At 43.5% G+C, this 72089-nt stretch overlaps 1 long non-coding RNA gene across 1 annotated transcript; it reads left to right on the forward strand.

The window, feature by feature from the left end:
- The first annotated feature begins 17895 nt into the window (after positions 1-17895).
- On the forward strand, positions 17896-34118 carry LOC122462313. Its single transcript, XR_006284794.1, has 2 exons — positions 17896-17953; positions 33426-34118. It is a non-coding gene; the product is annotated as an uncharacterized LOC122462313 (long non-coding RNA).
- The last annotated feature ends 37971 nt before the right edge of the window (positions 34119-72089 follow it).

Below are 72089 nucleotides of genomic sequence, written 5' to 3' on the forward strand. Positions count from 1 at the left end.
AGGAGGTCAGACTAGATGATCATAATGGCCCCTTCTGGCCTGAAAACCTCTAAATCTAAAATCCTCTCACTTCACACTTACTGGGGTCTACTCTAGAACTCTAGGAAATCTTCACAAAGGAATCTGAAAACATTCAAAACTACACAAGCTTTGTTCTCTGGTTTTGTGTCCCATTGCAAACTTGAAACTCGGATCAGATTAACTGAAAGCTTTACTAAGGCCCTCCAAACCTTTTAAGTGAGCACACGGCCAGTTTCAAGGAAACCCGTGTCATTTTATCTGTTGCGAGTCATCATGCAAAATCTGTAGGTTTGCATCATTTTAATGTGGAGTTCTGGGATTTCAACTGAGTTTCAGTGTGAGGTGGAGTTCTTTTTGAAACAGAGGCTATGTCATTTATGCAGCTTGTAGAGTATACCCTGCCCCTAGCACAGGTATAAATAGCAGTGTTGATGGTGAGGCACTGCCTAGATGAGTAGAATAAAGAATCTTAGGGTATTACCGTACATGGTTCTCTATACACCCAAGCAGTGCCTCCCACATCTACACAACTGTTTTTAGCCCTGTAGTGTACCTCTGCCTCCCCAGTACCAGAACCTCCCTCCTCCTAGGCTCCCCAACCCCTGCCAGCAGGGAAGTCTCCAGCAGCAGAGAAAGCCTCTGGCAAGATGGATGCAGTGGGGAAAGGTTCCAGCAGCTCCCTGTTGCCAGAGCCTTTCCCCACTGAGGGGAGAGAGGCTCTGGCAGGGGGAAGCTGTTAGAGCTTTCCTCAATGCCTCCCCCCGACCAGATACTTTCACTACCACATGTAGTTACACACTGCAGCATGGACACAGCCTGCATTTCAGTGAGACATGTAGCTACGCACACCCTATACCCACTGCCAGTGTAGACAAGGCCTGAGACACAGTATAACTTGGAGCAAGGTGGGAGAAGGAGGGCAAATCCCCCGAAAGCAGCAACTGTAAGAAAGAATCCCTGGGACATGAAACTGCTGCGTTTTGCACCACTCATCTTTTCTCCCTCTAATCTGCTCACTTATGTCCTGATTCAACAAGTACCTAAACAAGTGTCTAACTTTGAGCATGAGTTGTCCCACTGAAGTCAGCATTCAAGTTAGGCTTATGCTTAAGTACCTTGCTGAATCAGGGAGTAAGGAAAGGGCAGCTGGTATCTTCAGAGAACAATTGTCTGAGGCCCACCCCCCCCCCCACCCCGCTAAATTCTTGGAACTTGGAGCATGGTGGTTGGCACATTCCCACATTCTATTTCTTTAGAGGAGTCAGCAAGATTAGCATCCCTAAACATTTAGGAGAGATCTTTGCAAGATAGCTCGACCTCCAAGTGTGAAGCACTGGGAGGCAACAAGGTTTCACTGCATCCCTATGCTGCCCCTGAATTAGGCAGGGAGAAGACTGCCCACTCTCAGAAAATCTTTCCTGAATCTTGGCAGTTTGCATGGTGTCTGTCTGAAACAAGAGGATACTCTAGGGTAGTTTCAACCAAGTTTCACTCAGAGCATATTGTTTTATTTGGATCCAGATCACAACGTGAAATTCAGCTGCGAACCAAACTGCCAAGTTTTATGCCGCTGTTCATGAGAACTCAGTAGAATTCCTAAGGAAAGTAGTGAAAGATGCAGAAGCGAAGCATGGGGTTAAGATTGTAAGAAGAGATATTTCTGTTCCATTGCTGGAATAGAAATATACAGGATTTAGTGATGCAAAATTCTTTCAGTGTCCAAATTCCTAATTTTCATCCTGTTTATAAGCGTCACTTAAATATTTTATGAGCCGGACCCCTTGATCCTTAGAAGCTTGCTTTAAAGTTTCGTATCTATACCTAATCCATTTGCACATAGCAGCTTTGAGATTGATTCCTCTAGTTTGTGCTAGGAATTTGAAACTCACAGAAAGATTTGTATAGGCCAGGATCAGACAAAAGATGACAATGCCGTGTTATTGTAGACTGATAATGCTCAAGAGCATCTATTATGTGCCTGTCACTCACAATAAGCTGAAGCATCAGATTCTTGCATATATGGATTATCTTTTAGTCAGCATAGATAAAAGAGTGTTGGTGTTATTACTTTCATTAAACCCTTTCCCACTGGGGATCTTCTACAATTTTCTGTGGCTAAGCAGTACACACACAAAAAAAGGAAGAATGCTGACAAGGAAGAAAAAAAGTAGAGTAGTTACCTTTTTTAGACAGAAAACAAAGCATTCTTGCTGCTAAAAAAGACAGAATTCCAAGGACATTATGCCAGATATAATGTAAAGTTCCATTTATTCTTTACTGATGCAAAAACAATACTTGCTAAGCTTGGAAAAGTCAGACATTTGATGAAAACCTAGTTCCAACTTTAGCAGTTACGCCCGAATTTTGTTCAATGAGAGCTCCTGGGTGCTCAGCACTTGAAAAATTAGATCACTTATTTTGGTGACTAAATATGAATCTAGGAGTGTAAAATTAGGCACTGAGGGAAAAGTATGCTTGTCAAAGTAGAGGGGTGCCATCAGAGAGCTAGTTACAGCTCTTTGATTGTCTGCTTGGTCTCCAGATCCAGTACACAGTAAAACAGTCTAAAGCTGCTGCTGCTAACTGGAATGCAGTACTTCTGGCCACTCCTCCCATCCCTGACAAACCATTGTACTGGGATCTAGGAGAGGGTAGTGTAGGAATGATTACCTCAGCTCTACACATGCTGGGGATTCCTCCATGCTGGGGATATCTCCATCTAGCAGGATGGAGTCTTTCTGTACTCCCCATGAGCCACCAGAGCCGTGCATCACTAGCAGTGTGGGACAGCAAATCTGTCCCCTACTGAAAATCTTGGCCGTAATGTATGGACAATGGTCAAAGTCACCATGAGTGTAAGAAAATGCGAGATACTAAAGTAAATGCACATTTGAAGGAACTGTCATAGTTTTCAGATGTTAGAAATAATTTGGATAAGTCTATGCAAGTTCCTACCAGTGGGCAATATCTTGCACTTGGCCATACTGCATTTCCTCTAACATCCCACCCAAGTACTTAGTTTTGTTTAGACCCTTCTGGAGATCCTCATGACTCAACCTAGTTTTGACAAACCTAAATTCACTGACAAAAAACTTTGTTAACGCAGAGTTCCCAGTGATATCTTGTACCCTTCCGGAACACTGAGGTCAGCAAAACTCAAACTTTGGAAAATCAGGAAACAAAGAGTTGAGGTATAGTCCCATGCTACTGTAACAAATAATATGCAATTTTGTAATAAAATATGCCTCCTGGAAGTCCTGCTCGTAATGGATTTGTTTGTTCTACCTGTTTCCGCTTCCTCTCACCCCAATATTGAAAATGTGAATTATAGAAAGCCTAAGGCCTTGTCTATACTAGCAAGTTTCTTCTCAGTAAAGCAGCTTTCTGCATTGTAACTCCCGAGGTGTACACACTTCCAAGCCACTCATGCGCAGAAACTGCACAGTTACAGCGCTGTAAAAAAAACACCCAGACGGGAGGCATACAGATTTCTGCACCGGGACTACAGCACCACAGTGCCAGTGTAGACACCCTGGTTGATTACAGCTCTAAAACTGGACTCTGAGAGGTGTCCCACAATGACTGTTCTTGACTCTCTGGTCATTGGTTTTAATTCTACTGTCCTGCCCTCAGGTGACCAACCATCATCTCCACCCCGTAAATTTCTTTGGAGTTTTGAAAGTCCCCTTCCTGTTTGCTCGGTGACGCGTGCAGTGGTCTCAGCACATCTTTCCAGGTGGCCATGCCTGCTCCACGCACCAGGCAATCCCCTGCTTGGAGCAATACCGAGCTGCTGGACCTCATCAGCATTTGGGGAGAGGAGACTGTCCAGTGCCAGCTGCACTCCAGCCGTAGGAATTATGATACCTATGGACAGATTTCACAATGCATGACAGAAAGGGGCCATGACTGGGACACACTGCTGTGCAGGGTCAAAGTGAAGGAGCTGCAGAACGCCTACCACAAGGCACAAGATGCAAACCGCTGTTATGGTACTGTGCCCATGAGCTGCCAGTTCTACAAAGAGCTCCACTGCGAAGGCCCCTGTGGATACTTCGGTGGCTCACATGCCAGTCGAGAGTGGACTGAGCCAGGAGGAGGAAATCTTGGACGAGGATGTGGAGGGGGAGAGGGACCCAGAGTCAGAGGACAACTCGGAGGTAAGAGATACATGCAGCCAGGAGCTCTTTTCTACCCCGAAGAAGGCTAGCCGGTCACAGCTATCAGATCTTGGTAAAGTGCAAACAGGAGACGTGGCCCCTGGTAAGTGGATTTGATTTTGGGAATCGTTAAAGCAAGTTGTTGGGGGCAGGAGGATTGCAGAAAGCAAGCTTGTGTCTGTATGATGCATGTACCACCACATGCCTAGTCTGAGTGGAGGAACAGGCTGTTGATTGACTCCCTCACTTCACAGGAATCTGCCTCAGAGATCTCCAGGAAACTCACATGGAGATACTGGGCAATCCGCTGCCGCAGGTTCTTTGGCAGAGCTGCTTTGTTTCTTGCTCCATTAAGGGTAACTTTCCCACACCACTCCATAGTCACGGGGGATGGGGGAGACCATTGCTGCTCACAGGCGAGCCACATAAGGGCCAGGGCGCAGTCTTGGAGTAGACCCTCCCTTGATTCCCTGCTCACCCTCATCCTCACCTTCCATAATGAACGCTGCCTGTGGAAAATGTGGGGACAGGAATGATTATCAGCCCCCTGACTACAGTGTTAGCTCTCCCCAAGAGCCACGTTTCCAGTGTACAGTAGGGTCTGGGAACACTGATTTCCCCTGCGGCTACTCACCATTTTGGGGGTCATGTGGCTCATGTGTGCTTGCCTGGGGTCAGCCAGTTAGTGACTGGTATGTGAATAGTGGCTGTGTTTTAAATCACTTAATCAGTGTTCTGTGTGTTGCAAACAATACTAATTCCATAAAATGTTGCATTTTGGCTTCACGGAGATGACCTTGGGAACCCAGACTCCCGCTTTGTTATAGCCGGCTGAACGGCTGCAAAGAATTAGAAAGCGGCCACAAAGAACTAAAGAGGACTTTCTGCGTGAGGTTATGATGATCTCTGCAGCCAAAAAACAGCAATTGAAGGAGTGGTGGGACAGCGAGAAGAGGGACCAAAAGGAGAACGCAGCGTGCCAGAATGAAGCCAGAGAATGGCTCTTAAATGTTATGGAGCGCCAAGCAGACATGCTCCAGGCAATACAGAGCAGCAAACAGAGCAGCCCGCCCCCCCCCCCCCCCCCCCCCCCCCCCCCCTGCAGCCGCTGTTGCAAAACTCTTTCCCATGTGCCCCCCAGACACCACCAACACACTCTTATCAACCTCCTGGCTCCAGTCTGTACCGGCTGCATTCCACTCCTGCCCCGTCACAGTCCAGCACAGCGGACTCCCAGTACTCACTGCACTCAACACCTGTCTCTCTGCAGTTTAGCCCTTCTGAATTACAGTACCCACTGCACTGTACTCCAAAGGAGAAGGTTGGATATGATCCCTGGACATACACAAATCTTTAGCTATCTCGTGACCCCTCCTCTTCCTGGGACCTCCATTCCCCCATCCCTCTCACTGCTGATGGGTTTTTTTGTCTGATTCTCTCCTCTGGTTGTTGTCTTTTAATAAAATAATCGTGTTGGTTTGAAAGCAATCTTTATTCTATTAATTGAAAGCAAAAAGAGCCTTGCAAAGCAACATACAATTATGTTAAACCCACATATTGCATCGCCTGCACCAATCATCTCCTGACATTACAAGCACTGCACTCCCGAGCACAGCAACAAATATTAGTGGCTTTCAGCTTCAAATTGCTGCCACAAGGCATCCCTGATCCTTATGGCCCCACACTGTGCCCCTCTAATAGCCCTGGTCTCTGGCTGTTCAGACTCAGCCTCCAGCCACTGAGCCGCAGCTTTCCAGCCCTGAGTGAAGCTTTCACCCTTCCCTTCACGAATATGAAGCGTACAGCATGCAGCTATAAGCATAGGAATATTGTCATCAGCCAGGTCCAGTTTCCCATATAGGCAGCACCAGTGGGCCTTTAAACAGCCAAAAGCACACTCAACAGTTATTCTGCACTTGCTCAGCCTGTTGTTGAATCGCTCCTTGCTGCTGTCAAGGTGCACCTTGTATGGCTTCATAAGCCACAGCATTAAGAGGTAGGCAGGGTCTCCCAGGATCACAATGGGCATTTCGACTTCCCATATGGTGATCTTCTGGTCCAGGACGAAAGTCCCTGCTTGTAGCTTCCTGAACAGGCCAGTGTTCTGAAAGATGTGTGCGTCATGCACCTTTCTGGACCAGCCTGCGTTAATTTCTGTGAAATGCCCACAAGCGTCTGGAGAACCATAGAGAAATACCCCTTCCGATTAATGTACTCAGTGACTAGGTGGTCTGGTGCCAGAATTGGAATATACTTGCCATATATTGCTCCTCCGCAGTTAGGGAAGCCCATTTGTGCAAAGCCATCCACAATGTCACACATGCTGCCCAGAGTCACGGTCTTTCGGAGCAGGATGCGATTAATGGCCCTGCACACTTCCGTCAACACGAGTTCAACAGTCAACTTTCCCACTCCAAACTGGTTAGCGACTGATCAGGAGCAGTCTGGAGTAGCCAGCTTCCACAGTGCAATCACCATGTGCTTCTCTAATGGCAGGGCAGCTCTCTCATATCTTTGTGCGTCAGGGCTGGGGCGAGCTCATGACACAGTCCCATGAATGTGGCTTTCCTCATCCAAAAGTTCTGCAGCCACTGCTCGTAAGCCCAGACGTGGATGGCGATGTGATCCCACCTTTCACAAGCCCCAAAATGGCGTTCCACTTTGGTCAGCACCTCCGTGAATGTCATAAGCAATCTCATGTCGTAGCTGCTATGCCTGGTGAGATCAATGTCACACTCCTCTTGCCTTTGTAGTTTAAGGCATAACTCCACTGCCACTTGTACGTGTTAGTCAGAGCAAGCAGCATACTGGTCAACAGTGGGGATCCATTCCTGCAGACCAAAGAGCCAGAGCACGCAGTATACAAACCATTGAAAGATGGCGCAAAATGCGGATGGAAATACAGGGATTGCATGGATGCGAAGCAATGCATCACGGGGTATTGGGACAGGACCCAGGATGCCCCCTGTAACCCCCTCCACCTTCCCACAACTCTTAGTGGTGGAAGAGGAAGAGATGATCTGTGGGATAGCTGCCCAGAGTGCACAGCGCCAAATACCACTGCAAGTGTCGCAAGTGTGAACACGCTATTGCGCAGGCAGCTGACAGTGTGAACACACAACAGCGGTTTCCCGTCAGCACTCTCTGAGCAGTGCTGTAACTGCCAGCACTGTAACTCTGCCTGTGTAGTCATGCCCCTAGAGACTGACCCAAAGTCCATTAAGTCAAAAGGAGTCTTTCCTTTGATTTAATGGGCTTTGGATCAGGCCCATAGGGCCTAGATAACATGATGCTTGAAGTCCTAGAAATAACTAAAATAAACATATAGATTTTTCTATCAAAGCTTTTAAGAGCAAAGTAACTTGCCAGATGTATTTGGGAATCATGGGTAGTTTAACAAATGATTTATGGGTGACTGTCCATAAGATGTCAAAAATCAATGAAGTTTAAGAGAAGTACTTTTCATGGTAGAAGAATGCAGGGTCTAAGCAAAGTAGTTACTCATTTCTGTGTCTGTTTTTCTTATCTGTGCAAAGCAGTGCTGGAGTTGATAATGCAGCAGTTTATAATACTCTATTTGCCATTGCATAATGCTCACAGGCACTGGTACTATGAGCTGGAATTGACACTAATGGCTTTCATATACCAGAACTTTATGAAAATCTTGCAATCTTTGTGATTTGTCTATTGTATCATGTTACTATAGCACTACTATACCAGTACCCCAATATAATATTAATCGGACACAGATGTATTAAGCTATTACATCTCCATTCCCACTGAAGTATATTAGCAGAAGAGACATGTGGGTACAGTTGTATCCAGGTCTTCAAAGTATTCCTGAATGATCCAGATATGTTCAGTTCCCAGAAACATTCAGTGGGTAAGCTATCAACCAAAAATGTCTAGACTCTCTGAACTGATAGGAAGGAGACAATCTGAAAAAAACATGTTCTCCTTTTTGAAAGTTCAGTGGCCTGTATATGTAAAAAAAAGGATCATGTTAATAGAAAGATCTTTGTTACATGAAACGCAACAAATACAAACACTGTAGCATACATTTTCATTCTGCAGCTCTCAATACACTCAGATAGAAACCCTGAAAGCAGCACCCTTCTGTAGGAGGTTCCCTTTTGCTGCTTCCTATCCTCATTTCCAGTATTCAATATTTTTTGAGAGGCAAGGATGATGTTGTGGGAGGGGAGTTAATTTCCTCCTTACTTCCCTATTCCAGGAAGTTCTCTGCCCTCCCCTCAAGGCTCTTTCTGTTCTTGCCCTTTTCATTCCCCCTGCCCGCCCTGCCCTTTAAAGGAAAAGTTTTAGTCTCTGACCCCAGCACTAGCATTTGCTGAGGAGCTGCCACAGCAAAGGGGCACCCTGTGCAGAAACACTGTTCACCCCCCCCCAAAACAGGCTTTGCCTATTTGAATTGCCTTGAAGGTATGGGGTCTACTGGCTAGAGGACTGTAAAATGGGCATAATTCTACCTCCTTCATAGGGGCATTGTGAGGCTTAATTAACATTTACAAAGGATTAAAATTCTTCCCTATATCAAAGATACAGTTAATAAAGAAAGTAAAAAGAACAGGAGTACTTGTGGCACCTTAGAGACTAACAAATTTATTTGAACATAAGCTTTCATGAGCTACAGCCCACTTCATTGGATGCATAGAATGGAACATATAGTAAGAAGATATATATATACATACAGATAAGTTGGAAGTTGCCATACAAACTGTGAGAGGCTAGTTAGTTAAGATGAGCTATTATCAGCAGGAGAAAAAAACTTTTGTAGTGATAATCAAGATGGCCCATTCAGACAGTTGACAAGAAAGTGTGAGGATACTTAACTTAAGGAAATAGATTCAATATGTTGTGGAAAACCCAGGACAAACAGCTATAAAAGGGGGGTAGTAATTAGACCCAGGGGATTAAAAGGCTCCTCCCTATCACTGAGGAGAGAGAACCACAGGGCAATACGGTTCAGCTGGAAAAGGGGTTGCTAGGGAACCAATTAGGTTCAGCTGACTCCAACTACTTGGGACCTTTTTAAACCCTCCCCTGGGTGGTAGGAGGGGGAGAGTGAGGGAGTGAGAGGAGCAGGGAAGTTGCCAGTAGGCTGTTTACAGCAAGACACCAGACCTTCCCAGTAGGGAGGCTGCACTCGTTCCCCAGAAGGGAAGGAAAACAAGCACAAGGGACTGACTGAGGAGAGGAGTAGCAGGACCCTGTGCCACCTATAAGGATTCACCTTGCCCCAAACCTGAGTCTCCAAGACTAAAAAGGACTGAGCGTACTGAGACGAACAAGGTATTTTGCCACATGTGGTGTCAGAAGTGGGATGTGGTGAGTGAGTAAGGCTCTGTGGCAAGCCATGTCAGGGCAGGGTAAATCACAAAAAAAAAAAATGGAGGATGTAGTGAAGGCGTTGATACAGGCCACTGCGGCCCAACAAGAGGCTACCAGGGTGCAGATGGCTGCCCAGCAAGAGTCAGTACATGTCCAACAGGAGACAAACCAATTACTGATGAACCAGGCGGCCCAAGATCGAACCACCCTGAATGAAGTAGTGAACCAGTTAAAAGCGCTGACCACGCTGACGCATAGGCCCCAGGATATCCGGCCGCTGCAGGCAAGCAACTATTTACAGAAGATGACTACAGATGACAATATAGAGGCATAGCTCCTCGCCTTCGAGAGGATGGCACTGCAGGAGGCCTGGTCCCAAGACCACTGGGCAGGTATCCTGGCTCCATTTCTGTGTGAGGAGCCCCAGAAGGCCTATTTCGACATGACCACAGAGACAGCTATGGATTACCCCCAGCTGCAGGCGGAAATCCTGGCAAGGTCAGGTGTGACGTCAGCCATATGGGCCCAGCGCTTCCATGAGTGGAAATACTGGGACAACAAACTGCCAAGGTCTCAGCTATTTGATTTAATCCACCTCACCCAGAAGTGGCTCCGCCCCGAGACCCATGGGCCGGAGAAGATAGTGGAAATCCTCATGTTGGACAGGTACATGAGGGGGTTGCCGCTGGACATATGGGGGTGGGTCCGCCAAAACGATCCCTCCTCCTATGATGAACTAGTTGCCCTCGTAGAGAGACACCTAGCAGCCCAAGAACTTTCGCGGACCACCAGGGAAGGAAAGCGCCAGAATCGGAGACAAGTCTCCACGCCGAGGCCCCGGTTTGCCCTAGCACCAGGCCAGACTATGGGCGGGAGGAAGAAGGCCGAAGTGCAGCCAGAGGTCCCGGAGAGACTTGAGGACTGGGGGAGAAAGGCTCAGGGGATAAAGCCCAGTAGCCCAAAAAATCGGGGGATGCCCCGAACAGGGTACCGATGTTATGCATGTGGCGAATTGGGGCATATCACTGCCCAATGCCCAAATCTAAAAGAGCCCATGCAATGCGAACTGGAAGATATAGGGGGACCATGTGATCTAATAAGTCTAGTAGGGGTTGCGATGGTCCCTCATAGCTACACTAGACCCGTTAAGATGAATGGTATAGAGACCACCGCGTTAGTAGACTCGGGAAGTGCAATCACGCCGGTCTCGGGAAAGCTGGTTGGGCAGGACCAACTATCCCGGACCAAACACTCAGGAATATCCTGTGTGCATGGGGATGTCACTTACTACCCAACCATCCCCGTAAAAATAGAAGTTCTCGGAAACCCCACTAAGGTGACGGTGGGAGTAGTTCTGAAACTCCTCTACCCAATCCTTATCGGACGAGACTTCCCAGGGTTTGATAGCCTACTCCCTGGGGAGAAGGTGGAAGAAAATAATGAACCCGGGACCCAGGGGGTGGCCCAGATAGATATTGCCCCCCCCCGGCCTTTCACGAATTTGGCCAGGATTTGTTCTCCCCACCGGGAAAGCCCCGGAAGACTTGGAGGGAACAGAGGGCGGATAAAAGGAGGGGAACGAGGATCTTGACCCAGTGCCAGAAATCTACACTTGTAGGGGAAAGAGGTGGCTCAACGGACAGCGGGGCGGGGCAGGAGATCAACGACCCAATAGCCGGACCTTGTTCCCTGGGGGTTTTCCCCGAGGGGGAGACAAAGGTAGATCTCCCTGAGTCTGGACAAATGGGGACCTCACTTGGGAATTTTGGTCAGGATCAGGCCAATGATCCAATATACAGCAATATTCATAAAGAAGTAGTCGAGGTAAATGGGGTCCCTGTGGAGGGGAGAGTCAAGGGCCCAGGGCCATATTATGTGATTAAGTGTGATCTGCTAGTCAGAGTAGTCCAGGTCCAAGAGCAAGTCGTAGAACAACTCTTGGTCCCACAGAAGCATCAGAGGGGTGTGATGGATCTGGCCCACAGCCATCTGTTTGGAGGCCATCTAGGGGTAGATAAGACTCTTGATTGGATTCTGCAGAGGTTTTTTTGGCCCAGCATTTATGCGACTGTCCGGCGATATTGTACCTCCTGTCCAGAATGTCAGTTACATGGGCCCCGACCACACCTAAGGGCTCCTTTGGTACCTCTACCAATTATTGAAATCCCATTTGAGCGAATAGCTAGGGATCTAGTAGGGCCACTGGAGAAGTCAGCCCGGGGTCATCAGTACATTCTGGTAGTACTAGATTATGCCACCCGATATCCTGAGGCCATACCCCTATGGAACACCATGTCCAAGACCATAGCCAAAGAATTAGTCCGGATTTTTTTCAGAGTAGGGATACCTAAAGAGATCCTGACAGACCAAGGGACCCCGTTTATGTCTAAGTTAATGAAGGACCTATGTACAATGCTCCATATACAGACCCTCAGGATGTCAGTCTATCATCCCCAGACTGATGGTCTTGTCGAACACTTCAATAGAACTTTGAAGAACATGCTATGGAAAGTGGTTAGTCATGACGGGAAAGACTGGGATGCCCTGCTGCCTTACTTGCTGTTTGCTGTACAGGAGGTTCCCCAAGCTTCCACTGGATTCTCCTCATTCGAGCTGTTATATGGTCGCCACCCCAGGGGCATATTGGACATGGCCAAAGAGGGTTGGGAAGAACAGCCAAACACCTGGAGAAACATCGTTGAACATGTATTGCAAATGAAAGACAGGATAGCCCAAGTCGCCCCCCTTGTGCGCGAACACCTGGAGAAGGCCCAAGGGGCCCAACGGACATACTACAATCACCAAGCAACGACCTGGAAGTTCCAGGTGGGAGACTGGGTAATGGTGCTCATACCCACGACAGAGAGCAAGCTCCTGTCCAGGTGGCAGGGGCCATATGAAATAATAGAAGCCATAGGAGAAGTCGACTAAAAGGTCCGACAGCCGGGTCGCCGGAAACTGGAGCAGATCTACCATATAAACCTGCTGAAACCATGGCAGGATAGAGAAGCGCATGTGGTTGTGCTAGGGGCACCATCCCCTAAAAGCAACCAGCCCGACCAAGTGGGAATATCCCTGGAGTTAACTCCGGAGAAACGATCTGAAGTGATCAGCCTGATTAAATGCAACCAGGATATGTTCTCAGAAAAGCCAGGCAGGACTACTGAGGTTCACCATCACATCCTCACAGAGCCTGGAGTGAAGGTGAACGTCAAACCATACCGGATCCTGGAGGCCAAAAGAGAGGAGATCAGGACAGCGGTCAGGAAAATGCTGGCCTTAGTAGTCATTGAAGAATCTCATAGCCAATGGTCAATTCCAGTGGTTTTAGTGCCTAAGCCGGATGGCAGCGTGAGGTTCTGCAACAACTTCCGAAAGCTGAATGAGGTGTCCCAGTTTGATGCATACCCAATACCCCGGATAGATGAGCTAATTGACAGATTGGGAAAAGCACAGTTTATGTCTACCCTTGACCTGACCAAGGGCTATTGGCAGATCCCCCTGGCCAAGGCCAACAAAGAGAAGACGGCCTTTGCAACTTCAGAGGGACTACTAGATCTGTGAGAGTGAGGGATCATTTTTCAGGATAGGTTGTAAATCTTTGATGTGCTGGAGAGGTTTTAGTTGGGGTCTGAAGGTGACAGCTAGTGGCGTTCTGTTATTTTCTTTGTTGGGCCTGTCCTGGAGTAGGTGACTTCTGGGTACTCTTCTGGGTCTGTCAATCTGTTTTTTCACTTCAGCAGGTGGATATTGTAGTTTTAAGAATGCTTGATAGAGATCTGGTAGTATTATTCTTAATTAAATTCCTATAAATAAAACACTGAAGATGGTTTCTTAGCAAGGTTTCATACAATCTTAAGCAGAGTTGTTTGCTGTGAGCAAGTTTGTAAACTCAGTTTATTTGAATCAGCTGAAGTGACAGGTATGCAGCCATTCTCCAAAAAAAGAGAATTTTTGGAGCTTAATGTACCCACCCTGCACACACCCACATTACATCATTTAAAAGCTTACTTTATGTACGTTTAGATGGGGTATGACATGGAGCTGTCAAGTGGTGCAGTAAGTGTGTAGACGAGGTGAAACAATGGCACCCAAAATGAGAAAGTGTCATTTTTTGCACAGTTCCAGAAACACTGCAAATGACTGATTACAGTTTTTACTGTTTGCACTAATTTCAGCACCTTTATGTGGTGTTTCTTGGTCAAAGCTACCAAATGACAATGTATTCAAATGATTTTTATTGGTTTTGCATGAAAAAGTATTTTTTGAGAAACGATGAAGGTGTTTTATTGGCAAAAATGGCAAATATCAACATTTTGCAATATACTAACATGAAATATTTTCACATAGCATTTTCTTAATTGTCAAAGTACCTCACAAGAGATCAGAGCATTCTATATTTTCAACTGAAATTTGCTGACCAGATCAGCCTTCAACTGAAGGTTGTGCATCAGTAGCATTAGGTTGTGTGCCCACAGTTTGCATTGCATTGTGGGTAGATATAAATGTATGTGAATTCCTACGGTAATGTTTCCACCTTTATAAGCTTTTGTACTTATAATGCAGCATCTAGTCTGCCTGCTAAAAGATTTTAATTTGTAATCGCCTATGCATGCAGAACTCACCTTTGAAATATTCTAGAAAGCAGCTTTTTAATTCAGTGACACTTATGCACAGGTCAGTATTAGTTTTAGAGATAACATTACACAGCTTCATATTGTGTCTATGCAAAAGTTATGAGCAAAAGAAGTGGCCTAACAAAAAATATTGAAGATAAAGTCCACAAACAAATCCTTGCCTCTACATTGAAGAAGGATGAAGAGCATGTTACAGCTCTTAGCAACCATGTCATCAACAATATGATAAATCCATTTGCCCCTGAATCCAGAGGTGCTTATTAACATATCTCCTACTACATGTAACATCAGATATACAAGAGTCTCTGCTGAAAACAGCAGATGTTGGTGAAGAACAAGTGGAGAGATTTGTGAAAAGTGTACTTGATTCTGATGGGACGTGTAGCTTCTTCAGCCCAGTCAGGAAATCTGGCATCAGAACATTTGCTGACACTCCCAAGTACACAAAATATAAGTTTGGCAAGGGAGGGACAATCCAGCTACCAGTCCAGAAATTATTTCTGCAGAGCCCTGTTCTTAACAAGATGATGTTTCAATAGCAACTGTTCTTAGTCACTCAATGAGACCTGTGCCTATATCCCTCTTCCATACTGATGGAACAATGAGAACAGACAAAAGTAAATTAAAGCATTAGCTGGAAGTTTAATCTGAAGAATTCAGGAGCTAAGAGCAAGCAACAAAGAAACCACAGTATACATCAGAGATGCCATGGCGGTCATACAAATGATGGCTGGAGACAAATGCCACACATTCGATGAATTGGCTGCTGAGTATTTGAGGCAGGTCCTAAAAGGATTTGACAAAGCTAATTCTAGAATCAGTCTTTGACAGATTATGACACCAGTAACTGTGAAAATTGCAGAAAGACAGCGCTAGACAGGATCTAAGATTGGCTGCAACGCCCTGTGTCTTGGTGATTGGTGGACGCCCTGTGTCTCCATGGAAAAAGTGTCTAAATGTGGCATCCAACAAGTAGTCACTTGTAAAATTCCTCTGTGAATATATGGGTTCAAAATGCACCTGAGAGTGTAGGTGCACTCTCAGCACAAACATTCCTCATTGCTGGAGGTTTTTCCATTGGTGAAGTAGCAAAGTCCATTACCAGTAGAGGTGTTGATGAAGCCCAGGATATGTACGGTACTCAAAAGGAAGCTGACATAAGGATGCTACAGCATGCTGAAAGTTCCAGTATGGCTTTTGGGTCTCTTGATGTCAAACTAACCATACTTCCCATACTCTTCACGGGCCCAGTGGCATCTGAGCTTGTCAGGAGACCTTATTTGTGCCTGCATTAGTAGAGGTTGCAGCATAGCCAGCTGTGTCTGCAGTCAGAACAATCTTCCCTGCACAGAACTGTGTACATGCCAAGGCAATGAAGACTGTGGTAACCCACACACTCTCGACAGAGATCATAATGATGAGCAAGATGATGATAATGATGTTGACTAGAAATGTCACCAACGCTATTATATTTAAATGATACCTGTACAAATGTATTATTATATTTTGTTTTACCCTTTAGAATGTTGTTGTGACGCTTTGAGATCATAAAGCAAGCCAATTTTATACCCTGAAATAATACATAGGGTCATTAAACCTACAGAAACAAATGCAAACTTTTCAAAGTGGTCATTTTAATATGTTAATGGGGTCATTGTTTACTTCTCTTTTCTATGGTATTGGCACCATATCTTACCTCATCTTGAAGCAAACTTAATATGCTTTCAAATGATGTATGATGTTCAGGTGCGTAGGGAAGGTAAATTAAGTTGACCAAATCAGTGGTGTCTGCGGCTCGTCTGTTTGTAGGAAATTTGGTAAAGTCTCCAATGAATTTTCCTAAACCTTTGGGATTCAATTAGCATTTTAGCAAAAATCTGCATGGTTCCTGTGGGGATCTCTCATTTAATTTTCCGTTTTACTGGGTACCAATTCCTCCAGTTTACTAGCAGATATTACTGTAAAACAGAAAGAGAGCCATTGAAAAATAGGAGTAAATTTATTAAAGTGAATGGGGGCTGATGAACCAAAATATATAGACAAATTTCTTCAAGATACTTGCAAAACCTCAAACTTTGTATCCATCTACACTTTTTAGCTACATAGCCTTAAGCTTATGTTTAACTATCATTGAAAATATCTCAGTTATCTGAAAAATCAAGAGACTACTTAATGACTGGCCTCAGGACCCTTGGCTTAGCACATCACATTGATGTGGTAGTTCCCTCTCCGTCCTCCTCATTTTTACTGCCAAACTTGGTCTAATACTCTGCAAAGCAACAGGGGTTGGGAGTGCTACAGAAGTACTGTGATGAGTTTTGCTGACGAGAAAACACCAAATGACAGTCTGAAGCAACCTCTTGTAACTGAGCGAGGAACAGAGTTGATGGGCTCTAAAGGAAGTCCTGTCCAGTCCATCTAGGCAAGGAAGGTCACTGTAGGGTCAGGTTATGGTCAGGTGAAAGGGTTTCCTTGAGGGTGCAGGGGAGTTTTGGCAACAGGAAAAGTCACTGTGAGGTCTAAGGGCATATCAGTGTGGCAAAGGTTAGTTGAGATTGTCAGAAGACTGAGATGAAGTCTTTGTCCTAAAAGTATGAGAGGGCTTTAGAAGCTGAAAAACTAGAGGTTGTGGAAGGGTTTGGCAGCTATGATGGAGGACTGTATGCACCTATCACTGTGAGATGGGGTGCCTCCTGTACTTGGATATTTCTTGCATCCATGACTCCTCTCATCTGGCATTCCAGACTCCCTATTTTTCTTACAGAGTGATCCACTACTCTCTCCCTATCTTAGGGTCAGCATTGCCACCTCTGCTAAGCCCAAGTGGTTCCTTCATCTCCAGGAAACCGCTTGCAGAGTACAGAAGTACTTATGGTGAATAAGGGTGGTGGACTCTGGCCCACAGGGTCTCGTTCTGCAAGGTGATGAGCACTCTGGCCCTAATCCAGCAAAGCACTTAAGCCCATGCTTAACCCAGGCATACAAATAGTCCCACTTGAAGGCAATGCTTGAGGCTAAGATTTTCAAATAGGCTTAAGGAAGTTAAGCACCGAATCCCATTGACTTTCCCTGCCTAAGTGCTTTGCTGGATTGGGGCCAGAGTGCTCACCACCACCTTGCAGTATCGAACTCATAATGAAGAACTGAAGTTTCACCTGCCTCGGTGCATCTCTGGCCTCCTCACTTGCCTTTGGCTGAGCACGTACAATGCAGTCTTTGGTTCTGGAATATTATGGGCTTATAAATGGTATTTTGTATTTTTCTGGATGAAGATTCTGTACAATGTGCACCACAGACTACGAAGCAAATATTTTACCTAACATGCAGAATTCTAAGAGGTACTTTAACATTTCCACATCTGTCTAACATTAAATCTAAAGCACTGGACCCTTTTGTTTGATGAGCTATATAACAAAGATGAGAATTCATTCTCAGAACAGTAATAGGAAACATATGTGAGCTTTTACCCAGGATTAATGTCCACCAGTATATATTTTTCAAAATCCTTCAAGCAATTTATAAAATGTTCTTGTAGTGGGGTGGTCACCTGCTCCAGCCCTGAAAGGGTTAAAGCCAGCCTTGGGAGAGGGCTGGGGCTGCGAGCAAAGGCTAGGCTGATTGGGGGAAACAGTCACAGCTGGTCTACGCCCCAATCAGGCCACACCTAGCCCTGTTATAAGAGCTCAGGGAGGAGCTGGTTTAGGACTCTCCCTCTAGCTTCAGAGGAAGAAGGACCTAGCTGCCTGGGACCTGAGGGTGCAGGCAACTGAGCAGGGCTGGGGAAAGGTGAGAGAAGCAGGGGAGCTCCTGCCTGGCAACTCCCTGGGCTGCAGGCCTTGTCAAAGGCCAAACCAGCTACTGGGGTCGCAGAGGCTGCAGCGCAGAGGCTAGGCAAAGGCAGCAGGTCCAAACCCCCCTTTGCCAGCGATGAATGGCTTATACACTGCAGTCTGCCCCAGTGAGCAGGGGCTAGATGGTGACTGGCAGCAGTCATAGACTGAGGTGAGGTGGGGATAGAGGGTTGGGGATTCCCTGGGGAGGGGAGACCCAGAGTTGTGGGGTTACTGCAGGGGGCAGAACCCTGCTGTAGAGGGGAACTGGGGTCTGGGAGGAACATGAGGACCAGTGGCAGGTGAGACACTGGCCTGCAGAGGGTGCTCTGGGGCGGCAGAGCTAATTCCCTGGATGATCGACAGGAGGCACCGCACCGGTGAGTCATTGCGTTGCTGCAGTTCTCTTCTTAGTTTAAGCACATAAGTCAGTAGAGGACTTCTTAGGCAAAATGCAAAGTGATTAAGATTTACATGGTGTTCTTCATAGCAGTTACAAATCCTGTAGATACAGGGTGCTGAGATGGATCGTTAATGGTCTGTAGCTGGGCAGATTGTTACCGGTACCAGTGAAAATTCAGATTCAATTTGCTCAATGCATGGCAATTTATTTGGGAAAGAATCACACAAGCAGCAAAAGGTTATATAATATGTCTCCCTAATGAGCCTCAATTCCACAAGCATAAATTCTCAGTAACTATGTTGGCCTTACACAGTATCCTGATTGGCAAACAAAGCAGGTATAGCTACCAGTCCTAGATGGAGACTTCTCCTCTTTTCCCCTGTCAAGTACCTGATCTGTCAAAAGTCCCTCAAAGCAGGGTCTTGGTTACCCTGAGGCCTTCCGGTACAAAAGTCCCTCATAGAGGGTCTCAGGGTAGCCAAGACCCCGCTGTCTTACTGTGTCACAAGCCTTTTCAAATGTTCATTGGGGAACTAATTAACTCTGCTTTGAATTTTTCTCAAAGGAGTCACAAGTCCCAGAAATATGTCCTTTTGGCATTTCATTTTGGGTTTTTCTAATTAATATTTTAGAAGGGGGCTGCAAACAGACACAGACCAAAGATCAGTTGACATTTACCCTCTCATCAGTCATCCACTCGAGCTCTTAGCATGGTGTCATCCAAAAGGATCGTTTGGACACAACTGTTTGTAGCACCATAGTCATGGTTTTGTTTAGAAAAGCCTGCTTCCTTAATCCATCCTAGCACAGAGAGGTAAGTGTTAAGTCTAAATGAGTTCTTTTCCTCTTTCCCATCAACAGCTGGGCTGGGCTCACAGTCGTCATAGTTAGAGGAGAGGTTCTGTATTTCAAAGGAAATCTAGAATACAGTTCTTCATTTCCAAGCTCTCATTAATCGTCTTTTTTGTCCCCTTTAAAAGCTCTCAGAATTCTCTCTGCTAGGCGATTGGAAACTGGATGATATGGGGAAATATGCTTAATCCTATTTTTGGTCAGAAGTCTTTAAACTCCATGCCCGTAAAATTTGGTCCATTGTCTGGGACAAGTACAACCACTAGTCTGTGTATGGCATAAATCTGTCTAAGCTTTTCAGAGGTAGTTGTAGAGGTCGTTGAGATCATCACATGGACTTCTAACCATTTTTAATGTGTATCCTTTATAATTAGAAATCTTTTTGCCATGTATGGGCCTGCAAGTTTATATGTATGTTGGACCATGGGTTTCCAAGTCATTTCCAGGGGTGAAGAGGTGCCAGCACCAGGGTCTGTTGGGTACCTGACATTGGTGACATCCGTTTGATTTTTTCCATGTCCTGTTTGGCCACCATACATACCTCCAAACCAAAGATTTTGTGTGGAAATGCCACCATTTGCTTCATATAACTCTGTCAGGACAATATCTCATCCTTCTGGGGGAAGAACTACTCTTGTAACCCATAATAGGCAGCCATTCTCTATGCTCAGTACTTGTACTCCTGTCCTGAGTGGGCAGAACTCTTCCCCCTTACACTGATTTAGCCAGCTTTGCAGTTTGTGCTGCTGCACCCGGGACAGTACAGGGTCCTTATCTGGGAAGCCTTTATTGGTGTCTGGTCAAGATGTTTTGTGAATAATGCAATCTCTTGTGGGAGTGCTGTAGCACCAGATTGTTCTGGTACCAGAGATCAACTGAGGGAATCTGTGTTGACATGCTGATGTCCTGCCTTATAGGCTATTCTGTACTCATAACTGGCTAATGTCACAGACCAACACTGTAGCCAAGCAGCTGCTATGGATAGCACATGCTTGTTTTCATTGAAGAGTCCCACAAATGCCTGGTGGTCTGTCAGAATGGTAAGAGGCTTCCCATATAGGCATTGATAGAATATTTTTATTCCAAAAATAATAGCTAGACTTTCTTTCTCTAACTGAGAATAACACCATTCAGCTTTAGTCAGTGCCCTGGAGATATATCCAGTTGGCTGTTCTCCAGCATCCCTCATTTTATGTGAAAAAACTCCCCCAAGCCCTATGCTGAAGCATCACGTGACAGGATTAATTCTTTGCCCAAGTCAAAATGAACCAGGAGCTCCTTGGACTTAAGTAGCTTTTTAGATTCCTGGAAAGCTCTCGTCTTTCCCTAAAGAGGTGATGCAGGGACTCGGAGAGGGCTGAAATGTTTGGGAGAAGCCTGTGATAATTTAATATACCTAAATATGCTTGAAGCTTAGTTGTGTTCTGAGGGGTTGGGGCCTGGTCAATTGCCATGACCTTGTCTGCCTGAGAGTGAATCCCCTCCTTGTCTATCTTGTAGACCAGACAGCCCACTTGCGGTCTCACAAAACAGCATTTACTGTGTTTTAAGTGAAGCCATGCTGTCTTCAGTCGTTGAAGTGTTGACATGTTCAGCATCACTTTTGCTTGTGATGACAATGTCATCAATTCTCACTACCACAGACAGGATACCTTTCAGCAAATTTTCTAAGGCCCTCTGGAAAATTCCAGGTGTTGCCATATGGAATATTGTCAATCTATTGTACTGGTGAGTGTTTATGGTGGTAAATTTCTTACAGTTCACCTCCAGACTCATCTGCTGGTATGCCTACATGTCCAGCTTACTAAATATTTGACCTCTACCTAATGCTGCCAGCAAGACCATCTGTGGAATGGAGTAATAGTTTAACTTGGAGAACTGATTCACTGTCATTTTATAATCCCCACAGATACGGATGGTCTTGTCTGGTTTAATCACGGATACTATAGGTGTGGCCTATTAATAAAATTGCATTGGTGAAATGATGCTCTCCTTTTCTAGCTTCTCTAACTCACACTCAAACTTTTCTCAGCGGGTATAAGGAACTGGTCTTGCTTTAAAATATTTTTGCTTGACCCTATCCTGGATATTAATCCTGGCTGTTACACTCTCCTGTAAGGGACCTTGGTAAGGCATCTAGTCCAGTCCCCTGCACTGAGGCTGAAGTAAGAATTATCTAGACCAGGGATCGGCAACCTTTGGCATGCGGCCCATCAGGGAAATCCACTGGCGTGCCAGGATGGTTTGTTTAACTGCAGCGTCTGCTGGTTTGGCTGATCACAGCTCCCACTGGCCGCAGTTCGCCATTCCAAGCTAATGGGGGCTGTGGGAAGCAGTGGTCAGCACATCCCTCGGCCCACGCCGCTTCCCACAGCCCCCATTGGCCTGGAACTGTGAACCGCGGCCAGTGGAAGCTGCGATCGGCCGAACCTGCGGACGCTGCAGGTAAACAAACTGTCCTGGCCCACCGGCAGATTTCCCTGACAGGCTGCGTGCCAAAGGTTGCCGATCCCTGATCTAGACCTTCCCTAACTGGTGTTTGTCTACCATTACTTCAAAAGGTCCTACACTAGAACCTCGAGTTACAAACACCAGAGTTACAAACTAATCGGTCAACCACACACATCATTTGGAACTGGAAATATGCACTCAGGCAGCAGTAGAGACAAAATATTAACAAATAAAGTATATTACTGTGTTAAATGTAAACTACTAAAAAATAAAGAAAGTTTAAAAAAGATTTGACAGGGTAAGAGAATTATTTCTATTCTTGTTTAATTTAAATTAAGATGGTTAAAACCAACATTTTTCTTCTCCATAGCCAAGTTTAAAGGATGTATTAAATCAATGTTCAGTTGTAAACTTTTGAAAGACCAATCATAATGTTTTGTTCAGAGTTGCAAAAACATTTCAGAGTTATGAACAACCTCCATTCCCAACATGTTTGTAACTCTTAAATTCTGCTGTATTTTCTTCCCTTTTAGTATGTCTCCTTTCAACAGCATCTCATCTTCTGAATCTTCATCCCCCTCAAGGTAAAATGCCCTCTGCTTTCTTCCTTTTCCTCTGCTCTGTTGGGGTGTGCCTTCCTGGGCTTGAGATGCTGTTTGATTTTGCATTTTCTGGCTAAGTGTCCAATCTTGAGGCATTCATGCCACCAGGCCATTTTTAAATGTACAAAGGGATGCAAAAGCAGCTTCTCCACAGCAGAAATACACCACTGCAGCCTGAGTCCCTTGCCCCCGGCTCTGCAGTTTGTTTACTGAGTCTTTGTGATTTGTCCCGCATTCTAATACCGAATCTTGGAAGTTCTTCCTCTGCTGCTTCCATTGCTGTTGCTAATTCTATGGCTCTGGGCCAGGTTACCTTCCCCTCTGCCAGCAACTGTCTTTGAATTCTCTCACTGTTAATATCACACACATCTGTCCCACAGCACATCCACTAAGACATTTCCAAATGAGCAATTCTGTTAATTTTTTTAGCTCCATCACAAATGTGGGTACTTTCACTTAGCCTCCTTATTCTACTTTGCAACTTGAAACATTTCATAATAATGCTCTACTTTGGTATATAGTGCTCTGTTAGGATCTTTTGTAGGCCTTCTAATCTTTTCTCACCTGGTTTTGGCGTTGTAACAACCCAAACAAACCCTTTAAGAAGGAGAAGATTTTATTGCCACAGGCCCTGAGGAAAAGTGCTTTCTCTTTGTCCTGATCTATAATCTCATTTGCAATACAATAGTGACCCAATCTTTCAGAATATTGCTGCCAATCCTCATTTTCTGCAATAAACTCTGCAATTTCCCCATCCGTTGCCATTTGTCTGCTTTTCCCTCATTGCCAGTTTTGTAAATGGACCACTCAGTAAACAAGAAACATACGTTATCGTTACTCACAGTATTGCAGGCTGGAAACATGCTGTTTTATTCACATATGTACGTAGTGGGGGGAAAACACACACTAACTAAACAGGAAATAAGGGAGGGCTAGAGCATGGCTCCAGCCTATAATACTCTGAGTAACCCAGTTAATCCCTGGATGACCACTTCACTACACAAAACATAGCCATAATGTTTCAGGGAGGAAGGTGGTAGTGGTGCAGCCCAGACGTAGTCACAATCTTGTTCTCCTTGAGGGAAGTTATATGGAGGTCAGTGCAGCACAAAACATGGGAAGTGTTGATGAGATCGCTAGTCCAACTAGTCCCAGTCCTGCATCTAGCAGTGGCCTACACCATATATGTCAGAGGAAGATGAAGCATCCCCATAATATGATTAGGTCATAGGCCCCACTGATCAGCTCCTCCCCCTCCCACCCCCAACACTTCCCACCACTGATCAGCTGTTCAGCGGTCATGAAGAGGCAGAGTGTGGGTGGAGCCTTGGGGGGAGAGGTGGAGTGGGGGTGGGACCTGAGGCGGCGCAGGGGTCGAGCACCTCGAGGGAAATCAGAAAGTCGGCACCAGTGGTTTAGGTAACCGTGCGGTGTGGGTGTGACAGAAGGAAGCCATGTTAGCACTCACAGGTGGAAGTGGCATCATGTTTACCTATTTGTTTTTGGACATAAATACTGAGGGAAAACTATGGTACTGTCACACCATAGCCATGTTACTGAACCAACCATGTGAGACAATTCTGCCCCAATGTAAAGAATCAAAGCCAAGTCCTCCTTTGAAGGCTCCTTAGGTTAAGCTTTGCTTTCCCTGTTTTGAGTAAGAAACAGTGTTATCTTTATCTATTTCCATCAGAGGTTTCTGATCATACCTTCATATCAGCTTTGCCTACCAGCTTTCAGACATCAACTGCCTCCTCTGGAGAGCCTGTTACTTTGTCTTGTGTTCTTCCATTTACTCACTTAAAAAAATAAACTGAATTTAAAGTTTAGATTAATTTTTAATGAGTGGGATGAGAAACAAAATATTTGGCTCAATTTCAGACAGTAATGAACTAGGAGCTGTTTACTTCTCAGTTATTTATCTCATTTTAGAATGCCTTATGATTCTTATTATAAGCATGGAAACTATTTCAATAGTAAAACCTGTCTGTTCAGTTTATAAACCAGATAATGCTATTTATGATTCAGCTCCAGTTTTATTGTTTCTGTTGGTCTCATTTCATAGACTCATAGGGTTAGAAGGGACCACAAGGGTCATCCAGTCTAACCCCCTGCCAAGATGAGGATTTGTTGTGTTTAAGCCATCCAAGACAGATGGCGATCCAGCCTTCTTTTTAAAACCTCCCATGAAGGAGCTTCCAAAACCTCATACATTTCATTTATTTCAATTAAAGAACAAAGGAAAGATTCCTATCCATAGCTCTAGGGATCCTAACAATTGTTTAAAATACCAGTCCATTCTGGAATAACCCTTCAGCAGCATAGTACAGCCCACATACAACCAAACAAAATTAACTTAACCAGCCAGTAATTCAAAGCAATAAAATATATCCCATTCCACCCATTAACTCAGTTTTTCCAAAGCTTTCCCCAGAAAATTGATGGTCTATCCTGCCTCAACTATTTGAGACCTTAGTGGTGAAAGACTTCCAGAGCCAAGGAGTCCTCAGAGAATTCCCTTCCGGCAGACCCCTCTCTTGCATTCTAAGGGGATTCTAGTCTGAGTACCTCTGATAATCATAACTCATGGCAATGTCAAATAAGGAGAGGAGTAGTTTCTTAAATACACTGATCCCAGGCCAGGTAGATGTTTATAGGTAAACTAACACCTTAAACTCAAAACAATGCACAGCCAATGAAGATCATGGAACACCAATATCCTCTGCTCATGAAAAAATATTGTTAGGCAACTTCACCATCTACTGGTTGTTGGGTCAGCACTGCCAGGCAGAGTAATAATGGAACAATGATGCAGGATGAGCTCAGTTAAACAGAAACACATCTATTTATTACTGGAAGAGAATACAGAGGTAGCTCCCCAGTTGGTGTTACAAACAGTTTCACTTTTCCCTGAAGCAGGAATAACACCCACCCCCACCCCCCCCCGAGACCCAGAACGTCCTCTCAGACTTATGTCCTGAGACTGGAGTCATTGCCACATGGGAGGAGCCACCCTCATAGGTTTCGCAAAAAGAAAAGGAGTACTTGTGGCACCTTAGAGACGAACCAATTTATTTGAGAATAAACTTTCATGAGCTACAGCTCACTTCATCGGATGCATACTGTGGAAAGTGTAGAAGATCTTTCTATACACACAAAGCATGAAAAAATACCTCCCCCCCCCACCCCACTCTCCTGCTGGTAATAGCTTATCTAAAGTGATCACTCTCCTTACAATGTGTATGATAATTAAGGTGGGCCATTTCCAGCACAAATCCAGGGTTTAACAAGAACGTCTGGGGGGGGGTGTAGGTTTCCTTGCATAATGACTTAGCCACTCCCAGTCTCTATTCAAGCCTAAGTTAATTGTATCCAATTTGCAAATGAATTCCAATTCAACAGTTTCTCACTGGAGTCTGGATTTCAAGTTTTTTTGTTGTAATATCGCAACTTTCATGTCTGTAATCACGTGACCAGAGATTGAAGTGTTCTCCGACTGGTTTATGAATGTTATAATTCTTGACATCTGATTTGTGTCCATTTATTCTTTTACATAGAGACTGTCCAGTTTGACCAATGTACATGGCAGAGGGGCATTGGTGGCACATGATGGCATATATCACGTTGGTGGATGTGCAGGTGAACGAGCCTCTGATAGTGTGGCTGATGTTATTAGGCCCTGTAATGGCATCCCCTGAATAGATATGTGGGCACAGTTGGCAACGGGCTTCGTTGCAAGGATAGGTTCCTGGGTTAGTGGTTCTGTTGTGTGGTATGTGGTTGCTGGTGAGTATTTGCTTCAGGTTGGGGGGCTGTCTGTAGGCAAGGACTGGCCTGTCTCCCAAGATTTGTGAGAGTGTTGGGTCATCCTTCAGGATAGGTTGTAAATCCTTAATAATGCGTTGGAGGGGTTTTAGTTGGGGGCTGAAGGTGACGGCCCACCTTGATTATCATACACATTGTAAGGAGAGTGATCACTTTAGATAAGCTATTACCAGCAGGAGAGTGGGGTGGGGGGAGGTATTTTTTCATGCTTTGTGTGTATAAAAATCTTCTACACTTTCCACGGTATGCATCCGATGAAGTGAGCTGTAGCCCACGAAAGTTTATTCTCAAATAAATTGGTTAGTCTCTAAGGTGCCACAAGTACTCCTTTTCTTTTTGTGAATACAGACTAACACGGCTGTTACTCTGAAACCCTCATAGGTTTGTGTGCCAAGGAACACCCACTCACCCAGTCAGTAGCAAATAAACTCCTTTTACAATACTCTGCTTAATACATGGTCTGGCATGTTCTTTACCAGATTCAGTTTCCAGCTGGGTTAAAGGTGAATTGAGATGACTTACTGAATACTGTTTTCAAACTGTATCTGTTAAACTGAATTTGGACCAGGGTTTGCTTGGGAGTAGATAACTGTGCTACTGGAAACACCTTTCTAGAGAGACATAAAACAGCTAATATGGCCACTTGCGGTCATATACAAAAAATCCTGTTCTTTTTCTGCAGGAGTGGGATGTTAGCCCCAATATCCTAGCCAAATTCCAATTACATTCTCTACTGTATGGGAATTTTATGCAGAAACAATTAGGTATGTTTTTCTTCAGTTTCTGGCCTAATTAGGTATACAGTGTTTGCCAATCCACTCCAATGATAGATCTTTATATCCCTTACCTACCTCACAAGGGGATTGTGGGACTTTTAAAATATTTGCAGTACTTTGAGATCCTCTTATGAAAAGTAAAAGGGAAGTGTTAAAATATATTTGAACTAAGTAGATACACTTTTCAGAAGACCTACTTTTTCCATATAAATGAGATCAGATTAACAGAACTTGGTTTCTTAAATCAAGTCTCAGCAGCAGTGCAGTGGGCTAGATTCTGACCCCAGACCTGGTCTACATTACAAAGTTAGGTCAACAAAAGTTGCCTTGCATCAAGCTATTTGTGTATGTGTCTACACTCAAATTTGTCTTCAGTAGACATAAGTGCCCCATTATGGTAATGCAGTAAAACCACCTCCCCAAAATAGCGTGGAGCCATGGTTGACCTACTGAGGTCAATGCAGTGCACATGTAGACACTGTGTGGGCTGTGTAGACCCTAGCAGTCCTCCACCAGCTGTCCCATAATGCCCCATTCCCTGAGGCAGTGACCACTCTGGTCACAATTGTAAACTTCATTGCTCAGGGGTCACAGAGACTGAAAGCCACCCCTCTCTTTAAAGCGGTCTGTGTATTTTTGAAATGTCTCTTCCTTATTTCCCACTTCAGTGATCACACCTACAGCTCTCCCTTGTCATGTGCAACTGCCCCACTGACCAAGCGAGTTCCATGAACTAGAGGGACTCCTGCCTGGAGTAGACAGGAGATACTGGATCTCCTCAGCCTGTGGGTAGAAGAGGTTGTGCAAGCACAGCTACAGACCAGACGGAGAAACATGGACACTTATAAAAAGATTGCACAGGGGATGCAGGCAAAGGGGTATGACAGGAATTAGCAGAAGTACTGCATGAAAATGAAGGAACTGCACCAGGCATACCACATGGCCAGGGAGGCCAACAATTAATCTGATGCTGAGCCACGGACCTGCCACTTTTATGAGCTGTATGCCGTACTTGGCAGAGACCATAGAATATCAGGGTTGGAAGGGACCTCAGGAGGTCATCTAGTCCAACCCCCTGCTCAAAGCAGGAACAATCCCCAACTAAATCATCCCAGCCAGGGCTTTGTCAAGCCTGACCTTAAAAATATCTAAGGAAGGAGATTCCACCACCTCCCTAGGTAACACATTCCAGTGTTTCACCATCCTCCTAGTGAAAAAGTTTTTCCTAGTCCAACACTCTTCAGACCACCACGGATACCTTGGAAGAAACTGAGGCAGAGATCCCTGCCATGAACAGCGAGGAGGAGGGTGGGGAGACACACTGGGGACTCCAGCCATGCCATTAGCCCAGACCTATTACCCACTCCACCACATTCTAGCCCATACTGCCAGCTGAGCATGCATTTTTCTTTCAATGCTTCCATTTAAAAATGGCACCTAGCCTCTCCCCTCCCTCCAGTCAGGTACTCCTGGTACACGGTAGATTGCAGTGCTGCTACTAGCAGGTCAGGCTTCTGTGCCAGATAAGGACTGGCTATAGAACTTCCAAATACAGTTTTAGCATTCCATCACAATCCCCAAGATAACAAGACTTCATTGATTTATTTGCAAAAAAGATAGAGCGCATGTGCGGTGGGTATAATAGGCCGGAGCCTGCCCTGGTGCAGCTTCAGCTGCCAGACGCCAGTTGCAGGTAACGCATACCGCCTCCTCAGCTGCCCTGGAACCTGCCTGGCGCATATCAAAAGCTCAGGCTCTTCTTCCGGAAGAGAAGAAGAGCTTTTCCTGCAGGGCGGCTTGGGGTCTGGGGTCCACCCATGGTAAAGGGACAACAAACAGGTAGTGCTTTTTATTTCCCTGTTGGGTAACGTGGGTGGGAGTCATAAAGAGCAATTTGTTTATGTGCATAGGGATGTCCCATACATCCTCCTGAGAGATCTTGATGAAACTTTCATGGAAGTACTCTGCAATCCTCTCCTTAGGATGGCTGCCTTATTTCTTCCTCCCCCCCCAGAGATCATTTTCCCAGGCCATTCCACTATAAGTTTAGCTGGCGCCATTGCAGTAAAGGGTCCAGTGGCATATCAGCTGAGTCAGCTTCATGATGCCAGTAGCAGCTGAGCTCCCTGTGCCTTGTTACCCTCAGAAGTGAAATAATCAGCTAAAACCACCACCGCCTGTGCCATTATTTAGTGCAATTGCCTTGTATTTGTACTCATGGAATAGGAGCCAAAATGCTATTGTTTCATGCAACCAAAATTCCTTCATACACAGACCCCTGCCCCGGCAGGCTATACTCACCATGGCTGGGGCTGGAGAGAGGCTTTGTGCTGAGGCCCTTCAAAGTTGAAGCATCTATAAGCATGTCTAATTAAAAGTTATGGGAATAAGGGAAGGGAGTGTAACAGGGCAGGCTCTGTCCCCATCCTCTGATGCCCAGAAACCTCTCAGACTCTCCAGGGAGCGGCACTTCCACATTATTTATATTCCCACCCCCAGCACCAATACACCTGAGATCCAATCTAGTGAGTAAACATCACCAGCATCCCTTCAATTTACCAAAAGCACGTTCAACTGTCTTTCTGCACCTCCTGAGCCAGTAGTTGAATCTTTCCTTGGTGCTGTCAAGGTGTACATGAGCCAGAGAAGTTAGGGGTAGGCTCGGTGGCTGAGCATCTCTAATGGCATTTCAGTATTGCCAATGGCAATCAACTGGTCAGAAAAGAATATCCCAGCTTGCAGCTCTCTGAACAGTCCTATGATCTTAAAGATGTGAGTGTCATGAACCGTCCCTCAATAACCCACACTGATGTCAGTGAAGTGTCCTCGGCGATTCACCAGCGCTTGCATAACCATAGAAAATAGGCCATTCTGTTGATGTACTCTGTGGCAAGGTGGTCTGGTGCCAAAATAGGGATGTGTGTGCCATCTATCACCCAGTGACAGTTCGGGAACCCCATTGCTGCAAATCCATTCACTATGTCCTGCACATTTCTGAGTCACAGTACTGCATAGCAGGAGATGATAAATGGCCCTACATACATCCATGACAATGGCTCCCATAGTGGACTTTTCAACAGCAAAATGATTTCCCATTGACTAGTAGCAATCTGGTGTTGCAAGTTTCCAGAATGTGATTGCCACTCACTTCTCCACTGTCAATGCAGCTCTCATTCTGGTGTCCCTGTGCTGGAAGGCTGGGGTGAACTCGCACACAGATCCAGGAATATGGCCTTTTACATTAGCAGCCACTGCTCATCATCCCAAGCCTGCGTTACAGTGTAATCCCACCAACAGTCAGTGCTCATTTCTCAGGTCTAGAAGTGGTGCTCCACCTCTGCAGCTGCTCTTTGAATCATAGAAGTGTAGCACTGGGAGGGACCTTAATAATTCATCTAGTCCAGTCCCCTGCACGCAAGGCAGGACTACATAACAACTAGACCATTCCTGACAGGTATTTATCTAACCTGTTCTTTAAAACCTCCAATGACAGAGATTCCCCAACCTCCCTAAGCAATTTGTTCCAGTGCTTAACCACCCTGACAGTTAGGAAGGTTTTTCCTAATGTCCAACCTAAACCTGCCTTGCTGCAATTTAAGCCCATTGCTTCTTCTCCTATCCTCAGAGGTTAAGGAGAACAATTTTTTACCCTCCTCATCATAACAGCCTTTAAAGTACTTAAACTATTTTCACGTCGCCCTCATTCTTCTCTTCTCCAGACTAAGCAAACCCAATTTTTTTCAATTGTTCCTCATAGATCATGTGTAAATGCCAGCAACAAGCTTGAATGGGTTTTTGCTATGTCCCTCAACAAATTGTCCTTGAAGAAATCATTTTGTCCTCCTTGTTGCTGTACTTCCTACAAGCTCTACAAATACAGGAGAATTGTGCATCCTGTATTTGCAACTTTCACAAAAATAGTGCAGAGCTCTGCTGGCTCAATGCCTATCAGAGATGATGAACTCCAAAAAGTGCCACATAGGCTTTGTGGGATTTTTATGGACTATGGATGGCATGATGGGATGGGAAAAGATGCATGCTGGGAACTTCACAGCTAGCTCACAGAGATCCCTGGACAAGTCCTTTCTATCCCACAATACAAGGCAAAAATTTTCCAAAATTTCTCGGTGGTTCTTGGCACACTGAGATACCTGCCTGTGGGGCACAGCATTTTGCATTGACACAAGCTCTCCTGATGAGTAAGCACAGTGCTGACTCAAGCAGCCAAGTAAGCACGCACATGAGCGATATACAAACTTCAGCAGCTGTATGCTGACATAAATTGCATTGACCAAAGTTTGTGGTATAGACATGACCTCAGTTACACAGATGTAAATCAAGACGAATGCCATTGGAGTTACACAGATGAAATTAAGATCTGAACCTTACCCTGTGTGCAGTAGTTCGTGCTAACATTTCACCCAAGACAGCTATAGGAGATTTTTGCTGCACATCATTCAGCACACGATTCTCCAGTGGAGAGAGAAAGATTTTAGCTCCTCTCTGAAGTCAGTTTATATTCACTGCTCTTATAATTAAGCCATGGTGTTACTTTCCTGAGCTGCAGTGGATTAATAATACAATGGGTTCAGTGAAAGCTGAGAAGTACTTCTCTGTGATGAGTTAGTAAGATGACAGAAGAATGAAAGGCTTAGTGGTCCCGCTTCTCAGCATTGGTTTACATATCTGAAAATAAAACCTTGAGACAGACTGAAGTCAGCTGACTGATAGACATTTATTGTGTCTCCAAAAGCATTTTCACTGCAGGTGTAGTAATAACCAAATTAAGTATATGCAGAAAGGGAGTGAATGTTCTAAGAGCTCTCAGTTCAAGGGCATTCACTGCAAGAACTGTGACTGTGAATACAAGTCTGGAAGAGATCTTTCACTCTTCATGACAAGAGGAAGAACAGCAATGAAATGATGCATATTTCCCACTGAAACTAATTCTGTCTGGACTTTATATTCAGTTTAACAGTAACTGTTCCAAAGTATAGCTGAAGTTCAGATAATCTCTATGAAATACAGTAAGTGTTTGTCATTTATAATTGAACAAAATATAAAAATGATTAGGCTACACTGAAGTGTGCACTGCAATCTGCATAGAATAGATCCTGCTAAAAAACTACCTTTGACAGGTTTACTGAATGGAAGACCAGTAATCTTCATATTAAGAAATTTCTTGGCAAAATTAATATCTAGTTTTATTGATGCTTTTATTCTTCAGCACAGGTATGTGGCTCTTAAGGCCACAATCCTTCAGTTCCTACTTAAGCAAAACTCCCGCTGAAGTTACTAGGAGTCTTGATTAGTGAGGACTCAAGGACTGAGCCCATATTAATATATTGCAGGCATGATTAATGTCATGTGAAACAATAAATAATGTGTTCATGAAAATAAATTGGTAATTAATTATACTTAACTTTTTAATATTTTAGTTTTATTCTTCAGTTTTATGGAATATTCTTCATAATTCAATAAATGATTCATTAGGGAGCTGGCAGACCCCCTCTTAGTAAAAAAAAATCTAAACATCTAATATTAATAATTTCTTTTTGTATAGAGCTGGGACTATTACTATGTCAACGTTTTGATGGCCAGGAAACTGGTTCTATTAGACAGCTTCCTTTTGCATACCAGCAAGAAATAATAGCATATTTTTATTGGTGCTGTATTAAAATTTGGCTCAAGAGTTTTTAGAAGGTAACCACAATGTGATGAGCTTTTTATCTTTCTTTCTAGTTTTAGTAGCACCACCCTGATTTGAATGAAAACTAATAACTGGTGGAAAAGACCAATAGGACTGTAAGATGTTGATAAATTGGAGAGGGTTCAGAAAAAAGCCACCGGAATGATTAAAGGATTAGAAAACATGCCTTATACCAACTGAGTTCTTTGAGTCTATCTATCTAGTTTAATAAATGGAAGGTTAAGGGGTGACTTGATCACAATCTGTAAGTATCCACATGGCAAACAAATATTTAATAATGGGCTCTTCGTTCTAGCAGACCAAGGTATAACATGATTCAATAGCTGGAAGTTAAAGCTAGACAAATTCAAATTGGAAAGGAGATGTACATTTTTAAGGGTGTGATTAATTAACCATTGGAACAATTTACCAAGGGTCACAGTAGATTCTCCATTACTGACCATTTTTATATCAAGATTGGATGTTTTTCTAAAAGATATGCTCTACAAACTATTTTGGGGAAGTTCTGTGGCCTGTGCTGTACAGGAAGTCAGATAAGATGGTCACAATGGTCCCTTCTGACTTGGACTTTATGAATTACAGGCAGCTCCATGCTGCACATGGAATTTTTGTTTGACAAACTGAAATCCAGTTTTGACAGATCAGCTGTGTATGGGGAAAACTTCCAGAACTTCAGATTCATGAATCCAGCCCGATGGCAACTGTGCTTCAATGGAGACTGAACATCGTGAGACTGGTAATGTATAAATAAAAATAAGGACTTGTCCTTTAATAAGATATCTATTTTGGTTTTTAATTCTACTCTGTAGGGAAAGGCACCAGCTAGAAGAAAGAAAGGGGAAGACACTGAGAGGAGATCTCCAACTGGGAACAGGGTCTTTCCCACCTTCAATATCATAAGGATCTTCGTGGGCAGTTAGGACTCCAGCACCCTTGCCAAAGATACCTATAGAAGATAGCACTATGTAGGCACTAGATTCCAGTGTCCTATATATAGGACAATCACCTGCCTCAGTTCATATATAAATCAAGCATTGTAAAATAAACTCCAAGGAGGCCCCATTTACATGTGAAAATCAATAGGAAAAAACAGGTCAATGTGGGGACGTGAAACACACGGCAATATGGAAAGACCATGGGAAGACCTTGGGGCTTGCATGCCAGGAAGGAAACGACAGGGAGTAATCCTGACTCTGGGGACAAAAACAATGGATATTGGGGTATAAGAGAAAGGCACAAGGACCCCTCTTTACTCTGCACTTGAGGGGGTAACCAGGCATTGCAGTTATACCCATGAAAATAGGATTTTGAATAACCCTAGCTGAAATGCTGCAAGAAACGGTTTAGCTTTAGACAAAGTTAGCCGGTTAAAATTAAGTCTTAGTCTAGTAGAAGCCTGATATACTTGTGTTTTATTTGTAGCCTGTTGTTCTTATTACTCTTGGTCGCTATCTCTTAAATCTTTCCCTTTCTAAATAAATATATATTTGTTTTTACTATAATCAGATTACAGTGTTGTATTGTCCTATTGGAGCTGATACTCAGTTGAATCAAACAAGCTGGTGTGTGTATACTGTTCCCTTGGGAATAGTGAACCTGGAATTACTGTGCGTGTCCAGCGACAGGGGAGGGACACTACAGGGAGATGCTTTCAGAGTGGCTTGGGGACTGGGGTACACCTGTTGTTAACTTGCAAGGCAAAGTAGGGGCTGGCTTAGCTCTGAGGAGAGTGTTTAAGAGATTAAGGGAAAGTCATGCCTGACTAATCTAATTGCCTTCTATGATGAGATAACTGGTTCTGTGGATGAAGGGAAAGCAGTGGACGTTTTATTCCTCGACTTTAGCAAAGCTTTTGACATGGTCTCCCACAGTATTCTTGTCAGCAAGTTAAAGAAGTATGGGCTGGATGGATGCACTACAAGGTGGGTAGAAAGTTGGCTAGATTGTCGGGCTCAACGGGAAGTGATCAATGGCTCCATGTCTAGTTGGCAGCTGGTATCTAGCGGAGTGCCCCAAGGGTCGGTCCTGGGGCCGGTTTTGTTCAATATCTTCATTAATGATCTGGAGGATGGTGTGGATTGCACCCTCAGCAAGTTTGCGGATGACACTAAACTGGGAGGAGTGGTAGATACGCTGGAGGGTAGGGATAGGATACAGAGGGCCCTAGACAAATTGGAGGATTGGGCCAAAAGAAATCTGATGAGGTTCAACAAGGACAAGTGCAGAGTCCTGCACTTAGGACAGAAGAATCCAATGCACCGCTACAGACTAGGGACCGAATGGCTAGGCAGCAGTTCTGCAGAGAAGGACCTAGGGGTGAGAGTGGACGAGAAGCTGGATATGAGTCAACAGTGTGCCCTTGTTGCCAAAAAGGCCAATGGCATTTTGGGGTGTGTAAGTAGCGGCATTGCCAGCAGATCGAGGGACGTGATCGTTCCCCTCTATTCGACATTGGTGAGGCCTCATCTGGAGTGCTGTGTCCAGTTTTGGGCCCCACACTACAAGAAGGATGTGGATAAATTGGAGAGAGTCCAGCGAAGGGCAACAAAAATGATTAGGGGTCTGGAACACATGACTTATGAGGAGAGGCTGAGGGAACTGGGATTGTTTAGTCTGCAGAAGAGAAGAATGAGGGGGGATTTGATAGCTGCTTTTAACTACCTGAAAGGTGGATCCAAAGAGGATGGATCTAGACTATTCTCAGTGGTAGAAGAGGACAGGACAAGGAGTAATGGTCTCACGTTGCAGTGGGGGAGATTTAGGTTGGATATTAGGAAAAACTTTTTCACTAGGAGGGTGGTGAAACACTGGAATGCAGTACCTAGGGAGGTGGTGGAATTCCCTTCCTTAGAAGTTTTTACGGTCAGGCTTGACAAAACCCTGGCTGGGATGATTTAGTTGGGATTGGTCCTGCTCTGGGCAGGGGGTTGGACTAGATGACCTCCAGAGGTCCCTTCCAACTCTGATATTCTATGATTCTAAGGGCTGGCAGCTTGAGGGAGCTGACATCCAGCTACCACAGGAAAGCCTCCCTTATGCCGGAGGCAGAAGTGTAACAAGTCCTTTGTACCCCGAGAGAACCTCACATAAATATTCCCAGTTTTTAAACCTTTCCTCATAGGTCAGGTTTTCTAAACCTTTTATCATTTTTGTTGCTGTCCTCCAGACTTGCTCCAGTTTGTCCACATCTTTTTTATATTCAATTTGTGATCCACTATAACCCCCAAATCCTTTTCAGCAGTACTGCCACCTAGCCAGTAATTCCCCATTTTGTAGCTGTGCATTTGATTTTTCCTTCTTAAATGAAGTATTTTGCAGTTGTCTTTATTAAATTTCATCTTGTTGATTTCAGACCAGTTCTCTAATTTATTGAGGTCCTTTCTAATTTAAATCATGTCCTCCAAAGTGCTTGCAACCCCTCCCAGATTGTCAGCTGCAAATTTTATAAGTATACCCTTCACCCCATTATCCAATGAAAAATTTTGAACAATACCTAACCCGGACAGACCCCTGTGGGACTCCACTAGATACGCTCTCCCAGTTTGACAGCGAACTATTGATAATTACTTTTTGAGTATGTTTTTTCAACCAGTTATGTACCTGCCTTAGAGTAATTTCATCTAGATCACATTTCTTTAATTTGCTTATGAGGATGTCATGTGAGATTGTGTCAAACACCTTACTAAAATCAAGATATATCACATCTACAGCTTCCCATCATCTACCAGGCCAGTAACCTTTGTCAAAGAAGGAAATTAGGCTGTTATGACATGAACCGATCTTGACAAATCCATGATGGCTATTACTAATCACCTCTAGTTGCTTACAATTTGATTGTTTAATCATTTGTTCCTGTATCTTCCTAGGTATCCAAGGTTGGTTGTTAATGTTTAATGACTACGAAAAGAAACATGCGTACAATATACAAAGAGATTTCAGTCTATATCACAGTTTATAGAAGGAGACAATTAACTGACTAATATCCCTATACTGAGCAATATTCTTACAGGAGTTCATGTTACCTTTTGAAATTACTTCCAGAACTGTGCACACCAATATAGACTGACAGTCAGTAATAACCAAAGCCATGTTCTACCCAAATGATACAATGAAATTCTTTAAGGCATGTGCCATAAATAGAGCTTAGCAAATAGTAGAACGAATTGTGCACAAATATTCATTTGAAAGCAAATTTCAATTTGATTGTACACAAATTTTTATTTGATTTCTTATGTTCACTTCCAATGAACATTCGATCTCTTGAATTATATTAGTGTGAATTCTCACAAAAATGAAGTTTATAAAAAGTGAATTTAGAATCAAATATACAATCTGAAATTCACCATTCATGCTTTCCTGGATACTTACATAAATCATCCAATCACACAAAAGATATAAGACATAAAATACAATACCACTCAACGTTTTTTAACATACAACCCAAAAAGCAGAGATCTGGCTTACCTCTCTGATATCAAACCATTGTTTCTCCTCTTGTCTGCAATTGCCCTCTGCTGGCAGGGTAGTTTTTGTCTCAATTCCATCTCTGGCTGTTTGAGTGATTTGATGTGGTCTAGCTCTCCAGCCAAAGGCCTTGTGACAGTGCATGACCTTCTGCTTCTGACTTCTCATACAAATGACTCTAATACCTCCAGTTTCTAAACATCAACATGTAATTTGTGTTATCTCAAACACCACCCCTTTACAATCCTGTGCAGCAATTCTATTTACAACAACATATAAACGTCATCCCTTTTTGCCAGAGGAAAGAGATCTGTCCACACAGAAAACTCCTTTTATCTTGGTTCTGCTAGCCCCTTTGCCTTCCTCTCTCCCTCTCTCACTTTCTTTCTCTCATCCAACACTTTGCACTTCCTTCCTGTGCTTTTCAACTTTTCCACTTCATGGGTTAATTAGCTCCTTAGCTCCAAGCATCTGGTTTTTGGGGGCTGTGGGGGTGGCGCCTACAGGCATGGGCAGTGCACAGAGCCCCCTGACCTCTCTGCCTGGGAGCCGGATATGCTGGCTGCTTCCGGGAGCCACGCAGAGCCAGGGCAGGCAGGGAGCCTGCCTTAGCCCTATTGCATCACAGACTGGGAGCTGCCTGAGGTAAGCGCTGCCTGGCCAGAGCCTGCACCTTGAAACCCCTTCTGTACCCCAACCCCCTGCCCCAGCCCTGAGTCCCCTCCCACACCCAAACTCCCTCCCGGAGCCCACACCCCACATGCCCCCCTGCACAACAACCCCCTGTCCCAGCCCTGAGCCCCCTCCTGCACCCCAAGCCCCTCATCCCCAACCCCACCCCAGAGCCTGCACCCCTAGCCAGAGCCCGGCTTACCCCCTCTTGCACCCCAACCCCCTGGTGACAGAGGAAGGGGGATGGAGTGAGCAGGGGGTGGGGGCCTTGGAGAAGGATCAGGGCAAGGGTGTTCAGTTTTGTGCGATTAGAAAGTTGGCAACCGTATAGCTCCACCCAGCTCAGACATCACTCAGTTGGGTCCTTCTCTGGGGGGCACTAATTGGATTTATAGTGACCAGAGTGCTGTTTCTGCTGCTGATTCTCAGCACTGTGTCAGTCCTCCCATTTCATGGTATCAAATAAGTCCAAACAAACAGCAACAAAATAGCCACAGTTCTTCACCCTCTCCAAGTTAACAGCTGTTTGTTCAGGATCCACACTGGCCTTCACCCTAGCAGGGGGGTTACAAAAGGATTTCCATCCTCTCTGGAAACTCTGCTTTGAGATCTGTAAATATAAGCCTGTGCACACACCAGGCCTCAAGCCCCAAGCACTTCACTTGCTTCAAGCCATTTCCTTCTTCTGCTTTCTCCTTACATTTAAATCTCCCCTCCCCGCCCACTCCCCCTGGGTCATCCAGGGGTCACATGCAGTCCTTTACCCAAGCAAATTCTTACTCCTTCCTTGGTTCCTTTGCTTGTCTCTAGGCCTGCTCTCAGACCTCTTCATCCACACAGCTCCTGGTGGGCAGCTTCCCCAGCTCTTTTAGTGGAGGGCCCCTCGCCAGATATTTCCCAAATTCCAGTCCTTGGTCTCTCTCAAATTGAGACAACTAAATCCTGCCCCAATTCCTAACAGGCCTTGATGTCAGTCATTTGCTCCTTTCAGGAACTGCAGAATTACAGTGGTTCCATTGGTTCTAGGATGAACCAAGAACATGTCTATGGCTGGCCTGCACCCTCCCTCAAAGGGCCACTGCACCGGGATACTATCCACAAAGCCTCCTGAAACTCATGAGCATCACCTGAATAAGACTTTGAAAGTTGACTTTGACTGAAGAAAGCATTTTAAAGTATAAGTTTTATTCAACTAAATACGCTGCAAGTTATTCACACAACTTTATCAAGACTGGGGTTTGAAAGACAGAAAATAAGGTACAAACACATGGAGATTTCCTACTGAAAAGTCACAGACAGAAGAGTGATGTGCTTAGGCCAGCCATTGTGCCTATCCTGTTTCCATTACATTGCTTTATGTGATGTACCTACTACTGCTTTATGAGTTTAGAACAGGAAATCAAGGATCAGAACCCATCTTGACAAGCAGTTCTTCTTAAAAGAAGAAGGAAATTGTTGGAAATGCATTGTCATATTTGCATTGTAGTTTAATCATTTTTATGATCGCATATATGGCGTGGTGCTCCTTTCAGAGGTTAGATGTTTGGCAAGAGCAGTATGGAGAGTTGGATTTCCAGAAAAGCAGTTTCATTGCCACATTGTAGCTCACTGGGAAGATGCTATTGCAAATCAGACAGCTAGCCATCTTAATCCAATAATTTCTTCCAGCAATCAACTGTGGGCACCAAAGTGGAGGTTCTCAAATCCTTACAAATATATTGAATATACAAATAGAAAAAATGACATTTTCCACACTGTGTTATTTACTGTGGGCACTATATTTCTGTTATTCCCTACACTTAGAATAGGAACTATCATAAATACTACAGTAAATTTAATTACTCTGGGTGCTAAATGTCAAGATTTTAATAGTACCTACTGTACTTGCAAAAGTTATGCTGTACATTATTAGATGGTTCTCAAATCTTTTGTTGCTGATTAAAATAATTTCTCTAATTTTTAGTTTAGAAGAGGGCTGGCTAGCTGGATATGTCTGCTAATAGTGCACTAAAATGTCCCATGGATGTGTAATGCTCTCAGTCTTCATTCAGAAGGTAGGTGAAGCACTTTCCATAACAGTCACAACAATGAAGACCCTACTAGCATCCTTGACTGCAGAGATGAGCTGGCATGCAACAGTTGATGCACCATGGAATAGGAGACACAGTATTAGTGGCTGACAAGGGCTCCCACAATCAAGAATATAGTAAGTGTGACTGCTATATGTGTACATTTAATTGATTAGATTACAAAGGGAATGAGTTGTTAATCTCAGCCAATTCCTTCCTGGACATTTGTCCAAACATTAAAAACATTATTGTCATATAGGCTGTGACCTGAAAACAACTATGCACATGCTTAACTTTACTCTCGTGGGGAGTCCCATTGACATCTATAGGACAACTCATGTAAAGTGTGTGTTTGATGGGTCAGGGCATAGGTGCCAACTCCGTGGGGGCTGTGGGGCTGCAGCACCCTCAGGGAAAAATTAGCAGGTGCTCTGCACCCACCGGCAGCCAAGCCCCCTCCTTGCCGCCTCCTCTCCCGAGAGTGCTGTGTCCCTCTCCTCCCCCTCCCAGTGCTTTTCGCCTGCCGCCTAACAGCTGTTTGGCGGCGCTTAGGACTTTCTGGGAGGGAGGGGGAGGAGTGGGGACACGGCATGCTTGGGGGAGGAGGCAGTAAAGAGGCGGGGAAGGGGGTGGAATTAGGGTGGGGAGAGGGTGATGCAGGGGTGGGGGGGGTCGAGCACCCAGTGGGCAGAAGGGAAGTCGGCGCCTATGGGTCAGGGCCTAAATGGCAAAAATCATAAATGCCTCAACTGGTTTTAATCTGAATGGTTCCATTCAAGTCAATTTACACTGATTTACACTACCTGACGATCTGGACATATGTACAAGAACATATGTCTAGTAAGGAACAGATGAGATCATCAAACTCATGTGTCTTATAGTCTAATCCAGTGGTTCTCAACAGGGGTGCTTGTACCCCTGGGGGTATACAGAGGTCTTCCAGGGCGGCATATCAACTCATCTAGATATTTGCCTAGTTTTACAACAGGCTACATAAAAAGCACTAGTGATCAGTACAAACTAAAATTTCATACAGACAATGACTTGTTCATAGTGCTCTATATACTATACACTGAAATGTAAGTAGAACATTTCTATTCCAATCAATTTTATTTTATAATTATATGTTAAAAATAAGGTAGTACGCAATTTCAGTAATAGTGTTCTGTGACACTTTTGTATTTTTGTCTGATTTTTTTTAAGTAGTTTTTAAATGAAATGAAACTTTGGGTACGCAAGACAAATCAGACTCTTGAAAGGGGTACAACACTCTGAAAACATTAACAACTGATCTAATCAATCCACTATACATATAGCAACCACCAGAGCCCATGTTTACCACTACAACGCTCTCTATTCTACCTCACAATGTTGATGTCAGTGGGACTACTCATGAAGATTAAGTTAAGCATGTGCATTAGAATTTTTATGATGGGGGCACTGATGATTGGCAGGCTGTCCAGGAGAGACCAAATACTGAAACAACTAAGGATTTTGAAAGTCAGGACTGAGGCTACGTATGGAAATTTGCACAGGTTCTGGCCACTAAAAAAATTCCCTAATTTTTTTTTTTATTATTGCCACAAAGCTCAGAATATAAACACACAAAACCTTAACATTCTGTAGCAGTCTGGTTTTTATATTTTCCTTTTTCTGCCCCATAAAAGTCTGCACTATAAAGAAAAAACTGGTGGCATGTACTTAACAGTAGACATAGTTTCAGTCTTTGGATCTATATTAATCCTTCAAATTTCTCTCTCACAGTTTATGTCGTCATTCAGATTTTACTCTGGACCATCTACCCTTTCCCATATGTTCCTAGAAGGAAATGTGCATGAATCAGGAACACTGCAAGACATATGATATTCAACAATAAGAAACATTTTCAAGGGACCCAAAAGAAAAAAATCTAATGAAAATTCTAGCTGGCTTTCAGTTTTATTCATTCATACAAAATACGTAAACATCATTAATTCAAAGTTTTTAGTCATGGGAAGAAACTTGCTTTTCTTGTGATTTATTTTCTCAGAATCAGATTTTACTGTGGATTTTTATATGCCTTATGATTACTTACATTTAAGTGTTTTATTTATCTTGAACATTGCATTCCATTTATAAGGATTTTTAAGCGTTATGCAGACCAACATCCTAAAGGTTCTACAGACAAGTCTTGGTTTTTTGATGTTCAATAAATGTAGAAGCATGTGTGATATGCAATGGATGCCTGTATGAATTATATTACATCAGGTTATGTATGTATCAAATAACATGATGTAATTATTTGAAACAACAGAATGTGATATTCATGGCCCATCAGCTAGAAGACTGCAAATGATCTACAGGTAATTGTCTGAACACAATATAATGGTTCCCAGATATTTTTCCTATGGACTGTTTAAGAGTAAAGCTAAATATGCTGCAGCTGACCTTGCTGATTCCTCCCTTGCGACCCTATATACAGGAAGATCCTGGAAGAATGAGAGAACAGTTTGCTACTGCAGTCAGAGCACAGAGAGCAAAAACCTGGTCTCCAGGGGCTAGTGTGCCCATGAATCAGAAGGCGAAGGCAATAGAAAGGGAGATAGCAAAAACAGAAAAGACAAATCATGTGAATTATATAAACCAGATTTTCATTGTGAGTAAGTCAAAAATGTTCCATTAGTCTGTTTGGGCCTGTAAAACTTGGCAAAAAGGTAGTTTATTTTAATTCAACTCCCATAACCAAACTGGCAACCCTTACAAGAGGAAACCAGAGTTTTCGCAAAAAGAATTTTTACATTTTTTTCTTTAAGCCCAACATTTATAAAAACTGCCTTACAGAGACTTTGCCCTACTTCTCATTGATAAACAATACTTCTTGTAAACCCCTCCAAATGTGATCCTACAGATAGATACAGCTAGAAATTCAATCATTGCTAGCTTTGTTTAAAAATAGAGGGGAAATGGCCCCAGGCTCCCCTCTGTGTTTGTATGTGAAGGGAAGTCTGCTGAGTGTGGAAATTGCATTTTGAGGGCTCAGTGTGGTCCACAAATCTAGAGGGAGCAGGAAGGGGCAGGGCAGAGGAATGGGCTGGTTTCCTCTAGGTTCTCACCTGTGCCCTGAAAGCATAAAGCTGTATTAACTGGTGCTACTTACCCCTCTGTGCTGCAGAATTCCAATATGGCGGTTGCCCAGGGGGCAGTCACAGTTGGGGAATCCCTTCCGAGCAGTGCTTAATTTGTGATGAAAGGAGTACCAGGGATCAAGCAATTATTTTCCTTTCATAACTGACATGACAAGCCTAGAGGTGCCAGGGCTATGAATTGCCAAGCCTAGAGGTGTTGGGGCTCAGTCTTGGCAAACCCTAGCACAAATTAAGCACTGCCTCTAAGCGTGACATTTTGGGGTCCAATATGAGGTGGTAGGGCCAAATAGTAGTGGGGAATCCATAACTTCTTTTGAAAGGGGAACCTGCTTCCTTACAAAAGAATTCATAGGAAATGGATTTGAAACTCATGGAAGCACCTATCCTATCTGTAGGAAACTCAAGCATAGGAGAGATTGGAGCTGATATAAATTAATTTTGGGGACAGGATTATTTTAAATTTTGCCACTGATGTCCAAAGAGGAGCAAGGTTTTTATTCCAAAGTCCTCGGTGGTAGAGCTGATAAAAAATTGTTAAAAAACAAGATTTTTCAATGAAAAATGGCCTTGCTGAAAACAAACAAAAATTGCAAAAAGCCTATTCACTTTTCAAAATTTGTCACAAATTTTTCTCTACATTTTATCCACTAACATCTCATTTTTTGTTTATGAATGTGTTTTTTAAACTCATGTCTGATTAAAAATGGATTTTTAAAAAGCACAACAAATTTAAGAACAATCAAAGTTTCAAACCCTGAAAATTTTGAAAACATTCAATTTGTTTTCATTTTTCCACTAGTTCTACTTTGTAACATGCTAGGGACCTAATCTTGAGAGGTGCTGAGTCCATCATTATTGCATGGACTCAGCAACTCTCAGGATCAGGCTCACATCCACCAGCCCAGTGAGCAAAAGAAAGTTGAGTCATGATATCTCATACTCTGTTTCAATGCATTTTACAGAACCAATGAAAACACAGTTGTGCTTTTCTAATGGATGACTTTCTATTCATTTTTGTAAATCTCAAATTGACTCAACACATTCAGGGGGTGATTCCAAAAGCACCTTATAGAAAAGCAATGGGATTTGTGTTCCTAAATCCCTCATGCATTTTTGAGTCTCCCCCTCATCAAATACATTAATGAATAAATCCAGTTAAGAAATTGCAACATTAATGAACTTTCACATGAGATCCTGCCATTTTAGCTGCACTCAGAATGAATAACGTACATTTCCATTTAATATAACAATCCAGTTTATGGCAGGTCTCACTTGTAGACTGATTTCTCTTTTGTCCAGAGTATTTACTATCTGTGCATATAAGCATGGAACTGCCTTTTCTTTAGATGATTGTTTGTTTAGATGATAATGGTTTCTTTGGGGATTATGGTCCTCCCATAGCATAATAAGCAGCAAGCTATAACATTTGCACATCATAATGTATAATCATTTTACTTTTAATTCATTGTTGGATACATTTTTTGAAAAGTGCCATTTATTCTACGTTTCTCTTAATAGGCCCTGCATTTAATGCAAGATTGTGGCACACCTACCTGCCTGCACAAAGGATGAGGGGGGACATAACTGAGCACTGCCCCTGTCAGTGGTCTGCAAGTAAACTCTGTCTAGCTCTTAATCAAGAAGAGCCTTCACAGCACTACAAATGGGAAGAATCATACTCATGAAAAGTAAAACTTTGTTAATGTCTTTTATAGTCTGACAGTGAAAGAAGGAATAGATTCTAATTGACCTTATTTTAGTTTAAGCAAACTTTCTTTTTTTAATTCTAGCTGGCAAAAAAGCAGCAGTGCAAGGTTGCTTTGGGGTGTTGTTGTTGGTTTGTTTGTTTTTATAGGTGTTGCTTTCAAAAAAAGTGACCTGTTTTCTTCTTTAAAACGTGAATTCTGTGCTTGTGAAAAGGTCTGGACTCACAGCTTTGGAAGTCTGGAATATCCTATTTATCCACAAAAACAAGTACAGCAGCAGTGCAAGTTTCCACACACTGCCCCTCCAACCTGTCTTACTCTGTGCCTTACTCTGTATTGGGAGGGACCACCCTCTTGGAGGGAAAGAGCATTTCCATCTCCATTCAGCTACAACACATGGTCTTTCTCCCTAGACTGCCGGCAAGGATACCAATTAGTGCTAACTGTGCTTTGGGATGATGAGGATCTCTAACAAGAAACTGGGGCCTCCAACTAATTTCACATGAAGGAAACCACTTCATGTGAAATTTGTCAGACTGAGAATTTTTGGTTGCCACCAATGTGAGCTGGATTTGAACTGGGCACCTAACGATAGAAGACTCATTAACTCATAATACTTAATCCCATGAGCAGACAGTCTTTGGAAAAGCTGCCACACTATTATTCACTTTTACTAACTAATATATGCAGCGTACTGTCCATTAATTGAGACACTTCTGATTTCCTTATATTCAGTTATTTTCAGTGAAACATGTTTCAGAATACTGCCTGAAAATATGTTTCAGAATACTGCTTGTGTGTTGTTTAAAAAAAGCACATTCAATACTTTGTAATTAATAATTAACACCTTTAAGAAGCTGAAAAAAGTCTTCAGAAAAAAACATCATAATGTCATCGTAAAATACCTTTGGCTTTCATATGGAGAAAATTCTGGTTTTTGTTGATGGTGGATGTGACTCTGGCAGTCCAGGTGCCAGGTCATGCCAAGGCACTGGGCCTAACTGAACACTGAACTTGGGGAAGGGGTGGGGGTGGGGCATGGGGCAGAGCGAGGGCAGGAAGAGGCTGGGCAGGGGTGGAGACTTGAGGGAAGGGGTCAGGTGGGGGCGGGGCCAAGGGCTGAGCAGGGCTTTGTGTACCCCCAGGGCCCGGGCACCATCCTCCAGGCCCTGTGCTTGTTCTCTGATGCAGGACCGGCTTCCAAGATCTCCTGGAACATGTCATCCTGAGTCCTCTTCTTTATCCTCATTATCTGGCTCAGGCGTTCTGTGGGTGTGGAGGGGGAGACCCTGAAGGCCACAATTGCAGAAGCTGCAGATACAACACACAGAAGTACCATTGTCAGTGTACTCACGACAACTTAGGATACTGAATTCACTCCCTTTGATCCCCCAAAGTTGTAAGCCCTACATTCTCACTTCTTTCCAATTGATACAGCACGGCACCAGTTATGGCACCAGCCATGGTGAGTATGGCCCTGGGGGGCGTAAGGGGTTGGGGAAATGAGTGGGGGATAGCTCACAGGTATGAGGATATTTGTATAGGACAATGGAACTGAATACTGGCACTGTTTTCCACAGGCAGTGGTGATTTGAGCTCATATCTCACTCCTGACGACAACAGAGGCAGAGAGAGCACAGCTGCTGCTGGTGACTGATGCCTCACGGGTCTGTATGCTACTAGCCTGTGTACTTCCATGGTGCCTACTGAAATAATCACTGAATGATGTGGGAAAGTGTCCTACCGCAGTGGAAGAAATAAGGCAGCCCTCCCAAGAGATCTTTGGCAGAGAGTTGCAGAGAACCACCATGACAGTTTCATCAAGATCTCTACAGAGGATTCCTGGGACATCTCAGTGCACATAAACAAACTGCTCCGTGTGGCCCACCTCTGCAAAACTCTAGAGGGGAATGAGAAGCAGATAGCATCTCTCTTTCTCTCTTGGTTGCTTCACTACTACCACAAGTAAAAAAAGAGTAAATCAACAGATGTGCCCTGCTACTTTGGGGGTTCCATCCTGGTAATTTCAAAGCAAACTGCATACTTACCAGAGAGTCCTTCCCCTACATCAGGCTCATCCGTGGTCAACTCTCAGGACTGGCTGGACTGTGGTGGAGTCAAAAACTGTCTTGGCTTGCTGAGCAGGTGGATCCCCCAGTCACCTGTCCCCATACTTCTCCTCATCTACTTCCTCGCTGTTCACAGTGGGGGCCTGTGACTCTAGCTGCTCCAAAGTACCTAGGGGGTTCTTGGGGGTGGTTGTGGGATCTCTGCTGAGGATGGCATGCAGCCCCTTGTAAAAGTGGCAGGTCTGCGGCTCCGCAGATAGATTATTGGCCTCCCTGGCCTTCTGGTATACCTGCCAGAGCTCTTTGGCTTTCACATGGCATTGATGTTGTTCCCTCTTGTAGCCCTTCTCCTGCATGCCCAAAGCAAGCTGCTTGTAGATGTTGATGTTTCTATGGCTGGATCAGAGCTCTGCCTGCACAGACCCAGGAGATCGAACATCTCCTGTGTACTCTAAGCAGAACTGTATCTGCAGCGTGTAGCCAGCATAGTCAGCTGCACACAACAATGGAGAGCTGCTAGGTTTGCTCTCTAAGTCAGGCAACCAGGAAAAGGAATTTCAAAAATTTGCGGGGCTTTAAAGGAGACAGGCATCTTCATGTCTACCTGACCCCTGGGCAGTAGAGTTCACAAGTTTTACCAAAGTGGTCACTGTAAGGCATTGTGGGACAGCTCCTGGAGGCCAGTAACAGTTGATGTTAGTAATGCAGTTTGTACACTGACACTGCATTGACCTAAATACATCAACTGTGACTCTGCGCCACTCAGGAAGATTATTAAGTTGGTATAGTGAGGCAGTTATGTTGGTGGGAGAGAAATTTAAGTGTAGACACATCCACAGCTAGGTCGGCATAAGCTGCCTTGTGTCAACTTAGTTTAGACCAGTCCTAAGACTGTTAATTCCCCACAGTCAGGGGAGAAACATCACCGCATGTGAAATGCTAGTTTACCACAAGAGCTGTTATCTTTTCCCCAATGAAGGAAGCTCTACAGACATCAAACAAATCATTGTGGACAAAAGACTTTTTTGACTGCTACCCCCCACCCTTGAAAAGGGTACGTGCACATGCCCATGTCCTATCACAGCTTGAATGCTGGAGGAAGGGAATAAAAATGCGTGTCAAGGAGAAACTGGTACCTTTATGTTTTCTGGACTCTGAGGGGCAAAGATTCCTAAACGTAAGCAAACGATCCCCAAGCTGCTTGGCTTGGCCCAGCCCTAAAGGACATAAAAGCTTGCTTACTGTAGAAGATTCTATTGCCTTTTGAACTTAAGATTGTACCTCATTTGTGTGTATGGTTACCTGATTTAACCTTGTAAATAACTCATTTCTTTTTCTAGTTAATAAACCTTTAGTTAGTTTGTTACAGGATTGGTTACCAGTGTTGTCTTTGGTTTGAGATCTGAGGAACAACTGAGCTGGGGTAAGTGACTGGAAGTAACCTGAATATTGATGTGACTTTTGCTATAAGCGACCATGTATCACAAAGTCCAGTTTGGACGCAAAGGAGACTGTCTGTGACTCCATGGTAAGACTTTAATAGGGCTTTAGGAGTTCACCTTTGTTACTGGGTTGGTGAAATCTAATAATAGAACATATAACCAGTTTGGGGTTTTTGACCTGCTTCTTGACAGTCTGCCCTGAGGATGGCACTCACGGTGGTGAGCTACTCCAGGAGTTTTTATTAAAATTCTTTAGTTTAAGTGTACCAGCCTGTACTTTTAAACCACTTCAGTTAAGCCTGGAGACTAAGTACATGTAGATTAGTGTCTTCAACTTGGCAGAGTGAGAACCACCTGTAACAAATCTTCTATACTTCAAATTATAAATAAATACATGCCTTTCACTAAGTAGCCTCTCTCTTCTACAAAATAGGAGGATCATAGAATCAATGGCAATTTAATTTGCTGTCTCAAAATGAAAGACATATGTGGATGTAGTATCCATTAGTGAGTTCACAGAACACTTCACACATTAAAGTTATTGTCAAAGATGTTTACATTTGCAGGAAGTTTATATATAATTTTGTTGCTAAATTCATAAGCTTTTTTCCCCTCTATTTTCTGTGTATGGAGAATTTAAAGTTCAAATCTTACACTGGAAAAGCTGTGGAATAGCAAACATCACCAAGTTCACAGTCAGTGTTCCATTCTTTCATTCCATGGGGAGTTCCTATTTCATGTGTTTTTCATTTTAAGTTCTGCTTCCTTGAATGCTATTTCCTCTCGTTTGGTTTTCACAAAGGTCAAAAATCTTTAGCAAATAAAAAATGTGAACATCCAGTCGTCTACTGGAAATCTGCCCATCCAGTGTCTAAAGAATATCTAGCTTTAAAGTTAAGGCATTCATATAGGAGCCCTATATATGCTAACTAAAGTGCTACAGAAACCTCCATTGGGATTCTCATTCATAGTTAAATATACAGCAGACTTGCTAGCCATCAGATGTGAGATCCTTTGTCTTGACTAAGTGCTGCAGAGATCAGCAGTTTACCAGAGATTAGAATTCTGGCAAACAAGCCTCTCCTAGGCCCTCACCTCCTCCATTGACCTATTTTATATCAGTGTCAAGGTTACAGAGGCCTTACTTAAGGCAAAAAATTGTAGGAAACCCCATTTATTAAAATTATTAGGCTAATGTTACAATAATATTGTATCAAAACTATAGGAACTAAGACTCCACAAGGCTCTCTCACCATCCTTTTTGCATGTCTGGTGAAAGTTACCTATGGAATGAAAACTTGTGATTTAGTACTAAAGATTATTAGCTGCAGCCAGGTATACTGTTAAAACTGCATGAAAATTGAGAGGCACCAACTAACAGCATTTACTACAGGTGGATATGGGATACTTTAGTAATGGAGCTCACTTGGCTCAGCAAGGACATCTATGGACTTTAGAATGCAGCTTGTCTAGTAATGAATAGTTAATAGCATTTAAAGTTTGGACTTTTTTGAAGCAAAGTGTTCAGTGGAGTCCAGGGTCAAAGCCAAAAACTTCAGACATTTTTGCCCATTGGGCTAAATGCATGAGCTAGTAAGAACACCTACTGATAACTGAAAAGGGCTCAATTTTTCAGTTTATAGGATATAAAGACTTACATACATGCTTAACTTCAAACACTGAGTAGTCCCGTTGATTACTCATTGTGTGAAGTTCAGCACATGCCTATGTCTTTGCAGGATTGAGGCCAAAGTCAGAAACCTTGCCGGATCTGATTAATGTTATATGATAATAAAATGAGCAAAAATCACAGAAAAGAAGAAGAGGTAACTAATGGTTTTATTGGGACAACATGAAACACAACAAGTAAACTGTTATGCAACAGCTATTAATGTAAGTAAACATTTCTTTGGAAAAAAGAAAGTGACCATCCCTTATGGACTCTGAGTCAAAAGGAAAATGTCTCAGTTATGTGCATAGGCTCACTGGAGTATGCCACATGCACAGTGTCATTGGAGAGAAAGATGGAGGTAGCATGGGAGTATGGCGTGAAGAAGATTTAGCCATCCAAGACAGAAACTGGACAATCTAAGTAGTAGCAGCAGAACAGGAGAACGCTGGGGTATTAAGGAGAGATACAGAATGCTTCCTAGAAGATATGTCCACAGATTTACCAGTATTGCTATTGCAAAGGGAAAGAAGAGGATTTTATCTGGGGAGGTGGATATCTTCAATAAAATGTTAAGTAAAAGGCGCAGTAACATTTTACAATCATGCACTGAGCTTATGAGAAGATGATAACTTTTACCTACAGACAATCATACAAAAACCTGAAATCTTTGAGAAATCCATTTACAGGGGCTGCCTCTGCCTGAGACCAAAATTTTCAATTGAACTTTGTTCTGGGTAGTATATAGGACAATAGCTAGGACTGACTGACAAACATGCCGACTGCATGAAAGGTGAAAATATTCAGAATTTTCCCGGTTGCTGAAGAGATGGAAGTTCCAGTGACAATATTTGTACTAAATAATTTTGCCTGGACCTGTTACACAACAACTGTCCAAGATCTGCCACTTCATTCTTTTTTGGACCTGACCCTATGAGGAGCTCGAATCATTTCCTTGCAGGAAGCACCAAAGATGGTGTAATTGCTGCACAAGAGGCTCTTGCATAATTATTCAGGGCATATACTGGACCTTATTTACTATATACTAAGACCACTTTACATCACTTTGGCAATGTAAGGGGGCCAAAGCAGTGTAAAGGAAATTGTAGCATAAATGAGAATAAGATCACTGGGCCAGAGTCTCAGTTGGTAAAAATCAGTGTTACTCCATTGATTTCAATGGCACTACACTAATTTACACCAGCTGGGAATCAGTCTCTTGATATACTGAACAAGGTCCATGACAAGCACTTTGTTTAAAAATACAGAGCTTGATGAACTGCTTGGTTTTGTGCAAGCTTTCACATCCTGGCAGGAGCTTTTATGGCACCACCATATAAGTCTTATCTGTTCGAGCATCACTGAAGACACTCCTATCACTCCTGCTGCCATAGCAGCTTAGAGAGCATCTTGTGTAATTTATTGTCTTTCATCTGCTTGCAAAAAGCAATGAAGTTTAATTGAGTTGGTGGGAGAAACTGAAGGCCCTTTTCACACTCACATGTTTTATTTTTGTTGCTGTTTGTACAGGTGCAATGGACAAGTCTCACTGGGTGTATTCCTAAGGACTGGGACTTGACACATGCCACTTGAAATTATTTTAAATTAGACCTTCAACAGCTCATAAACAGGGAGCTGTTTAAGATTTTTTTTTTTAAGATTGCAGATCCAAACATAATGAGCTCCCTTTGCATACACATACACTCAGTGTACACACGTAACTAATATTCACCTAAGTTATCTTGGTGTATTGTGAGAACAGACCCTTTTAATTTATTTTCCAAACATTCCATTACCAAAAAAGAAAAAAAATCTGATCTTCAGAATCATCTGTTTTATTTGAAAATTGAAACAAAAGGATCCAGTGTAGGCATCAGGAAATCAGTAATCTACTAAACCAATTAGTCAAGTTAATGTTCCCAATAAGCTTACAAGCAGAACATTCAACAGTGTCTGGAAATATTAATTAACAGAGAAAAGACATAGACAAGCTTATACATTATGAAATAACAAAAATTGGAATTAGAATATCTTTGTGGGCCAGACTGTCTGCTGGTGCAAACTGGAGAAGCTCTGGGCTTGTGTGCACTACTGCTTTAGTTGATGTAATTTACATAGCTCAGGATGTGAAAATCCCAACCCCCGAGTGAACGTAAATTACATTGACTTACAGCAGTGTCCAAACCGTGCTATCTCGGCAGGAAACGCTCACACTGACATAGCTTCCACCTCTGATGAAGGGGAGAATGCTCTCCAGTTGACATAGCGCATCCACCTGTGCTGATGTAGGTATAGTGGTGAAGAAAAGCCCCCTGTTTATTTCAATTAAGCCATGCCAGTTTAACCACTTAAAGACATGAATGGCCCCAGTAACTTTCATTTGTGATCAATCTCAGCTGAAGAATTTGTCAAAAAATTCTTTTGGAACAAACCTTCATAAAGCATGCTATTACTTTTACAGCTCTCTTACCGTCTCCTGGTTCACTGCCAAGAACATGCCATTCCATGTTAGGTCTGTTTTCTGCAACAGAGGTCTCAAGTTTTATTTTCAAAAAAATGGAGTGGGGGTTAAGGACTCATGATCAGCAGTTGTCTTACATATAGCACTTTTAACCTAAGAAAATAGACTCTGATATTTGCTAAATAATGTCTCTCTTTAGTAGGTTTTTCCTCCTTCCTTGAAATTACAGCATTTAACTTTTTAGTACCTTGGTGTCCTTTATTTAAGGACACCATGGGCCGATTAACTTCTGCCGTCTGGACTCTATTCTGCATTCATTACACATCCCAAACTCTCACTGAAGTCAATGTTGGAATTCACCCCTGCATCAGTGCAGAGCCTGACACAGGGATGGTGTAACAGTGTCCATTCATCCCTCATGAGCGCCCCTTTGGCCGAGTGCATGTGCCTGCTCCCGTTCTCTCTCTCTCTCTGATTATCCCTGCTCTGGGATAGGGCAGTGCCCCAGGGCTCCCTCCCTGGAGACAATGTCTTTTCCCTCTTAGGCTTCCTGGCTACAGCTCTCCAACTGTCCCACTATAGTTCAGTTCCCCCTCTGGGGTGCCTCAATATCCAGGCCACTTCCCCCCAGTGGCTAATGGGAGCGGGGGTGAGGGGAACCTGGGCCCACCCACTACTCTGGGTCCCAGCCCAGGGATCCTTCAGAGAGCAGCCATCTGCTGTGTCTCTAACTATATTGCACGGCTTTTCTAGCGTGACCAGATGTCCTGTTTTTAAAGGGACAGTCCCATATTTAAACCCTCCCACAGTTGTCCCAACTTTTTCATGAAAATGGGCAAACTGACCCATATTTTCTGTCTCCTCTCCATCAGTTTTGGTGGGTCCTGCTGCTGGCTGGATCCCTGCTCACCAGCTGCCCATCCACCAGCCATGAGTAAAGGGGTCCAGTGGCCGACGATGGAGGTGGGTGTGCACGGTGGTGGTGATGTAGTGTGCGGGGCTGGTTGTGCCCCCTGCTAGTCCATCAGTGCAGCCCCCGCTGCATGCCAGCTCTCGGCTAGCAGGGTCCCTCCCCCAATCCCGTTTCCGGCCGGCACTGGCTGTGCACTGCGAGCTGCAGTGGCTGGTGAGTCTAGGCAGGCGCCAGGTGGCAGCCAGTTATGTGTAACCTCTGCTGCCCATCGGCCTTTACTTGCTTCCCCTCTCACTGTCCTCTCCCTGCTTTGCCGCTTCGCCCCACCCTCAGCTCCACTCCTCCTCCATATCCCCCTTGGCGGGACGTGTCCCACTCCCAGTGCTGTGCAGAGAACCAGCCCCTGGTCGGAGTGCTGAGCTCAGCAACAGCCTGGCCGGCAAGCGCCTTCCTTCCTCCATTACCTCTGGCTAGGCCAGTGCCCCGGAAAAGCCCAAGACCCTCTGGCTCGGGGCACTGGCTAGGAAGAGCCAAGCCCTGCATATGCCAAAGGCCCGCACAGCACTGGCATGGGGAAGCCTCTCTGCCCCTCAGCTAAGCTCTGGACTGGTGTGCGTGGGGAAGCGATTTCCAGCTTGTTCATGCCCCGAACCTGCAGGCTCCACAGCAGCGCCATGGGCGGAGGCTTAGCACCCTCTTCACATGCCCCCCCAGCCTTGGGTCCTGCCCCCAGTGACCATGGGGCTGCTCCATCCCCTAGGCACCCTCCCCTGGTGAGCCACCTCTCTGGCCAGATTCGCTGAAGCCCCTGGAGTCAGGTTCCCTGGGCTCTGGTGCACAAGGCATCCTTAGGGCTTAACCCCTTCCTGCCCACGCTGTAGCCAGGGGACAGGAGGCAGCTGGGTTGTGTTGGTGGCAAGCAGCAGCCCGGAGGTGTTAGCTGCCTTTTGACACTGTGTGGGCAGGAAGGGACAAGCTGCTTCCAGCCACACAGGTTGCAGGGGGAGGGGAAGAGATAAGATAAGCTCTGCAAAGACACAGACCAGGTCATCCCTTCCCCTCCTCCTTTGCAGCTGAAAGCAGCTTCCATCCCTTCCGCACAGTGCTGAAAAGCTGCTGCTGGCCATTTTCTGGGGTGAACCCTGATATAAATCTGGGGGGGAGCATGTGACCTTGCATGCCTCCCCCACCCCCAGCAGGTGTTGCCTCAGGAAGACGCGGTGCCAGGTATCAGGAGAGGGTCCATCCTGGTGGCCCAGCTAGGCATGGAGGGCAGAGAGAGCCAGGCAGTGAGGGTCGGGTCAGTCAGTCACCCCCTTGTGTGAGAGAGGTGTACATGAGTGTCATCCCTTCCCATGTGACCCCAAAATCCTTAAGGATAAGAAGGTAAATACAAAGAATCTAACTATGCAGTATTTCTTGTTGACAAGAAACTTGATGTTAATTTGAACATTTGTACAATTGATTGCCATCAAACTTGCTTGAATACGAGTAATTTTACCAGGTGTCCAGTATTCAGCATAGGGAAATGTGGTCACCCTAGGCTTCTCTAATTTCCTGGGCCACTTCCCCATGCTGTCTTCACCCTTACCTCAGGGCCTTGTCCTAAAGAAGTCCCAGCAACCAGCTCAGGGCTCCTTCTCACTCTCCCCAGCTTCCGGCAGCGCTGCCCTGTCCGAGGTTCTGTAGCTCCATCAACCAGCCACACTCCTACAGCTCTAGCAAGGAACTGAACTGCCTCTGGCCCTGCAGCTCTTATAATAGGTTGCTGGGTCCCGATTGGCTGTGTCCCGCACAGCCACTCTAGGCAACCTGGAGGACCTCTCTACTGCCTTTTTTTGGGTGTGGGGTGTGGCAAGGCCACAAGGCCTCCAGCAGGGGGCCTCAGAGGGTCTGGTATACCCCATCGCAGATGGACAGCACAATCTCACACCCTAATCCTGCGGCTGCTAGCAGCTGGCTCTTCTCTAACTTGTAGCTGGCTGCCCATGGCCACTCTCAGTGTCCCCGTCACTGAGCAATAGCCAGAGTGGAGGTCTGCTCAGCCAGCTCCCCTCCTTTCTCCACCTTGAAGGGAAAGCTTTCTACACCAGGGACATTCCTTGGGGGGAAACTTACTGCTGTTTTCTGACCACTTTGTATAGGTATCGCTAGCATAGCCTTATCCTTGTCTAGACAAGGAAAATAAGTGGGTTTATAGAAAAACATGCTAGCTAATATGTTTTAATTAAGTGCTGTTTTGAAACATATTAGCATTTATCATAGACAGGTTTTTACACCTTTAAAATGTGTTAGCTGGTCTTGGTCAACTTTGTGCTCTCCCCTAGTGTCAATCACGACCAGCTAATGCATTTTAAAGATGTGAAACCCATCTACAGTAGGCGCTAATACACATTCACACCATGCCTAATGAAATCGAGTTGGATAATGTTTTATTTTTTAAAAAACATTTTTATACTCTAGAGAAGTCCAAGATGACAGCGTGGCAAGTGTAAATTGGGCCCAAGGAGAGTTTTTGTTGCACACGAAATGTAAGATCTGATCCTGCTGTAGGCCAGCAGTAACTTTTATAGTTAGTGCTGCATAACTTTTCTCATTAAGAATTTTAGTCGCTTATAATTTTGCCAAACTTTAATTACATTTGAGCTGAAATTTTCCATGCTAAGTGGATGCCTCAGGCTGAGTTTTTCTGGAAAGCTCCAGCAGAAGTAGATCAACCATTTGTGAGAACAAGATTAGAGAAAAACATGTTGTTTTGCCAATATTAAAAAATTATTACAATGGTGTCATTGAGAAGATCTAGCACATCCACACTTTGGAGCAAGCGCTTGAAATTTATCACGGGTGACATGTTGCAGTTACGGAAGTGTTTTTGCGGTCCTTGTAAAAATCCACCCAAATCTGGCCCCATTATAATCATCTGAAAACTGCCATTTGCACATCCTCAGCACAGGTTTGTCAGAGGCTGGCAGCTAAATTCTCTGAAGATTCCATCTGCAATGAGCATGCTTCAGCCCTGTGCAGTGGAAGCTGACCAGGACTTTTCTTTCAGTTGCTTCTTCCAGCAGCTGATGGCCGCTATGCTGCCCAGCATTGGAACTGAGAGCGGGGAGACTGTCTTTCCTGTGCTCCCAATAGTCTCCCTTCCGGCACCCAGAAGAAGCAGCTTGACTAGTTTACCAAGGGGTGAGGAGCAGAGGTGGACCAGGGACTAGTTGAGGGGCATAGGGGTAGCCTCAGGTAGGGAGAGGTGCAGGAAAGATAGGGACAGATGGAGACAAGCAAGTTGAAGTAGGGGACATTGGCAGAAGGGTCTGTAACCCCTTCAGAACCTGGGACAGACAAGTAATAGAGATCTATGCCAGAGTGCTGTAGATGTAAAAGTTCCAACCCTGCTGAAAGCCCTCATCATGGTTCCACATGATGGAATTTCTGTTTTTTGAATTTGTGTGTTATTTAAATTTAGGAAATTATATCCTTAAAAAAATTAAAAGAACATCAAGGCCGCATCGACAAGCACCAAAAAGTTAAGAAATGTCAGATTTAAGGTTGCCTATGCTATTTTGTGCACATGCAGTATGATACTATTTTTTGCAGGACCCTCGCTTCATTCAGTACACAGAAGGATAGTGCTCAGGGATAGTGCTCGGGGTAGCATGGTGAAGGAGTCTGCTGTCTGTAGGGCGCTGACTCATTCATTGCAGAAGTTGGAAGGTGTGTATTGAATGAGAAACAGGCTTGCAAGAAAAGGATGGCCTGGGGAATACGGCAGTTCAACTTGTCCTGGAAAACTAGATTCTATCCCTGCATCACCGTTCCTATGTGATGTTGAGCAAATCACTGAAAACAAACTTTTCACAGGAGGACATTAAATATGTGTTCCTCTTTTTCTAGTTGCCCAACTTGGGATCTCTGGGCCCTGAAGTGAGTGCTCACAGCTGCAGCTGAAGTCAATGGGAACTGTGCTTTGAAGCTACAAAGTGCTATAAAAATGCTAAGTACTCTGAAAAAAACAGACCCTAAATATCTTATGTTGGGCACCCAAAATCAGTGGAAACTTCTGAAAATATTAGCTTTAAGCTCTCTGTGCCTCAATTTCGCATCTGGAATATGAGGATAATACCACCACCACTCCTCACAAGGGTGGTGTGAAGATAAATTAATTACTCTTTATGAAGCTCTCAAATATTATGGAAATTTTCCTAGGAGGAAATTTATAATTTACTATTCAATGCAGGTTTTGAACAGTGTGAAATAAATAAGGGAAGGTGTCACACATTGAATTATGATGATAAAAAGAAACATTGAATAAATACCCATTCAGTGAGCACTCTCCATTCTGTGCACTGAATGCGGCAGAGTCCTGTGGAAAAACTAGTATGTCATGTAATTAAACACTGGAAACCTTAATTCTGGCATTTTCTACCTTCTGAGTGCTTAGCTTTTCAACCTTAATAGTATATTAATGTAGGTTCTTTTCTACTTAATATGATTTTAGTTTGAAATTAAAGTATATATTTTTCCATTAGCATACTTTAGTTTTATGCCTTATGGTATCACAATTCCAAAGTAAATGAAGGGCTTGGAGCCTTTCATTATAGCAAACCCCTTGAGCTTTATTCACAGCCAGTGACTAGATAGGGTAGGCTAGCCAGTCAAGATAAAGTATTATGATGGCAGCAGAAAGAGATACTGCGGATATAGTTATTTTCTATATACATGTAACCTAGTGAAATCCATTTTACCCCAAAATGACTTAATCAGATTTTAATTTCAATGGAACTAACTGAAGGCACATTTAACACATTTCTTAGCTATGACTGCTAACACTTTTCTACAAGAAACAAGTCCTCAAATTTTTTAAAAATAGAAAACCCTGCCCTGATTAGGGTTTTATTTAAGGCTATACAAATAAAATGCTGTAAGGAAAAGGAAGTGGGGATCCAGTGAGAAGAGACATCTTCACCTGTCTCTGCTGTGGCATATTGAGAAGCAGCACTTACTCACCTTGACTGACAGGTATCTCTGCATCTGGCAGTGATAAAAGGGCACAGAGTCTGGATGTCTAAGTCTGAGGTATGAAGGATTAATTTACACTATGTGATCTATTTGGTACGTAGACAGCATGTTTGAACAGTGCCCTTCTGTTTTTCAATAATAATTATTTAAAAATACAAAAAAAGAAATATTTTAATTTTCTTTACCCTTCTAACAAAATGTAAACACAACACCTGGGCTCTAGTCCGAGTTCAGAACACATTCAGAATTTACTCTATTCTCTTTGAACACTAAAGAATCACTCTCAGCATCCTTAAATTATGTGAAATGTTAACAACTTTTGAGCTGTCTGGCTATATTTTAGGATTGTTAACAGAGAAGACTCACCAAGATTGATGTTACATTAATTACCAGACCAGACCTGAACCACCAGCAATGATACTGGCAAGCGATCTAAGGAACGCTGGCATTATCTTTCTATTGAAGACCTGGAGGCAAGTTGTCACCTGAATTGTCTGTAAAGTGGAACATTTCACTAGACTGCACTAGTAAAACACACATTTCTCTGATATTCATCCTGTCTGGAGGATAATTGCTTAATATATTACAGATTTCATTAATAATACCTCTCCTTAACATACACCTTTATAGAAAAGAACAGATTTTCTAACGGTGTTTCCATTTGCTTTATACTAATTATATATTTACCTGGGATGTCTCTTGTTCTTTACATTAATTGGCAGCTAATGAGCCTAATTCTTATTTATACTAAGGTCCCTTTTACACAACTCGGTGTGTAAAGGAGCTTCTGGCCCATAATCCAAAACCACTGTTAGCCAATGACAAATTGTATTTTGCAAATATAATGTCACTGTCAAACTCAGTCCCTTCTGTACACTGATCCCAGAGGGACTGTCCAGGTCCCAACTATTTGGGAAAAAACTTTCAAAGGACTACTGATTTGGGGCAACTTATTTTTCGGTGTGCAATTTGAAATGCCTTGGACCAGTTTTCAGAAACACTGAGCACACAGTGCTCAAAGGCGTTTAGACACCTAATGACCATTGATTTCAATTTAGGTGCCTAAAAACCTTTGCGGATCTGGGCCTCATATCACCACTTGAAGTCTATTGGGCTCCTTTAAGGAGTCTCAGGTTGTACATACCAAAGGTGAGACCTGCTTCTTTTCAAGTTTGCTACCTGTCTTTATGTGATTAATTTCTTACTCTATTGTGCTGCCATTCTAACTACCAATCATAGGTACAGCTAGGAGTATGGGATCTATCAAATTACTTTACATACCAACTTCAGTGCCTTCGGTGGGCTTCATCAATCTTGGAGACAAAGCAGGAATTAACCAACACACAAGACCAAATTCTGCTCTTCTTTATACAGATGAAACTACGTTATCTGCATCAGTGTAAAGGAAAGTGGAATTTGGCTCAAGGATCCAAATTTTGCCCTCAGTTGCCTGAATGCAACTCTCATTGAGTTCAGAATTTCAGACCCTAAATAGTAAGCATGTGGATTGAGGTTTGAATACCCAAGCTCAAGAGAAATATTTGCAAGCAATAGTTAATACTAGAGAGAAAACTTTTAGATCAGTCTATATAATCCTTTAATCTAGGTGACAATTAAGACAATATTCAGTCTTGGCAATTATTCCCACAGTTTGACTGTGTAGACTTTAGAATCTTAAACAACATTTATGTAAGTAACATGAAATGCAAGATCATAAAGAACTTGATAATTACATACCAGTTTTAAAGACACAAGTAAAAATGGTTTAATTTTTTCAAATCAAAGCAGTAATGGATTGCAGCTGTATATGTAGTCAAAATAAGGTTTGTGTGATATGATTTTTTATAATTTATATGTCTATTTTAAAATATTTTTTAAAATCAAACATTCCATGATTAGCCATAACGTCCCTTTCAATTAACCGCATCACACAGTGATCCTTACAGACTCTAATTATATCTTAGATTATCATTCAGAACACCTGCTCTTGTGGATCACACTAATTTCAGCCTTGAATATTTTGATGCAAAGAGCTATAATCATTGAGAACCAAATGTTTTCCTATTCTCTGTGCCACACCTTCTCAGTTAACTACAGTGAGAGACTTATATTTCCATATTATTTATTTACATTATAATTTACATTATGATTATACATCTTTGATTTAATGGTTCTTTTTAATACTGATAGGCGTAGTATTTTTACTTTTACTGAAGTCAGAGTGCTTAAATCATATGTTAGATTTTAAAATAACAGTTGTTTTGTTTTTAAATAGCGGATGAGTCGCATAGCTTTTTATGTTAGTTGCTCTTTTTATTTCAGGGTAGTTAATATACATGCTTTGTTCCTGACTTTCAAGGAAACTACTCTTTAAAAATCCTGTAATTTGAGTTAAGGGATTTAAATAAGCACATATATCTACTTGAAAGATAACTTTCAATGTACTGAGTTCCCTGTTATTATTATCTAGGTACAACTGCAGTAAGCCAAAGTCCACGAGTCAATGGAAAGACTCGCACTGACTTCAGCGGACTTTGGATCAGACCCTATGTACTGCACTCAGAGGTAGGAAATAGTGTTGTTTTCAATATAATTTCAAACCAACACAAAAATAAAGCATTTTCTATGTCTAGTGTTACATTTATACTTCAACAAGTGTTGGAGGATACACTATGTGCCTGTTTTGTTAATCAAATGTAAGAAGGGACCAGAATCTCCTCTTTGTTACAGCAGTTTTAAACCAATGTAACTCCACTGATTTCAGTTTAGATCCATGGACATAGAACTGGAATAACAGAGTATTGAATCAGGTCCATCATATATTCCATTCTCGTTTCTCCAAGTTCTTACAGAAAGTTCTGTTGCTCTGTGTCTTATGCAAAATCCTAATTTTAAACAACCATGTCAGCACAATTTTTGATGGCAGTTTGGCAGTTTTGCATCAGAGCTGTTTATTTTATTTTATTTTTGTCACCTCTTTGGGGTTTAGAGAGCATGTCCCTTTAGATCTTTTTCCTGAGCGGGAAAGTGCTGATTTCCAGAAGGAAGAAGTGCTGTTCGGGGAGAGGAAGCAGGAAGAGAGGGAAGAGCAACTGGGTGTGTGTGTCTGGAGCTCCAGACAGAAGGGCTGCAACAAGCAGGCACCCACAGAGTGAAGCAGCTGAGAACCTGCCCAAAGCTTGGGAGGGGACAGAGCGGCCGACCGGGGACACCCCAGGACAGGAGCCAGGAGGAGCACTGTGCCAGGGAGGAATTGCCCGAGAAGGACAAACTGGATCTGGACCCATTATCACTGCTACCCAGAGCTGAATGGGGCCATGAGTACTGGGGCTTGTGACTTTGCATTGGGAATAAGGAGGGAGGCTGCTAGCTAGTTAAGTGGGGAGGTGGTTGCTCTGTGTGGCTTTGCAGAGAGTGGCAGAAGAGGGCACCAGAGGGGTTTGCTGGGGAAAGTTTACTGGTGCTGAAGACAACCAGGAGCACCCAAGACTTGCCATTGGACTGGAACTTTGCCCAGGACTCCTGAATTTTCCTAACACTCCCCCCAGTTTTGTGAACTAGTTACATGCAGTGTTGCCAATTTAGTGATTGTTTGGAAATTTGAATTGAAATTGAAACATTAAGAAACACTTTAAAAGCATATACAGTGTGTGATAAAATACGTGTATCTGAAAAAGTATAATAGATGTGAAAAGTATGAACATAGACTAGCTTCCTTATACAGCTGTTGTTTTTATGACTTTTATGACCCGGCGGCGCCTCCTGCTGCTTGTCTGCGGGAATTAGCGTGTCAGGTTCTGGAGCGCCTTCTGCCATCTGGTGATCCACCTTACCACTGGGCCCGGTCCCTCCCAGGACCCGGTGCCTCCTCCCACGGGGGTGCTGCCCCCTGGCAGTAAACCCCAACAATCCCTGAGGGTCTCCCCTCCGCGGGGAACCCCCATCCACTACCCCCACCTCGCCTCAGTTTTGACTACTGCCAGTCATCGCTTAGCCCTGCTCCCCAGGGCAGACTGCAGCGTACCAGCCACTCATCACCGGCAAGGGGGGTGGGATCTGCTGCCTCTGTCTACCCGTGGGCTGCGCCCTTGCAACCCCAGTACCTAATAGGCCCTAATCTAGGCCTCGCAGCCTGGGGGTTTCCAGGCCGGAGCTCCCCTGCTCCAATCTAGGTATTCCCTCAGATCCCTGCAGCCAGGCCCTTCTCACTCTGAAGGCAGAGAGAGACTGGCTAAGCTTCAGCCTAGCAGCCCCTTTATAGGCCCAGCTGCGGCCTGACTGGGACGTGGCCCAGCTGCGGCCATTTCCCCAATCAGCCTAGCTTTTCTTGCCCTCAGCTCTGGCTCTCTCCCAGGGCTGGCTTTTAAGCTCCACAGGGCAGGAGCAGGTAACCACCCCGCTACAATGACCATGATGTTCAATGATGTTGGCCAACCTAATAATTTCAAAGTATGATTTGTAAGCAAAGTCTAAATGAGCTCTCCCTGACAGCTAGTGATGAGCTGGGGGAAAAGGCTTCAGGACCAGATTTTATTTACATTCACACCTAATCTACCTAGGTATCCAGCAAACAGAGCTGTGCTGCCCAAATGATAGATTTTGGCTAGGGTTGGGTTACAAATCACTTGAATGGGGGTGGGGTGAGGTGTAATGAAATGTTGTTATTTTTATTGTATGAGTAAAGGGCAGGAGAACTGTACTTAGCCTGTGCTGATTGAGGGCATCGAGAGAGAGGGTGGGGACAGGTGTTTTGCTTGATGGTCTGCCTGAGTCACAAGTACTGTTAGACCTGCCCCTCTCCACTGTTTAAAGACAGAACTGATTAGGCTCCCTATGTAGTCTTTGTTTTGTTAAGTGATAACTACAGCTGAAATCACTGATAATCAGGTCTAAGTGCTTAGACCTGCTGAGGGACAGTGATTCTATGGAAGAGACGGCCCAGTCTGCACTAGCAGCGAGGTTCCCCCACTGAGAGCTCAGCTAAAATCACTGAGAGCTGGATGGAACCTCAGGAGACCAACGTGCAGAGGTCACAGTGGCAGGTGGCAGCAGAAGGTGATGGCGCAGGGCCATTGGCAACAGAGCAATGGAGTAAACGGTGGCACAGTGAACAATGGTGCCCAGAGAGAACAGTGAGCAGCTGGAGGAATGAGCAAGGTGCCTTCTTGCCCCCCACCTGGGAGATGAACTCTCTCTTGTAAGTCTACTGTTAAAACCACTTGGGTCATTAAACAATGCCATCCAGGCATCTGCTACAACAGTAGTACATCTTTGTCCAGCAATAGAAGCTACATTTGGATCAATCAGAGAGCTATCCATTGAAAAAGTACTGGAAGAAGCAAAGACTTCAGTCCAGAAGTTGACTAATGAAGGCATTTATATTGAATCCTTAAGTGAAGAGGACAAGAAGTATTTGTTAAGACAACTGAAAAAGTACACAGACTTGATTCTTAAAAATCTACAACAGCGACTTCTAGATTCTACTCAACCTCTACGCAGCTTTTACAGATCCCTGTCTTATGAAACACTGACAGTTGAGTGGAGTGAGGCACTACCAGCAATGGGGCTGCGAGGTGCTCAGGACAGACTAGAGAATTTGAACACAGAGTGGAATATCATACGACGAATGAATGAAGATTTGACTTCAACTTCTTTTTTATCATCACTAGTGGCTCGATCCGATCTTTATGCTATGTTGCCTGGGCTGAAAGAAGTAGGAATTCATCTCTCGCTACTCCCAGTCACAACAGCTACAGTTGAGCGTTCTTTAGAATTTTGTGTTTTGAAAGAAGTCACCTTCTGCCTGATCATGTGAATGAACTAATGAGCATATCAATTGAAGGAATGGAAGTACCAGACGCACGAGAAGCCATCAAAGATGAATGCATTGCATTCAAGAAGTTCATTAACAGAATTGTGCAAAATTATAACAAGAAACCAAGAAGGATGTAGATGTAGTGCTTCATAGAAGCCTTGAGTAGCCAACTTTAATTTGTGTGATGATTTTAAAGTCTAATAAAATGGTCATGAAACATTTTTCAGTTTTTACTATGGTGCCATACAGCCCACCTTCACCCTCACGGTCCCACCCCTCAGCAGCCCTGACACCGGCCCTCTCCCCCTCCCGTAAATTTGAACACTGCCCCTAATTTCAATTCCTGGGGAAAACACTGTGTCTGTCCCTTCAGACTGTGGTACCACTGGGCCTGTGGGCCTTGTGTTGAATGCAACCCTGTTTTGCCGTTTCCCCCTATATTTCCCCCTGTTGCTTTTCTCTTTTCAGCTTAGTACTTTGGTCTGTTTTGATGGGCATGTTTCTTAAGCCACATGGCACAACAACCAAGTTGTAGCTCACAGTTTATTGATATAATGTAAATAGATTTTATAGTTTGTCACTTCAGAGTCAGAACAAGTCTTTTATAAATTTAACATTTTTTACATTTTATGCTCTTTGCTGTGATTAATTAGGTGTGAATACATGTATTGATTCTTTTCTTTCCCTTTCACGTCATTTATTAAACAGCAAAGGGTTGCATGTACAATTAGAAATCTCAAGCCCCACTTGATAAGTAACTCGCACTGCTGAACTTCAAAACAAAGTCATAAGAATTATGATTAAGACAAAAATTCCCCAAGTTCCATGATGAGCAATATTATAAATATCTACGTAGATGTAGATAATGCATGTAGATAATGCTTTCCAATAAAGAATTTCACATTCTGTTAGCTAGCACAACACTGAATCTGCAAACAGTTATTAGGCAAAAGTTTATTTACAATAATAATATTTTACATTTGGTCCTGGCCCCATTGACGTCATGTGAGCTTTACCCCTGATTTTAGTGGGACCGGGATTTGGTCCTTAGTGCCCCTTCATTCCAGAGTATCTCAAAAGCACTTTATAAGCTATCTAGCCGCAGCATTGCTGGAACACAGGCATCTCAAGAGGAGAGGCCAACAATCAACTTGCACAGAGAAGGCTGCACAACAGTGAGGAGGGAGGAAATTGGAGCCAATGGCACTAGGAAAAAAGAGAATGTTGTAAGAGCTGTGCGGTTGTGCAAAGTAGCCAGGGCCTTGGTTAATAAAGTCTCACCTAAAACAACTCTGCATGGAGCTCAGTTTATCAGCCTCAGAGGGATAAAGGGTTGAGTCAACCCTGTTGGGATTTAAAACGGTGGTTCCAGTGAGTCTAGGTGTTTTAAACATGATGCTTAGACCACTAAGCTGCCCCTCCAGCTTTATTTAGCTGCTGTTACTGCTATCAAAATAAACCACATACTGCAAATCTATTTATTATGGGTGTATGCTACATTAGATGTGAAAGTCTTTTTAAAATCAAGGCATGAAACCTTGTGGCATTTGAGCTGTTTCAGCTTTTAGCTACACAGCGTGTGCATTATCCAGTTTTGCAAAACTAAATTACTTTTTCCATAACAGAAATTAAATGGAACTGATGTTTTCCATTTGGAATTTTTTTCTGTGGCTGTTAAAATGTGGCCATCACCCAATGAATGGTAATATTAGCACCTTAAAAAGATAACAATGTAGATTTTATTCAAAGGGACCAAGAAACTAGAAGCAGTTCATAACTAGTATTCTGTCTGAAGGGAGTCCTTAGAAGACAATATTTGTGGCATTTTCCAGAATTAAATTACATTATTATAGGAGCTTTAAATTGAGCTCCTAACCGTGACCTTTAAGCACAGTGATTGCCATTATGCTTGCTGGGATGACTGTGGAGGGTTTGGAAACCCTCGGCAAGATTGATGAGTTTTAGTAAGTAATCAAGTATAGGTTCATTTAGCACAGCTGTTCAATGGAGGTCCTAACACTGGATTATCACAGGGAGCACCCACTCTTCTCTTTCAAAGAAATCAATGTTAGCAATGGGAGGCATGGCTTGTTAGTGTCAGGAATGTTTCCCCAAATGTGCTGGAAGAGGAAGTGGAATTTAATAGCTATGCATAACGTCTAGAAAATGACCACGTATGAAATTTTAGCCTGATCTCCACTCAAAACATTCAGTGACAAAGGAGAATGCATGACTGATAACTGTTGCCTTAAATTATTACTATGGAAGAAATCAAACAGAAACCAAAGCAAACTGATATAGAAATAATGGGGCAAATCCTCAGTGAAGCTACACAGATTTACACCAACTAAAATCTGACCCAATATATGGCATGTAAAAGAAATGAATAGATCTCTTAAAATATAGCACAGAGCTAAAACAGGTATTCATCCACTATATATAATATATCTATGTATCTTATTTACAACTGTATGGGCCAAATTCTGCCCTCAGATGCATGAACAGATTCCCATTTAAGTCAATATTTTAGAAATATAATTGGATGTTATATATTTTGAACTAGAAAAAAATGAAACAGAGCAATAAAACAATGGACTGTCATACTGTATGTTCACTGAAAACTACCATACAATTGTAAAGCCCCAGTTCTGCAAAGGGATCCACACAACAGTCCCAAAACTCCATGCAGCGTCTCACTGAACATACTATGCAACCTACTTTACATTGTCTTGCAAACCTCCACACTGTATGCACCTTCCATGGACTTCAGGGCCCTAAACTGGTGCTCAGGTGACTGATAACTCTCCAGGGTAGCCACCTTCCATAGGGCAGTTGCCACTCTCTTTTCCATGGAAGTCTCATCTGTGTGGTCAGGTTCTGCAATGTCAAAGCTAGCTAACCACAGAGCTACAGAAAAGTCTCCATCATCCTGAAGTTCTGCAGCCACTGCTGTCCATCCCAGGTCTCAACAACAATTCATTCTCACCAGTCTGTGTTGTGGTCCAGACTCAAAAACAGGGATCCACTCACTGGAAATTATGCGCAAACATGGCAAACAGCTGTCGACTTTGGCAGTGGCATATGCATAACCATTGCACTGTTTGAGCATCTTGGTCTCACTTACTTCTGGAATATCCTCCATTGACTTGTAACAACTCCTGCAGATACCTTGATATTGCTTTGTAAAGCTCAAGCAGAAACCTTCACTGATGAGCAAGGAGGGAGAATGTAGTGTTCATTCTGGCTAACATTTTGAGGAAATGTTTAGGAAATGGCATTGGCAGCAGGGGATTTATAAAATGTCACTCTGGGAATTATGGGTGTTTGATCTCTCTTCTCCTACAATCCACTAGTGCTCCCAGAAAGCCTTTTGGAATCTCTCAGGAGCCATTGCTATGCCAGAAATTGTGGGAAAGGTACCTAGAGATCTGTACACCAATTTAGTACAGTGGATGTGGGGCAAAACTTAAATCAAAACAGCATGGCTAGTCTGGATACATTGCACTGCTAGCTTTACTCTATGGTATCTCACCAGTTACGTTCCCAACGGTTTAGTTTTCTAGGGTAGACATGGCCTGAGCCTTTACTTTATCATTTTAACAACCTTATTAAGGCAAAGCTACCATCCTAATCACTGGGAGTTTCAATCAAGGGAAAACTAAGTAAGGAGGACTACAGCACTGAGTACAAATGAAGGGCTGCCAGTCCACTGCAATGTACAGTTATATTTAGCATTCAGACTATAGAATTATTGTTTCTTTCCCATTGTATTGATGATATTCTTCTACTGAGGGCTGTAATATTTTAATAATTTATAACTGACTATCTTCTATCTCATATTTTCTCCTGACACTGGGTGAAAGCATGCCTGGGCCAGATTTTTAAAGGGATTTAGGAACCTAAACAGGCAGAAAAGTGGGCACCAGGGACATTTTCAAAACCTCAGCTCATGCGCTGCCCTAGGCACCTAAGTTTCTGCCAGTCATCATTTTCAAAGTAGACTGAGTGCTGATGCTGCTCCACAGCTAACAAGCTGCTTGGAGCCCTAGCTCAAGCCAAAGCCCTGGAGGCCCAGAAACAGGATTTTTAAACTAGATGAGAGAACACATGTCTTTCCAGTGGAGCCCAATCCTAGAGGCATGCTTTGAGCTTGCCTAAGGCCTGATACCTGCCGGACCCTGCAGCAGGAGAGCTGGGTGCAGGACACCAACTGTGGGACGGAGCGGGCACAGCACAGCACCCACGCTAGAGACAGCTGCGGACACAGGGAGACATAAGGTGAGCGTGAGAGAGGTATTGCACATGGGTAGGAGACAGAGAGACAGTTTTAGATGTTAGTCACAGGTTACACGAGTGGCTGTGGTGGCATAGGTGCCTAACTCTAGGAGAGGGTTTGCAGCTGAGGATCCTCAGTGGAGGGAGGCACCTAAGTCCAGCCCATCAGCCAGGCGCACCAGGTCAGCCAATCAGGCACCTACGCATCTCTCCTCTCATCTCCCCTTTTCACTCCTGACTAACTTAGGCAGCTCCCCACTCAGCTGGCTGTCTTCTAGAAATCCCTTTCACGGGTGCTTACCTATTCCCATGCACTCTACAGAGAACCTAGGTGGCATGGGGCCACCTAACTTGGGGCTGGAAATTCCACTAGGTGGCAGGCCACTACGAGCTAGGCACTACTCTGCTCAGCTGAGTGACACCTAAATCCCTTTAAAAATCTGGCCTATGTGACTACGAGGCACAGTAGTGTTGTTTATGACAGTATGTCCCAGACCTACTCACCTGAGTCCCTATTGCATTTCTGATGGTTCTCACTCCAGTATTAGATGATCACTGTTTAAGTGACTTCTTAAAGTCATTGTTCATCTTTACTGTCCTCCTATGGACTGTTTTACACCTCACCTTTTTTATCCAGAGAGAACTAATTCTCTATCCTTATGTCGGTCTCCTTCTCAAACTACTTGGCAATGCTGCACATGCATCTTCTTCATTCCTGACTCACTCTTCACCAGGATTTTTTGTCACAGGTATTTGGTTTCTTCTTAATTTCTATTCTGTAATGTGAATTTAGTCATGTAGCAAACTGATAGATTAAGAGTATTGGAGACTATTAAACCACAGAACTGGTATAGCGCAGGGAACAGCAATAGAAACTTCCCACATAATCCGGCAATAATTTGCCTCAAACCCCCAGGCTAGCGTAATCACCTCTAGGGCTTGGTTTGCATGTACATTCAATCATTGGTCTCTGCTGAGACTGAGAACCAGGCTGTCACTTCGTTCTAATTGTGATTTGGACACTTGTGCAACAACAGAAGGGCTGGTTTCTGTTTGGCCTTGTGCCAGACAGGCAGGTTTTCTTCTAGACAGATCATCCCACTCCACTGTCAGATTTCTTAACTTTAAGAGGCTTGTCCTTCTCTGCTGTGGACTGAGCCCTAATAGATACAAAGTAAAAATGCATCATCCTCTAAAGGTCTGCGTTCAAAACTAGATTAGGTTACATGAAAAACATGTTTGGGGGTTTGATCACCGTTCCAGAGCTGGCAGGCATGCACTGGTGCAGCAGAAATTAATACTTTATGTGCATCGCTATTCAACATGGTACATAGTACCATTGTTTGCATACACTCCCATCCAAATCAGCTAAGTGTTTCTTTTTGTAGGCCTCTGATTAACCTCAATTGTTTGTGTTTATCTATCCTAGGACTCTGGACTGCATTCTAATTTTCCGATACTCTCACACTCGTTTGCTGCGTATCTACCTGCTTCTGCAGATACCATCAGCTGCGACTACCTCACAATAAACAGATGTGCATGCTCTTTGTTAGGAAATCGGGTGTCCTGGTTTGTTTACTGTTTCTCTACCAGTATATCACATACCAATAATAACAGTAGTGGACAGTTTGGGAGAAGAAAGTATCCTGAAGTTAAGAATTTCAATAGGAAATCACTGAAAAGATAGATCATAAATGTCTATAAAATGCACAATATTTTACAGATATTCAATTAAAATAATGTTATGTAGCTTTTATACAATGTACCATAGAGCTATTGAGAATATGGCCTAGATCCTGAACATGCCACAAAAGGAAATAATTTACATAGGTTAACTTTATCACAACCCATTCTAATTTTGAAGAGTTAAAGTTATGGTTCCTTCTCTTTTACAGGTAAAAGAGACCAGATTCTGAAGCCAATAGAAACACAGTAAGGATTAATTTGGCTCAGTAAACCTAATTTAATCTTTACTCGAAACATAGATTCTTGAGCCATTTTATCATTGTCCTGTGCTATACCTTTTCCAGGACTATTTCCCATGGGTGGTGCTAACCCTTCTCAGATTGAAGTCAATCGGTGTTTTGCTAATGACTTCAAAGGGAGCAAGATTAGAGCCAATAGGCATGATTCGCTACTTCCTTACACTAGTTCCATGCTGGTGTAATTTCACTGAACTCCCGTGAAATCAAAGTTTTTACAGTGTGATGGGGTAGTGGAGCACAGAATCAGGCCCGACACAATAGCTAGCGCTGTGAACAGTATTTTGAAAGGGGACTGACTATTGTTTTATGTGCCAATATCACATATGTTAATTTATATACTATCCCTCTTCTTGTACAGTCCAACACCTTTTTTGTCTTCTGTACTACAACCATCCGCTGGGTTCAAAATTTCAAGGAATTTTCTACCATAACAACAATCTCTTTTCTTGGTCAGTGAGTTGCAGCTTAAGTTTATTGCTAAGATAATAAAAATACCATTAAAAACCTGCAAACGTTTCAAGATCCTAAAGAAAAGTTAGTTTAAGATGAATACTGTAGGTACTGCTACGGAACACTTTCTGTCAACAAATATTCTATACAGCCATCCAAATAAATCCTATGAGCCAGATACATGATTGCTACAGAGACTTCTGTCTATACAAATGACTTGATAGGACTCTGCTGCACAGTTAGAGAGCATTTTGGTAAAGAATAGATTTGAGCAGGTCTATATTAAGGACACATTTTGGCTCAACACACAGCTCAAAATTATCTTTCCCCTTCCCTGTCTCCTATAAAAGTACTATCTAGAGAGAAAGAACTACAGTGACTTTGAATAATCAGTTCTGGACCACTGCCAGGCCTCTGGCTGCTTCTTGCCAGAGGCAGGGCCCCATTCAATGAATGTGTCCAAAGTCTTATGTTGCCTCCAGAAGTGCCAGAATGGATCAGAGTGCTGGCTCTAGCCAGAAATGGATTCAAAGGGCTCGTCTACATGGTACATTAGTCTGCATTAGAAGGATGTAAATTCTAGTGCACAGTAAGTGTTGCACACTCACTGGCCTGTGTGGACCCTGCTGGCATGGACTAAAAGGTCCCTAGGACATGTTAATGTAGTCCCGTTTCAAACAGTATATACATTAATGCATAGTGGTGAACTTTTAGTGTGTGCCAGCAGGGTCCACAAAGGCCAGTTAGTGTGCAACACGCTGGTGCGCACTACAACTTATACCCTGGTAGTGTGGGTTAATGCACCATGCAGACAAGCCCAAAGTCACTGTTGTTTCTACTGCCCATGGAGTATCTTCAGAAGGGTATTTCAGAGGTAAGGGTTAGAGTACCCAACAGTGGCTAAACTCAGATGATGAAGAAGGAGAACACACAACTTCATCAATATTTCAGACAGGACAATATTTTTTAGACACTGTTCGGATAAATCCAGCTCAGCTTTTGAAAGAATATTTACGGACAGCATTTCCAAAGCATCCTGCACATGACTGACAATGATACATATGGATTTTGTTTATTCTTCTCTCCCTTGGGGTTTTAAATTTTTATATGTGTCCTCTAGGCATGATTTTGATGCTGATTTTTCTGGGGGGAAAAATGAATAAGTAAATAAAGAAGTCATACATACATAAAATACAAAAGCATAAATCAAAGTTAGTCTGGTATTTTTTAAAAGGCCAAATACTTTTAGAATAAAGGTTCTGTTTCAATGGTTGCCTTGCCTTATTTGTTGTCTACTTTAGTTTACGGGATTTTAATTGCTGGATCATGACCTAGTCAG

Source organism: Chelonia mydas, chromosome 1 (genome assembly GCF_015237465.2).
Source record: "Chelonia mydas isolate rCheMyd1 chromosome 1, rCheMyd1.pri.v2, whole genome shotgun sequence".
NCBI classification, from domain to species: Eukaryota; Metazoa; Chordata; order Testudines; family Cheloniidae; genus Chelonia; species Chelonia mydas.